This window comes from Xiphophorus hellerii, chromosome 16, assembly GCF_003331165.1.
Source record: "Xiphophorus hellerii strain 12219 chromosome 16, Xiphophorus_hellerii-4.1, whole genome shotgun sequence".
NCBI lineage: Eukaryota > Metazoa > Chordata > Actinopteri > Cyprinodontiformes > Poeciliidae > Xiphophorus > Xiphophorus hellerii.
In genome coordinates this window covers 18575246-18647334 of record NC_045687.1, presented here as the reverse complement: position 1 = coordinate 18647334, position 72089 = coordinate 18575246, and the positions used below count along the sequence as shown (strand labels likewise).

General features: G+C 39.7%; 2 protein-coding genes across 4 annotated transcripts; one reads left to right on the top strand and one right to left on the bottom strand.

Annotated features, from left to right (window-relative positions):
• Window positions 1–1220: 1220 nt before the first annotated feature.
• On the bottom strand, window positions 1221–12464 carry csf2rb (colony stimulating factor 2 receptor subunit beta). 2 transcript variants are annotated; one of them, XM_032587649.1, is made up of 15 exons: window positions 11831–12464; window positions 10285–10487; window positions 9133–9253; window positions 8861–9036; window positions 8629–8783; window positions 7678–7822; window positions 6904–7036; window positions 6673–6827; window positions 5656–5786; window positions 5345–5528; window positions 5120–5216; window positions 4930–4996; window positions 4066–4145; window positions 3739–3976; window positions 1221–2755 (listed from the first exon to the last, which is right to left on the bottom strand). In XM_032587649.1, the coding sequence occupies exons 2-15, from the start codon at window positions 10385–10387 to the stop codon at window positions 2366–2368; spliced, it is 2175 nt and encodes a 724-aa protein (XP_032443540.1). In that variant the 5' UTR covers window positions 10388–10487; window positions 11831–12464; the 3' UTR covers window positions 1221–2365. The 2 variants fall into 2 exon arrangements, with proteins under 2 accessions (XP_032443540.1, XP_032443541.1); XM_032587650.1 differs by having other exon boundaries at window positions 3739–3895; window positions 11831–12459.
• Window positions 12465–20304: 7840 nt separating this feature from the next.
• pvalb6 (parvalbumin 6) lies at window positions 20305–71473 on the top strand. Of its 2 annotated transcripts, none has more exons than XM_032588002.1 (5): window positions 20305–20505; window positions 67758–67823; window positions 69284–69416; window positions 69908–70017; window positions 70895–71473. In XM_032588002.1, the coding sequence occupies exons 2-5, from the start codon at window positions 67763–67765 to the stop codon at window positions 70918–70920; spliced, it is 330 nt and encodes a 109-aa protein (XP_032443893.1). In that variant the 5' UTR covers window positions 20305–20505; window positions 67758–67762; the 3' UTR covers window positions 70921–71473. The 2 variants fall into 2 exon arrangements, with proteins under 2 accessions (XP_032443893.1, XP_032443894.1); XM_032588003.1 differs by lacking the exon at window positions 20305–20505 and adding an exon at window positions 59403–59531.
• The last annotated feature ends 616 nt before the right edge of the window (window positions 71474–72089 follow it).

Sequence of the window (72089 nt, the reverse complement as noted above, 5' to 3'; positions counted from 1 at the left end):
AACTTAAAGTGCATAATTCTGAAGTGGAAGGAAAATAATAAGTGGTGTTTTATGTACTTTTGTAATAAACACACATAAATGGGTTTGATGCAAACCATTCTGCTCTTCTAAACAACTCTGACCAGGTTCTCTGATCCAAGTGAAGAGAATAATTACCACAGAAAGATGCTGCCACCGCCGTGTTTTACTGTAGGGATGCCATGTTTCACAATAAATCTGTTATTTGTGGTGGATGTAGGTTAAGTTTTTAAATATGTGTGAGCATATAAAATTAAATCCATACCGGATTATAAACTGTCACATCAAATCCCAATAAAATGCACTGAATTTTTTCACTGGAAAGTGACGAAACGTGGAAAAGTTCAAGAGGTCGGATTATTTTTGCGAGCCACTTGCACGCTTGCACGTTGCATGCTTACTGCGCTCCTGCTCCTGCCTCGAGAAAACTGTCAAACCCTTGAACTTTCTGCAACCCCATTAAGCCGAACAGATGGAAAGAAGAACAGAGCAATAAATTTGAAAACAGTGAAAATGTGTGTGGCATGGATACAGTGAAATATACAGTACACTGTTAAAAAATGGATCCAGCAGGCATGTCCTTGAGTAAGCAGGAGCCTTATCCAACATTTTATATTGATAAACATTGCAACATTCCCTTTGGCCCCAAATTATTCATACCCTGGCAGATGCATTTATATTAATCTTCAATTATTAACAACTAGTTTCTACTGCTAAAGTCCTGGCAATCATTTGTTTTCAAAATTTATATTCTTTTGCTTAATCTGCTTAATCAAAATCTTAATCTGCCCTGAGTATTAATAATTTTGAGTTTGCCTTTATTGTAACAAGTGTATTGAATGATACTTGATATCACACAGTTTGTTTAGTTATTGTCCTTGGGGAGATTGTAGCTCTTTCTTGCTGCTACTTTGGCAAAGAAAACCATTTTACAGGTGCATTACAGCAGTTTATGGCAAATGATTCATTTGGAAATTGTCCCAACATTAAGAAGTGAAGTAAAGCAGCTCCAAATAGGTCATTATAAAAGAGCAGGTTAATGCAAATGAAATAAATTTACACATTAAATAATTTCAGTCAAGAATTCCCTCTAGTTGGCCAAAACCAAATTCAGGCCAACCCACTGTCAGTTTCCATTACAAGTGTGCACAAAACTTTATCGATGTTCCCTAATGTAAAAAAAAAAACAACCGACAACACAATTTCGCAATTGCGGTATTTTTTATTAAATCCGAAACACAATTTCGGATTTAAGATCAAAGGTTAACTAGTTTGTTCACATGATGTCATTAAAAAACATGCGACGCCGTCATTCTCCTTCCACTTCCTGTCATCTTCATCTTTTCCTCCAGTAGTAACCTTGTGTTGTTGGTCACATCACCCGTATGATGTGAAAAAAGGGTTTCTGTTGGAGTTTTGTGATGTACACAAATTCTGATAGAGTCAAAAAAAGCTGCCACATCCTAGCAAAAAAAAAAAAAAGTTTGTGTTGGAGTGTTTCCATTAAGCAAATTTATTTTTGTACTTCCACTTTGCGCGATGACATGGTGAAGCTAGTAACAGGAAAGGAGTAACCATCACATAATGTGATCAGAGACTTCCCCTGTCGTAATTTTTATTAAATATAGATCATCCCCCTGTTTCAAAAAAAATTATACAACTATAGCTTTAATTTTTTTGAGGCCTCCAGAGATAATAAGCTGAAATAAAATGGCTTCACTTCTGACACGGAAGCAACTTCATTTTGTTTGTCTGATTATGATCTGAATGATGACAGTATTGACAGTAAATATGCCAGTTTGTCTTATTAGCATGTGAGTTTAACTTTTATTGAAATTAAAATGCTCTGTACAGGAAATAAAATGGTGAAAAAGGTCACAGCGTTTAACTCGCCTTCTGTTTCTTTGCTTTAGCAGTTTCATGGAAAAGACAAAATTTTACATGTTATAACTGCACATTAAATGGGGTAATAAATTGGTAAAATTGTCAGTGCCAGTAAGGGCACTTTTCTTTTTTTTTTGGATAATTATGAAAAGCACTTTAATACACATAGTGGCAGCTTGTTTAAAGAAAATCATGCTGAAGATAAACATTAATAAAAATATATATATATAAATATTCTTCCTGGAATATTTGTAGATATAAAAACACTTTATTTACCCTGTTAAATGTTTGGTTACATATTACTAAATTAAAATCAGTAAAGGCAATATAAAATATGTGCAACGACAACAAGATATTTTTTTTTCCTCTAACAGCTTGAGGAGCTTATAATAAAGTAGAAGCTTACAAAAAGTCAATTACTGATTGATCCTGCTTTGTTTTTTTGTTTCTTGCATGCAGCTGTTCATTTTGGCGGTACCGTGAAGGCTGCTGGGAGCTGGCAGTATCCCGAGTTAGCGCCCCCTTGAGGCCAAGAGGGGAGCGGCCCTGCAGTGTAATCGGGCGGTTGACTTCTCACCGCTGGTTCTCCGAAGCCGGACCGGCTGCCAGACTGAACAGGCCGCAGTGTGGCGTTCAGGTGCTGCTGGCCCTGCTCAGGACTGTCGTACCATTTTGGGCCTGAGCTGCTGTGGGATGTGAGGTCCTCTGTGGACCTTGAGAGAGTGCGGTTGGGAAGACACACGTAATCTCCATCGCGAAGAGGACATGGCGCCGGGAAGAGAGGCACGGCTTCATCCGATTTTGTTTCGCGGACTTCTTCTTGCTGGACCTCCATTGACATTTGTCCTGATCCCTGCGAAAGAGACCCAAACGCGTTAAACAGCTGCAAAGCAAAGCGAGTGAACAGTAAGTACTTTTTAAAATACATTTTTTGAAGTTCTTGTAGGCTAGCTCTAAATCCTAATACGTTTCATTGCTAGCAGGTGTGTAAAAAGCTACTGTTTGTGTAGCAGTTCCCCTGTTATTTGCAAGCTAAAGGATGTAGCAGCTTAACAAAACAGAAGGCTAGCTCTAAAACGATATGCCAACAAAAAAGGTCTGTGGAAGTAGTAGGGCTGCTACAGACACCAAATAACAGAAGCTAAGTCTCAGTTTATTGTTCATACATACAAGCTAGCTTGAACACTGTAGCAAAGCTAGATACCGAGGGAAGTTAAAAAGTATTTTTCAGTATGTGTGAGACTTTTGACACGCTCCCATCAAAAATGTATGAATCCCACAGATCACTGAGGTGGGCTTTAGTGTGTCCTGCTGCATCGTGACAGGATATGTTTTTCTCTAACGTTACAGAAAATTTGCTAAGCCCGGTGGTTGGGTCCCAGGGCAGTCATTGATCCAGCGGCCCGTCGTGCTTTTGAGTTAAAAGTTGACAGAAAATGTGAAAATATCACTTTATAATTATATTATTGAAACATTGGAAGATTTATACGTGAACAGCAACTATAAGGTCTTGAAAAATGCAAACATTTAAAAAAAAACTTAAATACCTAGGCAATGCTGAGCCTGTTGAGGGCACAAATAAAGCCTGGTGGCCCGCCAGGCTTATAATACAGTGTGTTACCATCTCACGTTATGTCTTTTCTATAAAGGATTCAACCGACACACATGGAAACACAACTAAAATCTTAATAAGAGAGCTGGTGAGTCAGTGTCTATAACACGTTTTGCTGAATTTTTAGGACAATATTTTTATTATTTCCATTTGATTCCTTATACAAATGCTGAGTACTCCTTTATTATTCAGTTGCTGTTGTTCTCTTTTTGAAAGTGGCTGACCTGACAAAAGATGTATGGCCCGCTGAAGCTCATGGACGACGTGTCCAAGTCGTGAGCGTTAGGGGAGGGGAGGTTATCACAGTTCCAGCAACTCCTGCTCTGATCGCTGCCCGTCGTCTCAGTGCTCTTGGTCGGCCAAAGCAAAGCTTCTGAGGAGCTGCAAGGGGGGGAAAGGTGCATAATTTCATCAGCTCCCTCTTTCTTCTCGATCGCCACGGCGGCAGAGTGCAGACATCGGCTATCAACAGAAGAATGCATCCTGAGTTGTCGCTGCATTCATTATCTGACTTTTGTGGCGTCATGCGAGTAAAGTGTGAAATTTAGTACCAGGTCGATACGCGGTCGAGGTGCTGCACGCTACAAATGGACGTCTTCTCGCTCTGCACGAGGGTCGGGGACGAGGAAGACTGAATTGGAAGAAAACGTGGAAATGAAGCAAAGCTTACTTCAGCAACACTTGTTCAAAAACCAACAGAAAACCAAGGTCAGTGTCGTTTATGAGTTTGGACAGCCATTTCTAAGACTTTGGGATGGAGCAGTGGTGAAAGTTCAACCAGAATTACTCAAAGAGTGCATCAGTGAGTCAGACGCATCTAAAGGCCTGCAGGCCTCACTACCTCTACTAAGGTCAGAGTTCACGATTCAGTAACTGGGCATAAATGGCCTCTATGGTAGTGTTCCAAGATCAGAACCATCGCCCACCAAAATGAACACAAAGACCTATCTCACATTTACCCAAAGAAATCTTGATGATCCCCAAAGATTAAGGGGAAATATTATTTTAGGAAGATGTACATTTGACCAGAGGCTCACACAGAATGTCATAAACAGAAGTCAGTCAGACATGGTGGTAGTGTGAGGCTTTGCTTCTTCAAGACTTGCCATAATTGATGGAGTCATAAATTCTGCTCTGTAGCAGAAATTGTTTAGGAGAAAGTCCAGTCATCAGTACAGGACCTTTAGTCCGGTTGAATTTTGGTTCTGCAACAGGACAGTGATCTAAATTACAGTAGTAAGACTCAAAAATACCAAAATTAAGTTTTTGAGTGGCTGGACGCAATAATAATAATTGAAAAAAATAAAACTGAAGAGACTTGTAAGGGGGCAAATGCCTTTTTTTTTTGCATTACTTATACACTATGTGAAAATTTGTAACATTTTAGTCACTTTTAGAAAATAATCCAGTCTCACCTTGATCTCAGACAGGCTCTTGCTTTTGCCTGGAGAGGGAACTGAGTCCACCCACATCACAACTTCCCTTAATGGTGAAAAACATAAATGGGCGTTAATTTAAAACGTACATTTAAAAAGAAAATCAGCGATTCTGACTGCTGTTTTAACTGCATTTTACACGTTGCAGTCAACGTAAAGCAGCGCTTACTTCCGGCAAACTGGGATAGTGTGGTACAGAGTCAGAAAGAGCGCGGCTGCAATCACGCCACAGAAGAAATAAATCAGTGTGGAGACGGACCAGGTGGCTGTCGAGGAGCAGAAACCAGATTAAAGAGAAGGTCCTGTTCATAATGTCATTTGAAGATTTTAGTTTTTTCCAAAGCACAAAACAGCAGGAAAACATCAACATTGCACACACTAATATTGTAAGCACCTTTATTTGAGGTCCAGTTCGCAGGTTCAGACCATTCTGAGGGGATTCCTTCGTAGGTGGAACCTGCTCCAGGGGCAACCAGTGACCTCACTTTCACCTTGTAGTCCTGGAGCGGCACGAGGGATGTTCCCAGGATGCTCACCCGTGTGGACCCCTCGGAAATGTTCAGCAGCTCCGTGGATCCCTGGCGGCAGAAATAAATAAAACACACAACCTATGAATATTCAGGCCCGTTTTTCCAGAGCTGCTGTGGTGATTAGCCGCTAAAAGGAAAGCGGGGAAATGAAAACGGAGACGTAAAATCCTCTCACCTGATCTGTGGTCCTGTAATACCAGACCTGGTACAACAGCTCTGTAGCTGCCTCAGCTGGTGGAGACCACTCCACAACCCAGTCACCGTTATTCTCCCTCACTTTCACCTGCACTGGTGAATTGGTACGGACTGTTGAAAAAAGGTAACAGAAAATAACTGTTAGTAGCTTGACTCAAAACGCAGGGTTTAACAGATCTTTTTGTACAAGTGGTTCCCATTGTTGGCGCTCTTTTGAAAATATACTCTGCGTAACCCCACCGTTTACGTCGTACACAGCGTTTTGCGAAGTTAATTTGTAATTATTGAGTGGAAGCAAAAGTTTCACCGTTTTTCACATTTAGAAATCAGCAACCTTTCCTTTCTTAACCCGAAATAGTACATAACTGTCTTCCCAAGCCACTAAAGTAAACATGTGACACCTAACTGTACAGTGTACTATTTTCCTTCTAATTACACATTATGTTATGTTATTAATCAACATGTTATGTTTTGGACATCTCTCACACGAAACACTATTAAAATAAGTCAGGGATTGTGATTGTGATCTGACGGGTTCTGAAAAAGGGGCATAAATATATTTGCAAAACACCTGACCTACTGCAAGGTTGTATGTTTTATGTTTGCTGTAACCTTTTCTCCCCCCCATTTCTTTATGTACATCATATATAACATAATACATGTACAGTATATTTTCAAAAGAAAAAACAAACATGAATGTAATAGTTAAAAACGTCCACTAGGGGTCGGTGTTTAACATAGTGACCTACCAGCGACTAAATCCCAATTAAACAGCTGATCAGAGTCCTATGTACTGATTTAGAGGTAATAGCACAAATCAAACACTAGGGGGTGCTGTACAACCATGGCACAAACCTGGTTAACCGCTGTTTGTCTGCACTGCTTCCTGTGGTCTTATCACCCCCTTGTGTGTTTTTAATTTAGCCTTATACGCTCAGATAAGCACAGAGGGACTTCCGCCGCCACTTCTCACCTCCTCTGTATTCTCTGTACTCACTGTGTTTGTACGCTTGAAAAGTCTTAGCGTTGTGTGCCGGCTGGAGCTTCAGCTGCAGACGTTCAGGGTCCACATCGGTGAGAGGGCAGCTGTACCTCACTTCTGTCCCTCCGGGGTCAGAACTCACAGCTGGGTTCACGCAACATCCCTCAAACCTTTAAAGGATGGAAGTTCGCGTCAGTTCAGGAGCAGCAGAGGGCGGGCGCGTCTACGGCTTTGAGTTTGACTTACCGTGCTGTCAGGTCGTGTCGACAGGTCAGCTGGTAGGTGACGAGATAAGCCAGCTCTCTGCTCACCTCCCAGCTGCACGTCACTTCCTTCTCTCCATCCAGAACACAGTCCAGAGAGGGAACCTGCCCGAGGTCTGATGTGAAAGGGAAGGAAAACAATAGTTAACTCACACAGCTGGAAAACACCAGACGTAGTTCCCATAACTGTGAAAAGACCCAGAAGATTGAAGTTTGAAAAGAAAGCAAAACTGTTTGTTACTGCATCATTTTACCGGGATTTTCTGCAGTAGACCAACAGAAAGTAGTACGTGATGAAATGGGTAGAAAATGGTCATGTGGTTCGATTTATGTTTAGTCCCTCGATGTGAGTGCTGGACCTTTTTAGCGAATACGTCTAACAGCTTGGTGATCGAGTCAGAGCTGTTGGACCACATATCAGACTGAAATCCTGCTTTCAGACTGAAAATGTGTGCGCTCGAATTATGGTAGAAAAATTCCAGGGCGCAGGGGGTTAGCACGCCCCATGTTTGGAGGCCTTAGTCCTAGACGCGGACGTCGCGGGTTCGACTCCCGGTCCCGACGACCTTTGCCGCATGTCTTCCCCCCTCTCCTCACCCTCCTTCCTGTCTGCCTACTGTGGAAAAAATACGAGCCACTAGCGCCGCAAAAACTCTTCGGAGAAAAAAATGGAAAAAAAAAAAAAAGTTTTTTGGTTGCAAAGTGATAGTGTGAAAAAGTTTAAAGGGTATTTATGCTTCCTCTTTATTTCACTCACCATCTCCAGTTTTCCAGCTCGCCACAGGACTCCATTCGCTCCACCGACCCACGCCGGCCCGGGCTCTCACTCTGGCTTCGTATCTACGGCCGGGAAGCAGCTTCTGCCTCTCCAGTCTCACGCTGGTGTCTGCGACAGCCTCAGTCTGAGTAGAGAGGTGTGTATTTAACATTAAAAACGAAATTTAATAAGCACTGACTCACCCTCTGTCTCATTATTGTCTACTATGAGTAGGCTATGGGCACAGAGTTGACTGTCAGATTGGAGGGGGGAGGTGGCTCCTGTTACCCTTTAAATCTGATTGGTCAGCCTGCCTGGCCACACCCACCAGAGCGGCCAATCATTTTGTTCATCTCATATCATATTTTGTTCACACGCCATGTCAGTACATGACAGAAATGCTCCTTTTGTTGTTTGTTGTTGTTGACTGTTTCAAGTTTTTAAAAAATGGGACATTACATATGAATTAACATTTACATAAGAGCTAAGTGGCTAATTTCCATTGCTAGTCCCATTGGCAGGCTGATTTAAATGATGTTTATTAATAAGAAAGAGCCTCAGACTACTGTGCAACAAAAACTCTCCATAAAGGCAAAAACGCGGTAATTAAGCAGTTGTTTACAATTTCTAGCAAATAAGTTCAATAATTTTCACTTTAAGTTGATAAATAAGTTAAGTAGAGTTAGCATGGTGGTAAAAATAGAGATGTTTGCAGTTAAGCTACGCTAAGCTAATCAAGCGACTAGAAGAATTAGCCTGTGCCCTAAACCGCTGTAACAAGCAAATTCATGTGTTTTGTTTAGTTAAATAAATAGTTTGGTTATTGAAGTATTGGCCATGTTAGTGTCCCTCTCTTCTCTACTGTAAAAAAACAAAAACAAAACAACAACTCTAAACACTCCCCTGCTGCACAGAAAGGCAATGTGGTGATTTGTTGTGTTTGTAGCTTACAGTCCAGCCGTCCTCGTCCTGCGTCCTGAAGCTGAGCTGATACGAGAGGTTCTGGTTCAGGGAGGACGATGGAGGATACGGACTGGACCACTTCAGCCAGTAGCTGCCATCGCTTTCCTCAGATGCAGTCAGACCCCCAGGCGGATGTGCCCTCACTGTGCAACACCACCATCACTGTAAGGCTTAGTTTTGCTTTACATAATCTACTACTGTACATGTAACTGTTGCTTACGGCGCTGAACAAGATCCAGAGATGTGTGTTTGGAAGACGAGCAGAAGCTTGTTGTCTGGTTGTTCGTGAAGAAGACAGTATGGCTGATTCCCACGCCGAGCACAAGAGTTTTATATCTGCACTGGACAACTCCATCCTCGGTTGTTTTTTCGTCTTTAAAAGGCACACAGAGCTCACTGCGTAGATATAGACACCAATCTGTTAGAGAGAACCTCACCTCTAGAGAAGGCAACTTCAAGAAATGTTGCTCTTGTCCAGTCTGCTCCGTTTACCTGCTGCCATCGTTTCCCCTCAGCCAGACCTGCAGAGTCGTGTTTGTCGGTGCCTTCCATTTGCAATCCACATGGGTCTTGTAGTCATTGTGGCATTGTAAGGACTGCAGCCAAGGCGACACTGCAGCACGACAAAGAAGAGTCAATTCATTGCTAAAAATTAATGACTCAGGAAATTTCTAATTTTGGAATTTTGCTATCCCAAATGCAGAGGCGGTCCCAGCCTTTTTGGCGCCCTGGGCACACAAGACGCCACCATTGCCCAAATGGGTATACGAGGGAATTAAAGAGGCAACGTCAGAATCGTTTTAACCCCTTAACCGTCACCCTGAAGAGGTTGATATCCAGAATTAGATAGCAATTAGCTACATTTACTTGAATAGCTTTTTGGTTACAAAAACAAAAGTTTTACCACACTGTACTTTTTTTTACTTTTACTTCAGAAATTTTACCATGAAGTATTGCTACTCTTACTTGAGTAAAATGTCTTTTTACAGTATGAGTAGCTTCACTGAAAGAAGAACAAACATATTTTAACCAAAAATTAGCCGAACATAGATACACACCTGCAGTTTTTCTTCAATTTTTGTGAGTTTTATGCTGATAGAAATTGATTTGAAAATTTTTTTCTTTCGCCTGCTTTTGTTATTTTGTAATTAAGTTATTTATCTGAATTATTTTGGTTTTGGTCTTCTCCACATAACTTTATATTTTGGTCTGTCTGATTATGTAATTTAAAAATATAAAATGATTGATGTTTTGATCAGTTACTCAATACTTGAGTTTAATTTTTACCAAATACTTTTTTACTCTTACTTGAATCATTTCTTAAACGGCTACTTGCGACTTTTACTTGAGTAGAAATATGTTGAAGTATTGCTACACTTACTTGAGTACCAATGTTTTTGAGTACTCTGCCCACATCTGCTTATATGTAATTCAATTCAGGCTTTTCAATTGCCTTGTAATGATATTTGCCATGACGCAGATAAACTCAAATTAAAACGATTCACCCCTAAATAAGTTATGTTTACTGTGCATCACTGTAAACCTAAAGGTAGACGGTCTCACAAATATGTGAAACATGCTTCCATTTCTTTTTGCTGTTTTTAAATGATTATTATTAATATTTTCCTTCAGACGGATACTCACTGTTGTTTGAGCTGCTGCCGTCATGAACGCCGCAGTGATCCAGACCAGAGAGGAGAGCCCGATTCGGGAGAACCAACCACATCAAGACCAGGAGGAGAGCCATCCCTTCAGGGTTCACGGAGCCTCGTTTCTTTTCTTTTTAATGATCCACATCAGCGGCGTTTCCTCCACATCGTCAAGGCGCTCTTGCCTTAGAGGTGAGGCTGTTTTTTTTTGGTATATATATATATAAATAGGCAGCGTAGATGTGTGACAGACAGAGAGAGAGAAACAGTCCATTTACTAGAAATAATATAGAAATGAGTCATGACCACATCACCAGTAGTCTTCCGCTCTGAGTGTATGCTTTTTGTGGGATGTCACCACACATCCGCCTCCCTCTTATCTCTCGCTTCCACATGTTGTAAAGAGTAAAAAAAAAAAAGAGAAAAAAAAAAGCATACGCTCTAGGGAGCACACACACACTGGCATGAAAAAAAAAAAATCAATAAATAAATACATGGCATTATTTCAAAGTTTTACTTTTGCAGGCATTCGTGAATAAGATTGTAGTTTAACCTTCAAGCGGGGAAAGACAACAGAAAACCTCGAGCCGTTTCAGCCACAAGACAAAAACCATCATCTCGGTCATTGTGTTTTTAGGAAATAAGCATATTTAAAAAATATTTTTTTTAAATAATTAAAAATTAGATTTTTAAAAAATGTTTCAAAAATTATTTTAAAGGGTTTAAAATGATTACATTTAATTATTTTAGTATAAAGAATTAAAATACGTATTTATTTTGTGCAATTATAGTATAACTGCGATTAATTTGCTGAAAAATGTACAAATTGAAACAAGTAACTAGAATCCATGTACAGCTCTAATCAATCATAATTAAATCATCTGTGTATGTTTTAACGCGGTTTCCTAATAAAAAAGTCAATCACTTCAGTTTAGCGAAACGTGATGCAAAGACTCCGACAAACACCGTTAATTCCTGCAAATATATTTTGAAATTAAAATGATTTTAAATTGTTTGGGAAAACGCTTTTAAATTTTCAGTTTGAAAAAAGGGGAAACGGCGCGTAAAGATCAAATAGTTTCAGAGAAGAAGTCACGATATCGCTCTGTAAACTGGGGAGGGGGGGTTTCGAGGGTCTCCCGGGCGTGACCTTTACCCTTTTAGCTGCTGGTTTAGAGAAGCAGGTTGGGGGAAATCCCACAAAGAGAATATCAGGAATCCAGTAGAAAAAGTGAAAAAGACAAGCTGTTGATGTTTGCGGTGTTTTCTGATGTGAAACCATCAGGCAGAGATACATGAAAAGAGGCAGCGATTCGCATAAAAGAGGCATAAAGATAGTAAAAAAACACCAGAGAAAACATTTATTAGTGTTAAATTTATACCTTTATAACACAGAGGGCTAATCCACCCTAATGGAGACAAATATTAAGACTTTCACTAATTAATACAAGGTTAAATTTGTCATATACAGTAATAATCGTCTATGTTCTGACTGCATGAATACCTGAATATATTTTGTAATATTTAAAAAAAAAACTCACCCAATTACTTGGTTTTTCTGTTTGAGGAGCGCCTTTCCTTTTGTCCGACAGTCATCACTCCTTCCTTCTCGTCTGACGGCTCCGTATGAACGCTGACGAGAACTCTGTGGGAGTTTCCTGTGCGACTGCTTCAGTTTCCCCTTTCTGCCCAGACCGACTCTCGACGTCAGCTCGCCTTTAAGGCACAATCAGTTGTTTTGCTGAGGAGACGCCTGAAAACCCTAAAACCTCGGAGCACATCGAAGCAAACCAACGCCTGATGCGTTACTCTGGGATGCCGCTTACCCGTTTTGTCGGTGCACAAGCATGCGGTAGATTATAGATTGCAATCTGCAAGACTTTTAAGATAACCGTGAGTAAAAACAACCAACCACCGACCGCATTTCTTTGAGATAGCAGCGTTATGTCCTTTATGTGGCTCACGCCACACGCAACTGAAACTCTGCCAGGATGTGCTACTATATGTTTACATTCAGGAGATATTACCAGCTACACTGACTGACATGTGATCACGCAAAGTTGTTTTCCGTTTACGGTGTTTGTCTTACCAGAACCACTTCAGATATTTCCAACCCGAGGCTCTAAACGCTTGACAAAATGTACCTGAGCGCGCTGCAGTTACCAGGAGGTAGGCGTAATTAACGCGTCTTCAAAGTGCGTTCATTCAGTGTTAAAGAGCGTGCGTCACGCCCACTTGTTCTCTGGTCGGCTTTGCATCTTAAACGGAGGAATTTATTTAAATTGAAAGGATCAAAGGTCAGAGGGGAAACAATTCTTTTTTTGTAATAAAAATAGGATCTTGAAAATGAAAAATAAAAGTCTGCAATAAAACAGAACTTCCTTTAATTTTGCTTGGGCTAAAACAGCGATGGCTTATTGAAACAGATTGTGATGTGAACAGGGTGAATTTATTGGTACCAAATTTATTTGTCTGGCCACAATTAAGCTTCTTTAATTTTGTATTGTAACAGCATAATCTCACAGCCACCAACTTTTAATTGCAAAACATTTATTCAGCAGGAAAATAAGAATAAACAAGTAAATAAATAAACATTCTTGGGGGGGGTGGTCATCAAGCTCCATGGCAACCATGAGACACCGTTTACGTGCTAAGCTATTGATAAACCAGGACATTTGAAGCCCGTCTGAAATTATGATGTCATTAAATGCTTCTTAAAATTATGAATATAAAAATATGCATCTATTCAGAATATACAAATCTTTATTTTACCCAGATTTTCATTTCAGACATTTTCTGAAGTGGAAAAAGCCGGTTACATCATCACGTAGGAATTAGGGGATTTATTATAAAAAAAATCTTTGTGAATGACATCTAACAATATTTTGAACCAAAAAGGCTTAAATCTTTACGGTTTGCCATAATGTCCCCCATTGGAAATGAGCGCTAGATAGAGCAGATTCCTTTATCTAGCGTGACTCTTTCTAGTCAGCCAATGCTGTTGAGTCAGATTGTTCTGCTTCTAACACTTTTGGTTCTGTTATCGTTCAACTCAGAACTTAAATAACCGGATTGTCACAGTCATTACCGGCTCACGTTATTCACACATTCACCAGCTAATGACACCTAGAGTAAAATGTGATTTCAATGCCTGCACTCGTTTCGTGCGTTAAGCTGAAGAAGCACCGAAGCAGAGAACAGCATTTTTATTTTAAATGAGTTGAACTGGAACGTCTCCTTGGATCGTTGCAGCGCTTTTAGCAGTCTTTGCAGAAATATTAATTCCTCAAAACCAAAATTAGAAACTGCAGCGTGACAGAGATGTTTTTCAGATCTGCTTTCTTAAGCATTAGCGTTAGCTTTTTTTTTTTTCTTCTAGAAAACGGCTCCAGTCCTTCTTTCGCCTTCCAGTAATGTCAAGCTTTTAAGTTTTAAATCACTTTTTCAGATTTCTAGCAGAGGCTGCAGGATGTTTTTGTCGCGACTTAGTGTGACAGTTTCTGGAAGAGAGAAAAGGTAAAACTAATTACTTTTTTTAAAATCAAAAAAGTGAAATTAATTTAATAAAGAAATCAGGGTGAAAATGCAAAATAAAAAAAGAACATTTAGAAATCAGGCAACTGTAGGAAAATACTGTGAAATACTTTAAAAGTTGCTGTGGCGAAACAACACAACCTGAGTCATGTTTGAACAAAAAAAAAAATCCTGGCCTCTGACTAAATAGATATTGGCTGTGAATTTGGAACAGTATAGTTAGCTCTTCAACCCTAAAAAAGGTTAAAATTAACTATATTTAAAGTGACAAAAGGCTAGGAAGAATAAACAATGGCACAGATTACTTTATAGGGTGAAATTATTTTTCAGATGGACGCAACAAAACCGTGACTTTACCCACTTTGCACTACCGAACAGTTTGCATTTTACTCCTTTCATCCCAATGCAGATGCACTATGCTAAGTTAGGAGATGCGTAGAAGGCAACATATTTACTTTACAGACACAACAGAACTTGATATTACACAAAAGTGGCATAATTTACACAAATTTAGACCCATATTAAATATAGTTTTGAAACAGAAATGAACCGTAACAGTAAATACATCGACTTCATAAAGACTTTCACTGACTAAGAACTGAATTTGGACTCTTTATGAAACACTACAAATCTCACACGTTCTTTGGTAAAGAGTGAATGTTGACTGTAGGCAGCATTAGCATTAGCTTAAGCTAGCTGCTTGGCAAGTAAAAGGCCAATGTTATCCTAAGTGAACAAGCTGGTTCTTTGGTGTAAATTAAACAGAATATTATGATGCAGGATCAAATAAACATTTATTATTTCACCTTGTAAAAGAGATTCAGAAAAGTTGGAACAAAGTTGTGGTAAAATTCAAAATGGCGGCTCTTGAAGAATAGTAACACTGGTGATTAGAAATAATCACTCCAGTCTGGGTCACCATCTTAACTTCTCTCCCAAAATAATAACTCTGCATTTATATTAAAGAAATTAGTTTTTGCTACTGAGTTAAGTGATTTATGTATGATTTATTTGCTAATTGAAACTTTATTTATTTCATTTATTTTATCATTTATGGTAATTTTCCAGCTATTTCCATAGCCTTTTTTGTAGTGAAATTCGAAGCTTTAATGCATCGATGTTGTGTTTTTTTCTTTCTTTCAAATTGTAATTAGAATTTTTTTAATAGTTTTTTATTCTTACATGAATTTCTACCTTCCTGTTGTATTGTTTGGGCTATTAAAGTCTCTCTGCTTCTCTTTTTCCCAACTTGCATGGTTGCAAATGGACGTTACACATTCATAAACGCTGATATTCACAGTACATAATCATTCAGAAACCTCTTTTTGAGGAGCTTTCATGCGCCGAGGATTACCTCGAAATTAGTTTTTTTTTTTTAAAACGTCAAAACCAGAATGAACTTTAAAAGATAAAATCATCAGCGCTCAAAAAGTATCAAACTCGAGATCGTTTACCTAGATCAGCTCTGCAGTTTGTTATAAAAAAATGAGCTGACCCTTCATGTGTTTTCTTTTTAGCCCTGACACTTCCTGTCAGCAAATACTTTTCACACCTCTCTATGAGAAAAGCTGGTGAGCGAAGACACCATTGTGACCAATTCCTCAATTCTTCTCTCTGGTTTTTGTTTTTGACTCTTGTTTGTTTTAACAAAACGACGGCGTTTAGTGAAAGAAAGCTACATGCCAATAAAGGCAACACGCACGATTAAATTAAAACTACTTTATACAGCGTATGAGCAATCCAGTTTTGTAGATTTTTGTCACTGTAGAACGACTAAATTTAAGCAGACGTAACTATTGACGCAGAACAGTCGGTATGAGTGTTTTGCAATGCAGCTTATTTTGGGTCCAGGGTTGTTGCTGGGAAGCTGCTTTCTCTAGAGAATCAGAAAAAAAACAAAAAAAGTCAGTGTTTCTAAGAAATGAGGAACTCAACATCTCATGACTTCACGCTCTTAAGAAATATATGAGAATATACAAAACTGAAGACATATTCATATAAAACCACAGAGTGTAGAAATGAGCACACATGAATGTGAAAGCAGCGTATGAGCGATTCTGATTGCAGATTTGGATTTTGTCAATTTTTTTTTAACGGTCTGTTGGCCTAAAAAATAACACGAGACAGTAAATGTCCACATAAAACAAATTTTCAAATTATGTTAAGAGGCTTTATTCTGCTCTCTAATGTCTTTAGTGCAAATTAAAAGAGCTAAACTGCACACTAATGATGTGTAAGAAGCAGAAAGCTTCTGGGTGCCAATCTAAGGCTCAACTGTGGCCCCTAGTGGTCACAAATAAAATCTGCTACTGTGGAGCATTTTCCCACAGTGTAAAGACGCCCTCAGTGCGCTTTTAAAGAATTAAATCTAATCATATAAATAAATTCAGTAATTCTGATATGGACACAACACAGATCACAAATTCTGGCTGTGCAGTTATTATACCCAAGTTTAGTTTTTGCATATATTTGGTTAAAAGGACAAAAATGTAAAAATGGTTTATGTTTGAACCAGATTCAGATCTGCTCTGTCTTTAGTTTGTTTAAATCAAATAAACTGAATTGAATTTAGTAAAATTCATTCAGTTTAGTAGTAGGAGAAATAACCACCAGAACAAAAACCCCCCAACAATTTTACCAAACATTTAGATGCCCAGCTTAAATCCACTGCATGTCGAGGCATAATAGTGACAAAGTTAAGGGCCAGGGGAAGTACCATCAGCAATGATTATTTACATGACACACATGAGTGAATGTGACTCTGCAGCAAACCCTTATTTCCCTAATAACACAGGAAGAATAACTGCTCAGTGTTTGCATACAAAGAAGGCTGAATTCATCCTTGGCTCAAACAGAGCTCTTCATTTGCACAATGTAATTTCTTCAAATATTTACAGCAAAATGTTGCCTTGTTTGCAGGGTATGTGAAAGTTAATGTAAAGCGACGGTCTCATGATTGGGTCAGATCCACAGATACATTTATTGTCTTTGGTAATTCTGAACACGTCGCTCAGATCGGTTTTTTCCGTCACTGTTGGTCTGCGTTTTGAAAACGGACGGCCATTTTGTTTGAACTCTTTAAATAACGAAAGCTTCAAGAAACGCCTGGAAGTTGTGCCCAAGGACGACCCGGACTTATGAAGGCCCATGATTCTCTTCCTGATATGTTGGCTAATTTGTTTCGATGTCTTTCATGACATGACACAAGGAAGAAGTTTCTGCCATCAGACATCTGCAGGTTGGCCTCCTGTTAACTTAGATATTGTGTACAAGAGGCTTATGAAGCCATGGCAACAATAAGTCAGACATCTGACTGTTTCAAAAACAATCTGATCAAAGAGAAATAATTTGGGTACTGCTAACTGAGCTGAAACAGTATTTACTTTACTCTCATTTAATTTCAAGCATTGAGAAAATGAAATTTCTTTTGGTCACTAATCACCTCCCAGGCAGTTATAAGCTAGTTAGTTTTGCTTGTCAGATCATCCTGTTTCCTGCCTGTTTATCTCCACCAGTGTTCTCTGGTAGTTTCAGTGTCTCAGTTAGCATTTGAATTATATTCCTTTCAATAAAATATGACCTTAAAAATTAGACTTTTGTTCTCCATCTGTTTCAGCACATATCCTAAAAATATCAAGAACCGCCAGAGGACATAAATGGGTAGAGTCAAAAGAAAGGTTGAAAATAAATGCAAAGAGGCACATTTGCCCACAACAATAATAATACATTTCGCTATTAGAAACAGATTATGATCGGCAAGATTACACCAGTCTGCTGGTGGTGCTGAACGACGCGGCTTTCGCAACGCACAGTCTGCATGTGTGGAGTGAAATCATCTGTCAGGCTAATGAGAAGGTAACTTGAGTTAATTGGATCGATGGCTGGCACATCTGCAGATGTGGGGAAGGACGAACTGCCGATATGTGGGGTATTTGAAGCATAAGAGTGCTTTAAAATGACATGGTGTAGTGACTATTTCTATTATTTTCTCTCTCTTAACTCCAAAAAAACACACAAAGAAAAACACGGTCTGTCGCACATTACCCTGGTTCAGTGCTGAGTTGGATTTCACAGCCATTTAGGGAAGTTGAGCACAGTTAGATTAGATTAAAGCAATATTAAATAAAAATAAATAAATCCTTGAGATTTTCTGCGAGTGTCAGCAACACTCAAAAACACGAGAGAAAGCCTTGAAGCAATGATAGATATTTTGTTATTTGTATTTGATGTTATTATAATTGACTTCAAATGAGTTGCGTTTTATTACCCCTCAACACGCTGGTGCACCCGGTGCCTTCCCTTAGATGTTGCAGCTCTACGGTCAGAGGAAACTCAGCAGCTTATCAAGCAAAATCCTTCAAAGCTGGACCGACGCCCGAGTCGCGTCCCTGTCCCCCTCTCTTGGACAGTGTCCATCTAGTGCCCAAAATGTCTGTAGCCAGAGTAACCGCTCTTTGTGGTGCTGCCTCACACGGATAAACTGCATTCCTCAAAGCTCTAATACGTTTATACGCTCAGCACGGTTGATTTTTATTTTTTCTGTGTGTAAATGGACTTCCACTATTTGTAATACATTAAAGCAACCGGGTATGTTGCTCTGAAGAACCTCGGCGGAGCTGTAGCTTCCACTTAGCTAATGCGTCCTTGGGTAAATAAATAGTCACCTTGGCAAAACTGAATTCTCACCAGATGAAACTAACTGAGCAAAGTCTCTGCTACAAAATGCAAAAAACCCCAAAACAAACAGGAAACTGCAATGTAGCTTTCTTCTCTAGATAGCCATTTATGGCTGTCGTGTCCTATTGGGATGAATGAGAGTTGAGATGAAGTTGGCACCTTTTCTCAAATCACTTCCAGAGGTGCAAACGGACCGAAAACTCACAGAGGTTTTTCTGTGCCTGCAAAGCGACACTCCCTGACACGGGGACACGCATAACACGCACAAATTGTGATTAATGCTTTACAAAAATGGGCCATCTGGCCTCTGGCTCCAATTAAACCGACTTATAAACTCAACCGACCCAAATGGAGATCAGAAATTCCATCAATGGAAATGGGGCGCAATATGAAGCACTCTGAAATTCATTTGCATTGAAGTTAAATTATAAATGAGCATCTAGGCATTTTTTAAATAATTATTTGCCCCTGAAATTCCTCAAAATACTTACAGTCAATTTAGCATGATCTGTGTAGTTCACACTTAAATTTATAAAACTGAATGAATAAGTGGAAGAAAAGGCGCACCGATATATGCATCGTATTCATCTGGCAAGTATCTCATCATCACAAAAAGTAATTTTTCCTTGACAACAAGAACATTATCCTGTTGTCACTGCAAAAACACTAAATCTTACCAAGTATTTTGTAGTCTAGGTTCTAGTGCAAATATCTCAGTACCTTTGAAATGAGACAAACTAACTTACAAGTAACTTTTTTGCAAGAAATGGAGGCTTATTTTAAGAAAATAATTCCTTAATATTGATGAAAAAGTACTGGTTTCACTGGCAGAAAAATGTACTTGTGGGAAAAATGTCTTGTTATAAGTGAAATAATCTTATAACAAGATTATTTCACTTATAATTTGGGCCTGGGTGTGTTTCTGTTGGCACGTGTCTCTGCTCAGAGGCCAGTTGTTTTCTAATCTATAACCCACAGCTATAAAGTGCTTTTAGGCTCCTGCTGCGTGACACCACACCCTCCATTTAACCTTTTTTTTCCATCTCCTCCTCTGACCTATAGCCTCCGGTTCACTGTCCTTCATCCCTGAGTTGAAGGCTAAACTGCTAGTCTTCCTCTTGTTGTGTCCGACGCCGTCAACCGTCAGCACAAACTCCTCCTCAGGACGCCGACTCCTCTGGCTTCCATTTGTCACTCACTCTCCAACAAAGATCGCTCCTCTTCCTTCCTTCTCCTCACCCTGTTTTCCGTGCCTCCTCTCCGAGCCGCTAAGTTATCGCTCCGAAGTTGATTGCGGAATCTGGACTGCTCCGCACCAACTCCAGATTGGATTACGCCGTGATTTAATGGATGGAAGGACATTTTCTGCGCTCTGGAATTGATTGTCTCAAGTGACTGCCAGCATTGCGATGGCTTGACATGAGTTGTAACAGCCCGTTAAAGGTTACAGTTGTAATAAAGGGGCGCTCGGCCGGTACCAAGCATTTACTTTCCCATGAATTACGCAGTGATTATGTTTCTGTGAGTGTGTCCCGATAAACTCTCTGTCTCTTTTTGCTGCGCCGCTCTACTTTTAATCTGCCTCCTTCCCCGTTTAACCTCAAGTATGTTGCTGAGGGTATTCTCAGCTTCTTGCTCTTTCGTCCTCCTCTTCTTCATCAGTTCACCTCCTCATCCCACCATCCGCTGGAATCCCTCCTATCCCAACCCAGTGCACCCCTGCTCTCTCTCTCTCTTTATCGCCCTCCTACCTCCCTCTTTCTCCCCTTCATCTCACCTCCAGCAAGCCGGAGCACCCCTCCTCCTTCTCTTGGATCATTCTAGTCCACTTTTTCCCTCTCTCTCTCCCTCTGCATCCTCTTGTCTCTCCTCCTCACCCTTTCCATCTCTTCCTCCCTTGTCCTTCACTCCTCTCCAGCTGCCAGAAGCTCGCAGGCTCAGCGCCCCTGACAATCCAGCCGCTGACAATTCAGAAGCACCCCGGACAAAGACCTCGCCACAGAAGGTAAGCGCCTCTTCTGAGGAGTTTGCGCGAGTGTCTCGTTGAGTGTGTGTTCACTGTACCTGCCCCGGTTGGCACCTGCTTCAGGACACAGGTGTGGACATGATGGCGTGTCTGCAGTAGAGAGAGGGCAGGAGGGAAAAGTGTGGAGAACATGAAGAGGGATCATGATAGTGATGATGTGCGAGGAGGAAAGTGAGAGAAAACCTTTTTGATAAAGGCTGTTTTAGTGCAGCATTGACAAAAAAAAAAAGCAGTATCGAAAAAAAGACACAAACACAGAGAAGATAGGAAGGGATTAAGAGCTGGAGAGGATGAGGATAAACGAGAAACCAGACCAGGAATGTTTTTAAAAGAAAGAAATTTGCTTGCTGATAAATCTTTTCCGCATGCCTACAAATGCATCGGCGCCTGCCCCTCTCTTCCTCCTCCTCCTGCTCCTCTCCCGTACGGATCCCATTCACAAACAGGACCAGCGAACAGGCAGTGCTGATTGGTTCCCTGAGCGCTGCGTTAGAGTGTGCGTGCCTTAGTGTGTGTGTGTGTCTGTCAGGAAAAAGAAAAAGAGGTAGATATGAAGGAGGGGGAAAGGACATTACATTCCTGTTCAGGTGAATCTTGGGAGAGAACGGCAGAATGAAGCTGCGGCGTCCGCTCTGGTACATTAACATTATCTATAACACCGCCGTCCGTATGGCACAGTGCTGCAGTGATGGCGATGTGGATTTGTGGCTCGCCGACAGAGAGATATAGTCACAAATAAGCGCTTCTTTAAACCCATATCTGAACCCTTTTAAAAGACATTTATTATTATATTTGATGCTCAATAATCTTATCTGACCACCTAGAAGTAACATTAGCTTACAACTAAAGTGCAGGTGGTGATGAATAAACTTAAGGAGGTGAAGGATGAGTAGAAGGAATATGTGATCATATTTAGCTCCCTTTGCAACTAGTCACCCAGTTGGTAAGTACAGTTGACTTGTGTGTAATTTAATGTCAAGACTTCGGAAATTTGCGGGGAGACGAACCGACACCGATGCTGTTGCTGCTGTTTCTAACTCATTCTGCTGCTTGTGGGCTCAATGTTGGCACACAAGACGTGACTGACAGAATCCGGTTAAAGGATTTTCAAAATAAAAGATCCTCCAGACTCAACACATAAAACGAAAGCATTTAATTATTTCTTGTGCGGCCCGGTCCCAATTGGTCCACGGACCGGTACCGGTCCGCGGCCCGGGGGTTGGGGACCACTGATGTAGGGGACACAAATAACCTCTGAAAAATGATGAAATATGCAATGAGGATGAAGTTGATGTCAGGATGACTGGAGCTGAATGCAGATCTCTCGAAAGCTGCATTAAGACATTGACCTTTCTTATACAGCCACAGGTACAATGGCATAGATCAGGTAAAAGCAAATTCATAAACTGGCCCAGAGAAAATTCAGTCTCTAATCCAGGTGAGGTCTTGAACACTGACCCATCCGTTAAATCTGAGTAAGGCTGGGGTACTTTGCACAGAACGGGACGAACATTTCAGTCTCTAGATGTACAAACCCAGGAGACACAGAAGACATAGCAGCTGAATGAAGCAAAAATTAGTTGAAGTATTGACTCAAGGGGCTAAAACCAAACCATGCTGCTCTGCAAAATAGCAAGATGTTTGCCTTTGTAATGTGACAGAATATGGGAAGATTCGATGAATACTCATCATTTTGCAAGGAAGCATATGATCAGATAGCAGCAGCAGTCAAGTCTGAGTTAATTTTTGCAGGTCTTTAAACATCTATCCTCCAGACACCTTAATCACCTTCAACTAATGCCCTCTTCTTACATTAGTTTGAAACAAGTGGACACTGAGAATACACTTTATACTCTATCCCCTTTTCCCTTTTAGCTCCTGTGGTTTCTCCTCTCATCACATCGCACATCTCCACAAACTAAATCACCGCTTTTCCATTAACGATACAAGTCGGGCTTGATACATGGTTAAATATTTCCACCCGATTTCTTGGGAATTCACTGATTTCACCGAGGATGAAGCTCGGCGAAGTGTGAAATACCCAGGTGTGAAATGATGTTCCTGTGGGAGGAGACCTCGCAATTTCGCCGCGGGGTGTGACTGAGAAAATCAAAGCCAAGCAGGCAGACTGAGTAGTTGCGCATGTCAGTGTGTTTAAAAGGTTTTGTATAGATCTGGCATAAATGTACACCTGGAGAAATCTGTAAATATCCCAATAGTTAAACCAAGTTCCATCTGACCCACTAATTTGAGTCCCTCGCCCTGACTGATGGATTAACACACACACTAACTCTCTCTCACCTTAGAGTGCTTTTAAGCAATATCTGCAAGCAGTGTAATTAGCTTGCTTTAACTTTGATTAGAGACCAAAATGTACCTTACTTGTGGGGGTTTATGGTGCAGATGAAAGATAAATAGGTGGTAGATGATCTTCCAGAGTGATCCAGGACACAGTTGTGTTTAAATGGCTGAAAAAAGTGATTTAAAGGTCCAAATTATTGTGATAAACTTTCATCAGTTGCAAAGGAAAAGGCTTGTCTGGTGGATGTGGTATCTTCATGCTAAGTCTTTTTAAAATGCCTTGATGAGCTGGTCTCTCTTTGGGACTCCTTCTACCCTTCATAAATCTCTAAGCACTGCATCAGTGTGCAGAGTGTCAGCAGCGTTGAAGTTTATAATGAACCGCTACTCGTGTTAAAATTCAGTCTCCAACTTCACACTGATTGGGTTTTGTGATTCGGTTACTTGGCTGTTCAGAGTGATAACTCCACCAGATCTGAGCTGAATGGAGTTAAAGCTTAAAGCTTTCTTAAAGCCAAACTTGGGATATTTGCATGGTCTAGTTAAAGTTTGGACTGGAAATGGCATGGTATGTCACCAAACATAGCTGTTCACTCATGAAACGATGTGTCGATGTGCCTGAATTAACTAATTGTGACAAGAAAAGAGGGACAATCCCTCCACAGTGATGTAAAAAACAGATGGTCAGTTATGACAAATACTTGAAGCCCGTTGTTGCTCCTAAGGTTGTCACAGCAAGCTCTTATTTTTAATTAATTGTCACACTGAACCAAGTTATTTCTTTTCCGTTAGTGATTTAGCACTGACTTTAAAAATTCATGTCATCACTCGGCTAATCTGACTGACATTGGCATTTGTTTTATGTCTCTTATGTGTGTTTTATATTTGGATTACGGGTGTGCAATGTCGCACGAGCTACTGCATTAGGACAGAGTAAACAAGTGTTTGTTGTTGTATTAGCATCTTGTTTTTTCTATTTCCACACCTGTTCATCTCAGGCTACACTTTTAGTAGTGTATGCAGTCGATGAGGTGGTCATGTATCTGAATTATTGAGTTATTTGAAGCTTGCTCAGTGCAGACAAAGCATCTGATTAGTGCGATTATGTAATGAAGTGACTGCTGTCACATTTGTTTGGCTTTACAGTAAATTGTGCAGCAGTCGCTTATTCTGTAGAAGTATTGATGGCGACTTGGTGTTGTGGTGTGCAGGCAGCAAAATGTACAACATTTCCAAAAGAAATACTGTGACAACCCATCAGAGCTGTTGACCTAATGATGTTATAACATGCCAAATGTGCACAAAGGTGGTTCTTGGACATTATTTAGGTCATATGGCACAGAAATCAAAGCAGATCCACAGATGTCTTAACCAGCTTTAACTCTGGTTTTAAGTTCAAGCATCGTGCAAAGGACAAACTCAGAGATTTAATCACTTCTAGAGCTAGTGCATCTCTGATTACCTGTCTAGGTTTAACCCCAGTATTTATTTGTTCCCTCATGAATCAGGTAGACATTGAGCCATTGGCCTTGTAAGAGGTTTTAAGACAGGAGTTGGCTTTTAAACTAGCAAAGGACAAGTCTTAGTCGTAAAGGGGTAAAATGTGTTATTAATGTCTCATAATCGTATCCGAAGAGCTGCCTTACTTGTAAAAAGATCACATAAAACTCCTGCCAGTGCCAAGTGTGAGCTGTGCTAATGGGAGCTACTGAAAGGTCAAAGTGAAAGTGTGGGGATTGGTGTATGTGAAGATTTTCCACCTGAGAATCTTTAGAGAATGTGAGGACAGTAAGACCTGGATTTACACTAAATGCTTTGAACTGTTGAACTCTGACCACAAAAAATAAAAAAATCAGTAGACAGCTTCTGTAAAAAAAATTAAAGTGTGTGTTGTTAGTGCAGCTAAATGCTCCCTTCACGATGACATAATTATGAATCAACATAAAGCTGCAGCTTAAATTTCATTACACATTTCGTCCTGAAATAAGCTTTCTTCTCAGCTGCAGAGTTAATGTTTAATCCTTGGCTCACGCCCGTCAATATCAATTAACATCTAAGCACCTGTCAATAAAAGTGCGACTGATAGTCCAGAAAATACGGTCCAACTTTTACAGTGCCTTGCATGATACATGGTGATGGCAGTGTCATGCTGTGGGGACGCTTTTCTTCAGTAGGTGCAGTGAAGTTGGTCAGACTCGATGAGAAGCTGACAGAGCTTGAGATATCTTTCCAAGAATACCCGACCGAATCGTCAGCCTGTACGTTTGTAAAGCTGCTGCAGACATACCCCAAAAAGTGGATCTACAATGTATTGACACCGGGGGGTGAAAAGTAATGGATAGGATCCTTTTCAAATGTTGACTTTTAAGAAATATTGAAAATGGTGCATTTGCACAAGAAGTTGCAAGTTACTTGAAATGCATCCACATAATTTGTAATCGCCTGGCTTAGAGATTGAAGCCAAGATTTGCCTCCATCATACATTCTCCCATGAACTCTGAAAATCTTTCCTGTTGCTGCTAAAATAATAATAACAAAACAAAACAACATCAAATGTATGTATGGCACAAAGGTCATAGATACTTTGCCAATTGCCCTCTGGTTCCCAATGTTCCCTCCCTCCGCTGCTCAGGCCTGTGGAGCGTGGTTGAGCTCGTGTGCTGGTAGGGGGACTGAATGGAGGAAGATAGAGGAGTAGCTGTTTGCGTGGGCTCTTGATTGAAAGTGAGAAATGTCAGAAAGGGGTCACTGAGTTGCGAACAGTCAGAAGGGGAAGTGATTCAGCTTGCTCCTTCCTCTGGTTGACCTTTATTTACTACAATCCGGCATTTAAGGTATTGTCTTTTTCTTTTTTCGGCCTATTCTTTCTTCTGGTTTCACACATGTTGAATTTTTATCTTTTTTTTTTTTTTTTTTTACAATATTCCTCTCATTTCATCTACTTTGCAAATACAGCCACCTTGTCACCGGGGTGCCTGAGCAACGTAAGAGGCTGTCTGGATAATTAAAACTCCATCACTCCTCGCTGTAGAGCAGAAGTCTCTCGGAGAATTTGCATTTACTCTGATTTTTGGGAAAAGCACAATTAACCCCCTGTAATGCCCTTTGTTTTAATGACATTAATTAAAGTAGATTTTGATCAAAATTGGAGGAGCGAGCTCCACGGTTCTCTTGAGCTGATATAATAAAAAAAGGAACCACATTAGCTATGCAAGAAGCTTTCTTTCAATCCGCTCAAACCTCAGCACGCTGACAAGAACAGGCATAAGCTATGCAGATGACATGCACTCTTCTATTTATTGCAATTATGCAGCCCGCGCACACGTTAATGAATGCTCCTGTTATTGTAATGGTCCCTGACAGAAGGCTGTGATAGCCATACTCACTCCCCAGAGTTTTCACTGTTCAGACGCCGCCGCCAAGGTCAAGGACAGATGTTGTGCGATGCGGCCGAGAGCTTGATGAGCCGGCTGATACACACGTTGATCGATGTAAAACGTGATCCGTGCTGCCTGTTTGGGGCTTAATTTTGTCTGTATGCATCTGTAGACATGAGAGTGTCGTCACACGCCAACAGCCGTTAATAAGGCATCATAAGTGTGGATTAAACAGAATCTGTTCGATGCAGGCTTTTTTTTGTGTGTGTGTGTGTGTGTGTGTGCCAGTTTATAGTATTCTACCATACAGCTGGACTTTGTCAAGTCATGTGAAGGTCCTGCTCAATCCAGCAATAAGCAGAAGGGCTCAGGTGTTTTGCTGACTTGCAATGGATGCCACACACCTTAGGACATAAGATCATATTCCTAGTTTTACCACTGCAGCTTGTTTTATCTCCTCTCTGTTCTTTGTGTGTATGTGTGTGTGGGTGTGTGTGTGTGTGGTGCTAATTTCTCATAAGCCCAACATGCATCGGTGCACGTGTGAGTACATCTCTCCATAATGTTCTGAATGGTAGGCGCTTCCTTCTCGGAGGAGGTTCAAAGGCCATTTGAGTAATTTAAATGATTGGCCGTGCTTGTGGGCACAGAGTGTGACAGGAGTTTGAGTATATTCAACGAGGACAAAAAGTCGCTGCTAACTTTAGACTGTCACTGAGGTCAGTCCAGAGCAACAGGAGTCCGCCCATTTCCAATTAGAAAACCCGTGACCCCTTAAATGAGATCATTAACAAACCCGCGGTCAGATGGGACAGAGAGCCAGAAAACGGATAGAGAGGTCTCTTGTTATTTTAGCCTGGTCGTTTTTTTTCGTTTTCCTTTTTTTTAGAAAAAGAAAATTAATTGGATGATGATGTGACCTATTTTGTCAAAGCCACTTAAAGTAGCCATCTTTGGGGAGCAAGATGTCGGTATTTATAGATGTACTGTCCTCAAGCACTGAGACGTAAGGTTATACATCTACTTGGTCAATACTTAGCCAACAGTAAGACTCCCATATTACTTTTTAAATTATACAACTTAGGATGGAAAAAACATCTTGAAGATTTCAACACAGCAATCACCTTGTCCACTGGGGAGGAGGCAGAGTTTATTGCTGAGGTAGTTAGGAGCTTCCAAGGACCATGGGAGGACGATATTTGCCTGGATTCCTCTCTGGACATTGGACATCTGGACCTAACATAAAACCTCTTCAGTGTCACCTGAAGGACAGCACATGGTGATTGTGAAAATGAAGTTGCCGGGGTTAATCTGAAACTGGAGACTCCTAACATGTTCCAAAAGTTTTGATAGTTTCTTAACCTTAGACGAAGGGTGAGGTGTATAGCCTCTATCCTGGACAAGGGACGGTGGACCTTCATAGTCGTGCCACGGGGAAGGGGCCCGGAGACCATTTATAGTGGCATCTTGTGTGGGATGCTACTGTAATATTTGGTGCAAGGGATTCTTTCACGACAATTGCATAGTGTGTGCGAGAGGACAGGGGGGCATAAGGTGCTTTTAGATACGTTGAACTCTGTATAAGTAAAGAAACCTTCTGCAGCCCAGTATGGCCGTCACTTTCTGTACTAATACTCTCCTGTAATTAGTCCGTTATATTTATTTTTTCCATAAGAAATTATTTTTTTGTGATATGTCTTGTCACTTTTAAAGAACAACCATTAGTTGACAAGATAAAAAAGAACTCTTGACATTTCTTTTGACTGCTTTTTTACTTTGTCGGAGGATAATTCGTAGACTTTTCTGATGACTTCAGAACAGTAAACATGCTGAAACTAGTAATATGTCACAGTCCATTAACCATACATACATACAGTACATATATATATATATTCTTTATATGTTCCATTATTTAGTAACTTGTCAACATGTCAAGGAGACTTGAATACATCACAGAACCTTTTATGAATAAGATAGACAACAAAATAAGGGGCAAGTTATCTTGTCTTGACTTGTTCGGTTTTGACACCAATCTCACCCTTTCCTGCTTGTTACTCTGAAGGTGTTCCATTATTGCCTTCAGAAACATGTCATTCTTTACAGTGTGTACATAATGTGACAAGACCACAATGTTTTGAACTGATGTATATCTTTTTAACTTTCTTTTTTTATGTCTTTGAGTCAGAGGGCAAATCAAGGCTTTGGTGTGCCTACATCAAAAAACACAAAGCCTGTAGCTGGTTTAAATAGCTTTGGGAATTTCTTAAGTTTTGGTTGGTTCTTATTGTTTTCACTTTAGTGAGAGTGCATATACCTGAGGTATGCTGAATAACGATCTAGCAACAAATTACACTTCAAGTGAGCCATCATTCAGCTCAGCCAGCAGTTTTATCCATGACACGAATGACAAGGCCTTTCCTGCGGCCTTGCAAAGACTCATTCATTGAGAACAATATCCATCAATCCTGCTAAGACTTGTCATATTCCAGGCCATGTTTAGTCCCTGAAAGGCACCGGTTCCAATGGTGAGCTTATTTTCCTTTTTGGGGTAATCATGCAACTCCATTTGAGGTAGTGACAGTGCAGATTAAGGTCAACGTGAGTAAGGGCAAGCAGTTGGATGTAGTAAGGGCAGATGACCTCTGAGACCAACACAACATAGGGTTTCCTAGTTTGTCGTGAAAAATGCACTCTTTTTATGCTTGTCAATTATTGGCATTGCCAAAATGAATGAGTTGGACTGAAGTGTGCAGACACAAAATTTATCACTTAACTTTAATCAGCTGTGAAATGCCTCAAATGTAGGTATTATTTAATACGCACTTAATTGTCAATATGCTTCACCATTTACAGTGAGAAATGTCTGAAGACTTTATACAAGGTCACAGTATATCTTGTGGGTCAAAAAAATCTATCCTTTGGTTTTCTGTCAAACTCAAACCAGCAGCTCCATGTCAAAGGCCAACACTCCTAGATTCATCCATCAATCTTTTCTGAAACTGTTCTGTTCAGACGCGACAACGGTTCTATTTAAACTACATATAGCTGAATTTGTCCTGGATCAGCACATTTCAGCACATGCCCAGAAAGAGTGTACTACTTTCAGTAGACGCTCAACGTCGATCCAGTTGAGCCTCACTCCCGTTCTTCAACGTTAGCTTTTTGAAAGAAAACTTGCTCTCGTTATGCGGGACGCAGCCGGCTACACTGAGGATTTATGATTCACCCAAAGCGAGCTTAAATATTGACTGCCTTTTGTTGTTCCATGAAAACTCTGTTTTGTTTTGTGAGCTTTTAACTGTTTAAGCTCTCTGCTGCAAGGTCAGTGGAGCTCTGCTCAATTGTTTCCCACACACAGCACTGCAGGGGCTGCCATGAGTGACAAGAGAGCAAGCAGCTGACCAGGCTTCCCTGGCAGAGGTAGAGGCACAAATGGCACAAATTGGCATCTGTGTGCATATCTGTGGTTGTGATGAGCGCTGCTCACTCATGCACAATACAAAATGATGAGCACTCCCGGTGCCACGCGTGGAGCCCGTATACTCTCTCATTCTGCAAACTGTGTGTGGAAACAGACTGCAAGTCTACATATAGGCAATCCTGTAAAACACGAACAACCTCGAGCGCAGTGCAGATAAGACTTGTGTCAACGTGGAGCCACTCAGGTAATGACTGAGAAATTCGGCAATGCAAGATTAATTCCTAACTTCAAGTTGCTGCACACATCCTCTTAATAGCACCAAGAAGCCATCATGTTGCTGAAGGTCACATTTTTGAATAAGAAAGTTTAACAGCGTGTTCAGAGCCCTATAGCACTTGCCCTTTTGTCCACAGAGTTTAACCAGTCTTCCAGCTGTTACTTTAACATCCCCTTGCCTCTTTTCTGTCCACCTACCCTTTCTCCTTTTTTGCACTTGCATCGCAGACGTGGACTGGAATACAAATTGTGGCTTGCTTTCTTTATTTCTGTTGCCTATGATGCTGCAGTCCAGAGGAGAGTAGGGGATGGTAGCGAATGTGTCCCGCTGAAGCCGAGTACGTGGATCCCCAGCGAAGAAAAGCTGCTCAACAGACAAAAGAGGGGGAAACAATGAAGAAATTGAGACAGTGGCAGTGAATGATGAAAAATTGAGATAAAGGAGGGGTCCATGAAAAGGGAGGAAAAGATGGAAAGAAGAAAGATAAAAAGCAACCTCTGTGGAAAACAGACTAGACTTCTACAAGGTTTATTGTTCTCTCTAACGATGATGCTGACTTATTCACCTAATGAAACTGTCTTACTGTCCCAAAGCTTTGCAAATTGGTATCCAGTCAAGTTATTTTGTTCTAAAACTGTTTGAGTAACACAGCTTTAATTTCCTCCAGAAAAAAATACATGTTTTATCTCCCTCTTTATTTTTAGACGGTTTTAGGAAGGTGATGATGTGAAGTCTTTGTAGCCCACTGTCAGAAACTTTAGATATGCCTGAACAGCATTTTAATTATTGCTTTTTCAAAATATAAATTATTAAGGAGTTCAAACCTGGACTGGATGGTTCTATTGTGACGAGAGAGTCTTTCTTTGAATAAATATTTGTCCCATGTAACACACAAAAGGAAACTGTTTAATCTTTTTTGGCGTTAGCATCGCCTTACAATTAGACAAGCATGAAAACTTCGTAAGCTAACATTTCAAACGCCAAGTCAAATCCCAGGGCAAATTATTCTACACTGATATCAGATTCTTTAAAACAAAGCTGGTGATTTGTAAAATCAGAGAAAATTGGGATTATAAGTTTAGCCAAAAATGGCATTAAAACCTCATCTCATCGGATACTCTAAAACCTAAAACTTTGCCTTGCTTCGTCTTGTTGTATGGACGTACGGTTACGGCTGCACTGCCACCTGGTGGCCTGGAATGATACGCCAGCACTAATTGAAATTTTTGGATTTTTCCCCAGAACTACATTTGCTTTTTAAACACAGAGGCAGAAAGTACATTAAAAATAATGATAATGATGTTGCTGAGGCCTTGCTTTCCACATGTGGCACATTGACTTTTATTATTATTAGACGCATGGGCTCAGCACTTGGCACCACTCTTGCAGCAAAGACAATATCTGTGTTTTTCTGTGGACAGAACTGATTAAGAAACTGACAATTAATTAAGTCGCGGGCATTAACAAGGCGAGGCTTTTATTCTGCTGCGTACAGTGAGTCACGTCTCCAAATCCATCAACCCTCATTAAAATCATCAAAAATGGGTCTGATTGCCATTTACCCCCGAGGAGCTCTCTGTGTGCTGGATTAGAGCATAGATAATCTAACCACTTTGTTCCAGATGCTCTTTGTTCCTTTATTCTCTAACATTATAAGGAACATAGAGAAGGCACGTAGCGGTCAAAATATGTGATTGCGCTTATTTTGTATGTCAGACCATGTGGCCATCCGGTTGGCCACAGGATGTGTGTCTGTTAAAGACACATCCATGACTCTGCCTGACCCCATTTACTCTGGGCCCAAACCGTATTTGTGTCCCGTTGCCCCAAGCGCTACACCAGTAAGCTATTACACATGCATACTCTGACATAATCAACATCTGTCCTATTCGATTAATTCTCTTTCCCCCCCTCCAACCGAATCAAAGTAAAACCGGCCCTCCTTCCCTTTACAGCAGCCACAAAAAAAAAAAAAAAAAAAAGACCCTTACATCACACTGCTGTGAGCCAGTCAGGCATGACGAAGACTGCAGTATTTTCAGCTGGGGAGACACGGACTCCGATGCACACGACCCCGCGAGAAAGATGCAACAGGAAACTCATCGAACCTCACCAAAACGACTATAAACTGTTTTTAGATGTTATTCAAAAGCAGACATAAACGTTTCAGACTGAATTTTTAGACGAAGGTCGTACTCCGTGCTCCTCTGCCGGCTTTCACTTAAAAAATGCTCAAAGGCGAATCAAAGGAGTGTGATAGAAAAGCATTTAATTTAATTTGGTCTAAAACACTGGTCTAAAATCCTGAAATTTGGACACTTCAACCCGCTCTGTTGCTGTTAATCCTTGGCTGTGTTAAGGAGGAAAGTTATTATGTTAGCTTAATTTTGGAAAAAGCATGGCTCTCCTCTCCTCCTGTTAGCCGGGTCGCGAGCGGATGTCGTGACGGCTGCAAGACAAGGCGAGGCACAATGACGTCACAGATCACGGAGTTTAATCTCATACAAAGCAATCGACAACAAAGCTGCAGAGGAACAGAGATATACATTATATCACAAAATAAGGCACACAAGGGAAGACAAACGAACACAGAGACAGACAAAGGCGCCACGTGGAGAAAAGATGAAAAAACTCTCCGACTCTCCGGTGCTGTCCTGAAATTTTAACCAAAGAGGCGTTTCCCTATTTAATATATGCAAAGAAGGCGTTCTGCTCTTCGACCAATTAGAACTCCCTCAGGCCCCCAAAGAAAGTTGTGACTTCCTGATTTATAGCAAAGGTGTCTGTTTTTTTATCTAAGCATAGGCGGACCACTTCGTGCCCATCTCCATCCGACCCGGGCCGAGAGGCGCCAAGAAGTCTCTGACCCTTTTCGGAATGCAAATTTATTGCTCTGTCTTCAGCGGGGGAGGCAAAGGGCCCTGCTTTGTCTGCTGAATTCCCAACTGCTCAACAGAAACTATTCCAAATTAAAGTGTTGGCTATACCTTTACACATGTCGTAAGATTAAGTGTATTTTAGCATTAAATAATCATTTTCCTTAGCAATCCCCCTTTTGAGGTCTTTTAAAAAAGACCTCAATAAAAATTGAGTAAGCCTTCTAATACCGAACCAAAACTATGTATGAAAAAAAAACGAAAAAAAACAAAAAATAAAAAGAGAAAAGAGTGACGTACCCTAATTCTATACAATCCCCCTTTGAAACAAAACCCAAGGTGAAGAAAGACTTATCCTTAAAAATGTAAAATCATAAAACAAAATAATCACAATACAACCAAAACACAAGACAAACCAAAAACCCAAAGTATACAATAAAAATAAAGCAGGGAGATACATATAAAAAACTAGTAAGAAATGCTCTGCAACTTCAAAAGACAACATTCACCACAAAATTACAATCTGCTGCTTGTCTTTTTCTGTTTTTTTTTTTTTTTTTCAAATGTCCATCGACAGTCTCTCAAAAAATATGAAGTCTTCGTCAGGAATTATTCAAAAAATGCGCGCAAAAAACAAAACGAAAGTCCTTTCCAGAGTTCTCAACGAACGAAAAACACGCAATAAAAAGTTAATGATGATCCTCTTGCAGCTTGATCTTCTTCGGTCGGACACCTCAGGCTTCCACCTGAGCGTCCGTTGCTCACTGAAAATGGGATTATTAGGTCAATATTACAGAGAGATTTCAAGGAGAAAATGAAATCTCCTCGTGAGGAAACCAAATCTCGTGAAGCGACCTGTCACAGGTTTTTAAACAGACATTTTGTTTCAACATGAATTTCATTAGCATCAGAAACACAATTACAACATTCTTTAATATCATCTTCATCATTGTCAGCATAATCAAACGACGGTTTCACCTAAAAATAAATTTGTTTTGTTATTTTCCATCCAGGGAAATTATTTTAATCCTTTTTATCAAAGAACGCAGACTTTGAAGGAGACCACATCCGCAGGGCACCAGGAAACCAGCTGCAAAACTATAATGACAAAACAGAGATCAGATTTATCCAAAGGCATCATTCATTTGTGTAATTCAACACAAACATCTTCAATTCACTTTGTGTTCAAGTGAATCCTCCAACGCTCGTGGCTCTGTGGCTGTTATCTGCGAAATAAGTGTGAAGCCGCTTCTCCAAGCAGCCCCACCCCGCCTCGCATGACACAGCTTGTATGACAGAGTCCAGAGTCCTGGAGCTCCGAGCTCCAGGGCAGTCTGTGTGTAAAACCATGAGCAACACATCACGTGAAACCTTATCTCCTACTCTGTCCAGTTCTGTTCATCAAATGGTGGATGTGATCCCTTCAATTTACGTTTCTATTATAATATACTATAGCTCCTAACCGATGGAAAACACCAAAACCCTGTAATCATTTGCTTCAAAAGACATGTTTCCAAAGTAACGTGTTCCCAGAATGTTAAACATATGCAGATCTTTTCTTAAACCAATCTTGTAAAAATAGGATTAAACAAACGAAACAAAACAATCACAAAAACTTAAAAATGTAGTTGTAAAGCTTACATTTACCACCAAAATGAATAACAATGTGAATTAAACAGTCCAATTTAAATTACTTTTATAGAACAAACTAGATCTTACTGGTTATTTGTCTAAATCATTTTACATGCGTTCCTTAAACAAAATTCAAAAGAGTTAGACCTGGAGAAATTATAATGTAAATGTATGCCTTAACAAATCCAAACATTTTCAAAATATACCGACATTACCTAGGCTTTTACTTGTCGTCGAATTTAAAGTTTTATCCAAATTCGTTGTAAATGGATGTAAATCAAAAAATCAAAATCAAGTTTAGAAAAATCATTATAATCCCGCCTGTGTACTTTTACTGATTAGTGATAACTTTAATCAAGAACAGATTCTTCAAAACATTTCTTAAAACATTCATGCTCCATTAAATTAATGCTCTGAAAATGGCTGACACAATAATATTTTAATTTCTATAATTATTTTCCCTAGTTAATTAACCAAAATATGCTTCATTATCACTATAAATTTATCTATTTTCTCAAAATATGTTAGCCCATTGTCAGAAAATCTTTTAATGGAGAACAACTCAAACCTATTTAAAATAAGCACATATAATACCAGAGAATATTTTCCTTTCACTTTTATGTGTAGCACAGATCAGACATGTTCTTCAAAAATTTGTTTAAGTATTATAAAAGATGAACCCATGCATCTTCTCCCCCTTTGATACATTACTGGCTAATGTATCCCTATTTCTAGTATGTGAAATAACGATGTTGATGAAACAGGGTTATTATTCAAGCTAAGAAAAATCCCACCGATATGCAATGCTGCCCCCGTCCTAACAGGCAAACTCCCAAAACAAACAGAACAATGTAAGTTAGCATGCTTTAAACCTTCAAGATTACTATTCTCAAAAAACATTTCACATTACAGTTCTAAAGCTCATTATTCAATTTTACTCTTATGATTCTCAAATAATTCATTTTACAAACTTCTCAAAAATTTTCACTAGCGTTTGACAAAACGTGTTTACCAATTAAGACTCAGTGAAGGTTATGCATAAACCAGGCAGAAAGACGTTGAAAAAGAAAAAAAATTCAAAATATATTCTTAAGAAAATCCAAAAATGCTAAATTTTGACAAATACTGGTCAGAATATTACCAAATCAACAAATGAAAGAAATTAAACTGAAGACTGAATTTCCCCCTCCCCCTTTCGAACGGGTCAAGAGGAAACTGGTAACTCAAAAGAAAGAAATTAATTTGGTAGATTTAACAAAATATAAAGAACTGACACAAATAGCCAAATAAAAAGTCAGACTAATGAAAAGAAATGTAAAGATAAAATCCTAAACTACTCACTACTTAATATATAAAGTAATATGAAAGGAAAACAGAAAATCATTACCAAGAGTGTCTGTGTGTAACAATCGACTCAGTATTTCAATGCTAAAAACTTATATTTAACATTTTCCACATTATTCCTTACTCACTATGTATTTGCTTGTTTAAACTATCTACTTTAAAGAGAAAATGTTTCACTAAAGCTAGGAAACCAAACCGCATCAAAAATCCTGTCTTATGTGATGAGAAAAGACTCTCTACTCCTTCCTATAATCTATAATGTGAAACAATACCCTAAAATTTAAACAGCCAATCCCTATGTTCCTTAGGAAAAAGAAAAATTAAATCCTTTTGTACTTTTAGATTTCACAATTTAAATTTGAAAGCCACTACACCAGTCTGAGCAATCTCCATTTTCAGACCATAAAACAAATTCCTAAGCCCACCATAAAACCCCCTTTTCACCTCTCGGAGGAACTATTTGTATGGCAGGAAAAAGAGCCAATAAGGATTTCAGGAAGGACTCCCAATTCTTTAAATTTATTAGTAGGCTTTGTCAGCGAAAGCATCAGATATGTTTTAGTCTCCTTTAATTGTAAAATTTGAACTTAAAAACCCTTTTGTCGTACCATTACAATAATTGTAAGTTATATTCAGAGAGTTTGTCAAAAGGTACTTTAAATGATGGGAGAGACAATGATTTGCCTCACAGCTGCTTGTTCTCCCGTGATGAACTTCTGTAAGTGGGGGTTGAAACTCCTCCTTGGGCTCCATTAGTCTCATGTCTAAATAAACATACTTGTCGCTTCTTCTCGTTTCGTTCTATTTATTTATTTTACTTAATTTTCTTATTTTATTTTATTCGAAGCCCTCTCGTCTGTCTATAGGCAGTATTTAATCATCTCGTATTACAGTTTAATATTGATTCTCTACAATAGTTCCACCAGATCCTCTTTGATTAACCCATAAGTTATTGCTAACTTAATATTATCCTTCAACAACCAATCTTGTAAGTTTTAGCAAACTTTTCTATATTCAAACAATGTCTACTTAACAAGAGAGTGACTACTAATTTATCCTGTCTAATTATCCGTAAGTCCTGTAGATTCAACAATATTTTATCTATCTTAAAGTTTTGGTCAGTTTGAAAAAGACTGATTGTGAAAATATCTAGAGTCAGTTGCATATTGCAGTTTGTTGTCATCTGAGCAATTCCTCTTACAGTCAGAGCCTGTTTCTCTAAAAATCTTCGTTTATTCTTATCCTCAACTCATGAAAAAAGTCCTGTTTTACTCATTGTAATTTATTCTATTTTTCTGCTACCTTCTCAGCGTAGAAGGAATAATTAACATTTTATCCACTATTTTAGTTCTCCTCCTATACACAGGTTTTATTTTATTTATTTCTCTACTTAATCAGTCATGTATTTAGCCATTTATTCATTCACTATATTTATGTATTTATCTAGTAATTGGCCAAGACAGCATTTCTACAATCCTCTGTGACCTAATTTTCTTGGCTTATTCTGTCTTTCTTTATTTATTTATTTAACCTTAGAACCCATACTTTATTTTCAATTTCGTTCAGATGATTTATTTTATCAAGGTTCTATCCTTTAATCACCTTCCAATCTGTACACTGCAGATCACACTTACTGCCGTTATTGCCTAATTGTAATAATTTAGTCCAATTTAACACAGAGGATGTTTGTAAAAACTTGAAATTTTGCACCATAAAACAGCACTAAGAAAAATTCAGTATTTCTATGACATAAAATACCAAATGGTATTTTATCTCCAATCACACACTCTGTCAAACCAACATGAATTATAACACAAACAAAAACAAAATCACACAACACATTACAGAAAACACAAAACACACACATCTGGCCAGGTTGTATAGTCAGTCAAAATTTCATCAGTCCCCAAGTGTCAGTCTGTGGTCATTATTCTATCAAATTTAACTGTAATTTTTATCAAATTTTCTGTAATTTATATCAAATTTACTGAAGCTTCAGGAATTGTCCAATGTTTCATTAACATATTTTCATGTGTCAATTTAATTAATTTTAAACTCCAATCGTCAGGAGCCTTTTAATTCCCCGTGCACGTTTAAAAAGAGAGACATCTCAAAGTTATGTTAAAATCAAACCACAACCAATAATTTTGTTTTCTGGTACCAGTTTTATGTACTGAACTCCTATTTATTTTATTCATTTATTTATGTTTTAAACTAAACGACCACGTTTTCGCCATCGTTCTACTTTCCCCGTTAAAAGTGTTCTACGAACCATAGCGTATAGCACGTGTTGCAACTCAGTGTCCATAAGAACTTTACAATAAAACGCAGCAAAATCAATGCAAATTCACACAAACAGCGCTATTCAAACAACTTAACACTCTGCCGAAACACACAGCCAGCCCGAACTCGCGCACGCGCACACACACGACCACACAGATACACCCACAGATACACACCTTACGCACACCCAGAGCTCTGGAGCACACAGCCTCGTGTCGCGGCAACAAGCACACATCGCGACACACAGAGAAACACAAACACGGTGTCGGACAAACGGAAGAGACAACGGGGAAAAAAAAATAAAATAAAATGCCGGCTGTAAAAATGCATTTCTATTCGTCACCACGGGCGACGCAACCCAGCTCAGTCACTTCGTCTTACTGAAGACAGGCGATTCAGCCTTGTTAAGCCAATTGTAAGTCTACTGGAGATGAGTCAGTCTCCGGGCCAATACAAGCCCAAACTACCAAATTGATACACAATTACCAAATTCTTTTTAAATTCAGAGGTACAAGAATAAACCCTCAGGGCAAAAGAACCAAAAACGAAGAAAAACCCAGCCTTTTGACAATAGGGTAAGCAAGTCCTACGTCTGGACCCGCTACGATCCTCTTGTTCGTGTATTCATAATCCAATTACTCAACCATCGACTCTTTTATAAACACAATCTCTGTACCTGTGCAGCTCCGTGAACTCCGCGTGGCTGGATACAGCCGCAACAATCTAGCTCGCCTTTTTCCAGCACACGGCGGTGCAAACAACAAAAAATAATCAAAAGTATCTCACCTCACCGAGCCGAACCAGGCCAACGCGTGACAGCTCCACCCGCTCAGAATCCGTAACCGAACGAGCCCCCAAATTGTTAAGGAGGAAAGTTATTATGTTAGCTTAATTTTGGAAAAAGCATGGCTCTCCTCTCCTCCTGTTAGCCGGGTCGCGAGCGGATGTCGTGACGGCTGCAAGACAAGGCGAGGCACAATGACGTCACAGATCACGGAGTTTAATCTCATACAAAGCAATCGACAACAAAGCTGCAGAGGAACAGAGATATACATTATATCACAAAATAAGGCACACAAGGGAAGACAAACGAACACAGAGACAGACAAAGGCGCCACGTGGAGAAAAGATGAAAAAACTCTCCGACTCTCCGGTGCTGTCCTGAAATTTTAACCAAAGAGGCGTTTCCCTATTTAATATATGCAAAGAAGGCGTTCTGCTCTTCGACCAATTAGAACTCCCTCAGGCCCCCAAAGAAAGTTGTGACTTCCTGATTTATAGCAAAGGTGTCTGTTTTTTTATCTAAGCATAGGCGGACCACTTCGTGCCCATCTCCATCCGACCCGGGCCGAGAGGCGCCAAGAAGTCTCTGACCCTTTTCGGAATGCAAATTTATTGCTCTGTCTTCAGCGGGGGAGGCAAAAAGGCCCTGCTTTGTCTGCTGAATTCCCAACTGCTCAACAGAAACTATTCCAAATTAAAGTGTTGGCTATACCTTTACACATGTCGTAAGATTAAGTGTATTTTAGCATTAAATAATCATTTTCCTTAGCAGCTGTCAGCTTTGCGGTCTACATTTTGCAAGCAGATCTCATGCTTCATTGCAATATTACATATTGACCTTGTGTGCTTTTACCTGCTCTGTGAAAAAGAGTGTATGCTTGATTTCGTTGTGTGTGCGTGTGTCGGGGTGTGTGTGTTTGGGTGGCCTGCAGGCTTTCCTTGCTGCAAAGCTGAGGAATAAAACAAGTGAACAAGACAGCAAAAAAGGAAGAGGCATCACAATAAAGTGACACAGGATGGAGGGCATCACTCTGTCTGACATGCAGCCTGCAGCATGGTGACACCAATCACACGTAAAACGGACATTTCACGGCCAAAGGGAATGCATCGGTGAGGAATTGACTAGAGTAGTTTCCTTTATCCAGAGATTGTGTACGTTCCTGAAGAAATAGACCGGCTTGTTTTAGGTTCTAATTGCTCTACAGGTTGTTCCCGGTGCTGATGTGCAGACAAAATGAGGATGGTCAAAGTTTATTAAAAGGACGGATTCTACAGAGACTGCATCCGCAAGTCATGGGCGAACACAACAGCATGGCCGTCACTCTGAATCGGTGTCATCTGTGCTCAAAGCCAAAATGCACAAGTCTACTACTCATGTATGAGCACAGATTTGAAAAATTACTTTCTGCTACATTTTGGCAAAGTCATCCTTCAGTTGACCAGAAAAGTTTTCTGCTTCGAGGGTCGTAAATTACCTCTATCGGCCAATGGGCAAGAAGAAGCTCCACAACACATCGTAAGCCAATACAAAGACAGAGAAACACATGTGCGTACACGCCCACACACACACACACATATTTAGAGTAACCTAACATTCATGTGTCTGGATGGTGGGAGGAAGTCGGAGCACCCGGAGAGGACCACGAGGAGAACATGCAAACTTTGTCTTTTCTGCGAATGATTGGTCAAAAAGAAAAATCCACCTCTAAATGGAGCATTAATCATGTGTTTAGGGTGAAAATATGGCAATTTTTGTGCGGATTCAAATCATAACAGCAAACAGCAAATCACAGCAAGGTTTCAAACCCTCGAAGACCAGCGCTGTTCGCAAACTGCAGATTGTATAAAGTATGAACCAACATCCTTTGCTATGACATTGCTGGTCTACCTAACCGTGTCGATATGGAGCATCCTGTCTTGTCTTGTTGTTGGCTAAGGGTCATCAGTGCATGCACATTCAGTGACACACTAGCATCACTGCGTCGTTTGGGGGCTGGCATGACAACTACAGCTGGCTTTTTTGTTTGGTACGGTTTTCCTTCACATTGTGCTTTTTTGTGAGCGCGCTGTAACTTGTAAACAAAGGATGGCTGACGATCATCGTCTCACTCCACAGAAATGACGGCGGTGGGAGAGAGCATAGCTTTGGAAGACCTCCTAGCTGCACTTCTGAATTAAAACTGAATGTCAAGAGTAGCTCCTCCGATGATGGTTTTACGATGTTATGTTTCTAACTTTTCATTTTCATCAATTTGCACAACAACAGAGACCCAAACGGTCCGGAACAAGAGGGGACTCAAACTCTGGTCTGTTTGGACCAAACATGTATGAATATACATTTAAGTCTAAACTCCTGGAACAACAATGATAAACCTTAAAAATTATTAGAAACTTTCTCCTAAAGTCGGGCGCTGACGCACAAAAAAAAAAAGTTATTTATTTTGAAATCCTCCTCACTGGATGAAACTTTCTATTGCTTTCATCTGTAAATAATGAATTCCTCTCATAAACGCCTTTATGGACGCCATGACTGTTCTGCATTTTCCCCACAAAACATAACAGCAGTTTTTACGCCTCATTGAACTGAGAGGCAAAACTGTGATAGTGCAGTATTGATGATGCTGTCTTTTTAATCAGCCGGATGAATTTATCCATTGGAATTAGAATAAAAGAGACACGAAGTGGGGAGAGTAATCACTTGGCAGAGAACCCAGAGGAGGAGGGGGAAATGGTACTGAATGCACATTTGTCACAGACACAGACTAAAAACCCTCATTAACACTGAGAGGCATGTTTGTAGAGCACACACTCCAGTTAAATTTAGTTTGGTTTTTATGCACTGAATGGATTTTTTTCCCCAAACAATTGTTATGATTCTTCAAAGAGAGGCTTTTGTCTAAATTTGATATTATAACTCAGGCTTTATGCATGAAAGATGGTCTTTATAGAGAAAGAGAAAGAAAGTCTTGGCACAGAACCGTTGGTGCAATGATGGGGCCGTTGACTGCTCAGCGTGTGTGTGTGTGTTTGCAGGTTTGTGTGTAAGCCACATCCTGGTTCTCCTGCGGTCATCATTCAGTGCGGCACACCTGGAGTTTAAGAGGCTGACTGCTGGGGCCAAATGATCTAGAGAGTCAGAGAGAGAAAAATAGAAAAAGACAGGAGGGGGGGCATTAAGGACATAAGAAGGGAAGGGGTGATAGCAAAATTTGCCAAGACGGTCTGATGATCCCTGGCTTGTTAGATGTGTGCCGTTGAGAGAAAATGAAGGCATAAAATTAATGGGGGGCGATGGGAAGCAGAGAGCGCGAGTGAAGGAGACAGAGAGAAGAATGGCTAAATGAGAGGGAGGAGACGGATGGAGGGATGCGCGGAGAGGCAAGAGCATCCATTTAGGTTGCCGAGACACACTGCTCCTTCATCTTGAAGCGGATCGAGTCGAGCCACAAAGGCAAATCAGCAGAAAGAGTCAAAGAGCGAAAGTGAGGACAATTTAAAACAAAGAAATGTAACAAAGACTGAGAGCAATCCTCATTGGGTTGGTATTGAATGCCGTTTCACTTTTTTTTTTGTTTAGCATAAATGTTAAAGAAATTTCAACATCACACTTGACTATTGTTTTTGTTGTACTTTTTGGACACGTTTCACTTTCATTTAAAAGTCTCTATTTATATCTGGCATTTACATTTTTTATTGCACTCTCTTTACTTTCTGTGGTCTTTTGAATTTTGCACAGATCTAAAGTTTTACTACAATTTAATACATTTTCCAAAATGTCTCTCATTTACACAACATACAATGGATGATGACTTTTTAAAACAATCTGAATCAACTTTCCCGAAGAAACTTAAGCTCCCAGTACCTGTTGTTGGACTGCCAGTGTTCTTCCAGTTTCCTTACTGTTTTCATCTGTTTTCCTTGCTAAACTCTACATTATTTTATTAATCTGCCAACTTTGTTTTCCATAACACTCCAAGTGTTTTTCAACCTTTGCAATCCCTCCGTCTATTATCTTCCGCTGATCTGGGATCCAGACATACTTACACTTAATATTTTCATTTCCGAAGGCAGAACCATTCATATCATTCAAGTCAACCACGGCAACACAACTTTAGAGAGGTCAGTCTCAACTCAAGCCAAGTTGCTTGTGAACATCAAGCGAACACTTCTTCCTGATTCACCTGAGCGTTCCCACCTGTCTGTGGCAATGCTGCCACTTTCGTGCTTCTCCAGCGATCTGCTGTTCTTCAGGTTAAACGGAGGTTTATGATCAAAGAAACTTTGATCTCAGCTTTATGAAGTTACTTATGTAATCCCTCTGATTAGCTCCTCCCTTCTCTGACTCGTGGGTTTTGGCCAGACCTGTGAAAGGAAAAAAAAAAAAAAGTTTGAACAGCACAACCTAATGCCAATTGTGGATGCACGCACTCATGTTCAGCGCTGTTTTTATTTCTATACGCCTCTTGCACGAAGCTACAGCTAACAGCAATGCCTCGGCATGAACTAAGAACTACTTCTTCTTGGTAGTTTGCTTGTGTTGAGAATAAATAATTCTGTGTTTTCCTTCTATTTCTTTTAGCTAGTTGCTAAACTGAAGCTAAAGAAAATGACATGTTAGGAAATGCAAATGAGAGCCAGGGTTAGAGGAAATGACACACTAGGGAACGCCCTTTTTAGGGCGTAGCTTAGATTGGAGGCTAACAAAGGAGATCACAAACTCTTCTTGGTTGCCATTTTGTTCTGCTAGCTCTTAAAAGTAGCATGTGAAATGGACCAGCTGTGTTTTGGTATTAATAAATGGAATTCATGAATTCAACTCACTGACTCTTTTCAATCTCATGCATCAAGAACTTAGCATGGAGAACGGATAAATTCTCCACACTTGCTAGCATCTCTTACAACTCAAAAAGTAATTCTTGTTAAATGAAATTTGTCTGTCCAGCTATCTGCCTAAGCTAAATAAGTTCAATAGATTCACTATTTGGGAACTTTTCTACACATGGAAAGGGAAATTCAGATATACCGTGTCAAAGAAAAGGCTGAGTCAAGATAAAAAGAATCATTTCCAAATGACGTAAATAAACTTAGAAGCTTAAGTGCTTAATAGTGAGCGCTCACACTATTTCAGGTTGTTTTCTAATTCAGCACCATGAATCATTTTAGCCTTGTAAAAATTAAAACATGAGCTCGTAACAGGCTGACACAAGCATCGCCCCGGACTTGTAATCACAGGCCTGGTGTATCCAAACTCCAGCCGGTGATTAGCTTTTATGGAATGAAAATTGATCCAGAGCTTTTTTTTTAAATTACAAACAGAGAGATTTCATCGTAAGTGGTCAGGAACCACTCCAGCATCAAGTGATACCGCACACGTTTGAAATTTTGTTCACAGAGTTTGCAGAGCTCTCCGGTAAATCCGTCGCCTCTTGAGTAAAATCCTCCCCCCGCCTCTGCATATAACCCGGCAAAGTCCCGTTGGGAACTGCTTGATATGCAAGGAGACACCTGCCTGTTGAGGCATAGCTGGCGATTTTATCCCGTCTCGGTTGAGTGGAGGATGGCATTATGATGAAATGAGAAAAAGTGAGAAAATCATCATCACAGTCCCTGATGTGACTGCCAGCTGCCAGCTTCCATCTGAGAGAGGGAATGAGATTTGTCAAAGACGGAAACGAAGACGATTCAGAGATGTTTGTTTGACATGTCGGCATAACACGAGAAGAAAAGAGGGAAGATGTGAAGAACTGACAAGGTAACTGAGGAGTTGAAGCAAAAGACAAAACAGATAAACCACGAACAAAAGAACCATAGAGAAGACTGAAAGGACAGGAAAATGAGGAGAAAGATATTCACTGATCAGGCACATTATGACTACTGACACAAGAAAAGGATAATAATGAACATCTCTGGTAAAGAAAGCTGCTGTCTCAGTGTTTCTAATCTTGTTATGTGTGAAGGTGTGATGAAAAACAGGGCCTGGCCAGTCTTGTCACACCTTAGAGGCATTGGTTTTCTTTTAATTTGAAACAAAAGTCAGATACAGAACATTTCTTTTAGTTCAACAGGAAGAAAGTCAAGACATACAGCAAATGGCCTACGGTCAGGTGTGCTGCATTGAGGACTGAAGCCTCTTTCTACCACTGAGTCGCCTGGTTCCCCCACATGCATAATTGTGCAACAAAGGTATTTGTCAGTGAGCAAAAGTTTTATTTTCAAAGCTAATTTGTTGGCAGCTTGCCAAACACGAGGCTCTGAGTTTGACAAATTATGGTTTTACAGAGTGAATTATGACTTAAGAGACCTGCTGCTAACATCACGGTCTAGTGGCATCCATGCTTCAGTGGGTCAGTGGCTGTGCTGTACTGGTGGACAGGGTGACTTACAAAGCTATTAAAGACACATCAATGTCTGAACCTGAGAGACAAAGGACGAAAGATAATTCAAGAGGACCATTCTTAATTTCTTTGAACTGTCACTGCTGAGTACTTCCATTAGTGTCCGCTGATGTTTTTTCTTTAATCTGGATCTTTCAGCCGTTCCCTCTCTCTTTCATCCAACGACCTCCTCCCTGCGTCCTCCTCTACTTGATCGCATGCCTCTCCTGATTATTGCCCCTGTCTGTTTCCTTGTCTCCTCATCTCCTTCCTCCTCTCCTCACCTGCCTCGTCTGTCGCCTTTCATTCTGCGTCAGGAGGCCATGTTGGCAAACCTAGAGCCAAAATCACAACTTCCACCCCGATCCTTGTGTGTCGGTGAGTTAGAAAAGAGCCAAAGAAATGAAGGAGTGTATGTGTGGTCTGACACATTTTGCCAAAATAGAACTGGCTATTTGCTTTGCCTTCTTCTTTGTTTATCCTTTTATCCGTGCTTTGTATTCTCTCCAGTCACGAGAAATCGAGAATTTCCGCACATGCACAGAATATAACACACACGGATTCACCGGACGGTTTTGTAAACATGCTGCTGAACACGGGCTCCCTTAAATGTCCCTTCACCAAGTCACTACAAAAGTTCAGAGTATTGATCGTTCATCTGCTGGAGCTATGTGAATCACTGAACCATGTTTTTGTCCATGGTTCAGTGACCATGTACAGTCACTGTACATGATGATTATACATCATCATGTCCTCTGATGTAGTAATCAGAGGACATGATTACTACATGATTAACCATCTTTGAAGAAAAAAAACCTGGGATTACTGTATATTCATCCAGACTGGATCATTACAGTACAAACATCACACTGGGTTAAATGTAATCAGATTCAGAGGGTATTTTAATCACGTTTTGTGGATTAAAGAATGGAAGTGATGGGGATGCTATATAAGCACTCCACGCCAAAGAAATGCAAGAATGAATGGTGGTTGTTAATTATGAATTTCCTATCTGTTTGGTATTAATGATGTTATTAGGTATTTGGCAACATCTACAGGAATTTCATAAACAATACAGATTTGTGTTTTTTTAATGTCTATACTACTTCTACTTATTGCTTTCATACTAAATGATTTATTATGTCCACAGATGATGCAGTTTGAAGAATAAGCATTGCAGCAAAGGTTTTTGGTCAAAGCTGTTTATATTTTCATCCACATTGACAAGAAAACATATTCCATCTAAAAACATATACATAATTCACTGTTGGTTTAGCATTTTCTAGATATGTGTGCTTATGTTTCGGTGTCTAAATTGTTTTTTTAAAGCCAAGATCCACAGGTCCAGCCTGGTTTCATTAGACTATAGCACGTTGCCCCACGAGGTTTTAAGAAATGTCATCTGGGCATAACGTTGCATTGAAAGCACAAGCCCCTTGATAGAGGGAATATTGGTTTGAAGCAGTAAGTCAAGCTGGAGGAAACTAACCACAATTTTTATGCGTTATGGAAGTAATTTAAATAAATCAGAGAAGTGAAATAGAGCATACCTTTAAAACTCCCACTGTGAACATTTATAAGTTTTTCAACTTTTCTGTGACTGCTCAATTCGAGTTACATTAACTGATTATGTATTTAAAAAACTAGAATAATATCATTATATTGGGTGAGTCTCAGGTATTAAAACATTTTTCATATTTTTGCATCGATGATTGTGATAAAAAGCCTTCCTCCCCCCACAAATTTCAATGCCATTAAGCTTCCAAGACCAGAATTACAGTTTTACTTGCAACCTTCGGTTATATGCAAAAGTTAAATCAACAACAATTTCTACTTGTTTAATGGCATAAAAAGTAACATAAATGTAGATTTACACTTTACAATCCTCTCAAAATGACTAAATAATGACGGAAGGCAACATAAAAATTATTCTGAAATATCATATTTTAACGCTTTTTTAAATGATATTAAATAAACGTGTATTGTAGACTAGAGAGAATGAGATTAGTGTTACTGCATGCAGCAACATCCTTCCTTTGACTTTGTTTAACCCTCCTTTCGGTCACTTGTTGACTCTGGGCAGCCTGAACAGTCCTCGATTATCTAATCAGATTGCACTGAGCACTAGGTGTGCGCTTCATAAGTCTAACGAGTCTCATGCCGCCATGGGTCATTAGCAGGGAGTGGATCAAAGCACATGAGATGCCAGTGCATTAACTTGATTTAATTATGGTATCTTTGTTAGTGCCAGGCACTTTGCTTTGCTGTGCAACACATGAATGCGTAAATATCTGCTAACGTTGGCAGTGTGTAGAGTTAAAACGATTGATCTACACTACAAAACTTCTTTTTATTGTGGAGGGGGTTTAACTTTTTGGTGCTATTGACATTGAAGGTATCATTACATTATTTGTTTAGTCTACAAATAATAAAAAAATATGTTATTACAGCAGAATATGTAGTATTAAATATATCAGGTTATGATGTATTCAATGTACCTTGAAAACCTGATCTCTGATCCGAGAACAACGGGTTGGTTTAGCTAATCCTCGTGTTTTGTAGATAAGTCCAACTAAAATTAGAAATACAAGAGGGTGAAAATGCATTCCCTGCATCTGAACAACATATACATTAACAGAGTGGTAGGTTTGACATATTCAATAAATTACAAAAAAGAGAATTCAAGAAGCCTCTATTCCCTCTATTCTCTGTAATAGTTTTGCTTAAGTTAATTAAAACACTTTAAACACATTTATTTCTTTGATTGTTTACAATAATATAATTCACACCTCAGGGAAAGAGAGAATGCTTTCACTTCTGCCACATCCTTGACCGGGCAGTGCATCGCTGGTTTCCTGTTTTCTTCTTCGTCGTAATTACCACAAGCTTTTAGCAGATGGTATCTTGTCCATCACCCAAACAGCCGTGATTACTGAGAATGCCAAGCTGTTTGCTTCGACTGAGAAATGTGTTTGTATTTAATGTGTAGACTGTAATATTAATAAATGTCGTATTTGGACATACTGCTTCAGTGCAGAGAGGTGTTATTGAATCACTTGGCATCGTTCAGCAATCCGGAAATATCTTTATCGACTACTCTGCCCTTACACAGGTGTGCTGGACTGCATTAGACAGATAGCGAACAAAAAAACTCCAAACGTGGAGCCGTCTGAGCTTTAATTTGTATAAAACTGAAAAATAAGCATAACCCCTTACCCTAACCCTAACACGTCTCAAGTACAGACATTGCCATATGGAAGACAGAATTTTAACACGTAGTGCCTCGACGGCTGGACACGTTTAACAAGGTTAAAGAAACACAAAAACTTAAATAGCAGACAAACTTATGTCAAACAACATTTGAGCACAATAACACTACTTATGGACAAAGATACTTCAGGCTTGAAGCAAACTATAGCTCTGCCACGTTGCAAGCCAAAAACGCTAGACGGACTTAATTTTAATGAAAACAATACCTAACTTAAATTAGCTACAAGGGGGTAGTAAAATAACAGAAAATAGGACACTAAGAAATCTTCTTAGTACTACAAGGCATCGACTTGTCCCAATCTACTGAAATGGTACAGAACAATCTTGCTGTGGTGATTTCTGTAGGACATTGCAACTATTCAAAGAAAGAAAAACTGATGAAGTAGAGTGAATCATTAGATGCAGGAGATCACAATGCGATTGGGAGGAGATAAGCACCTGTATCACCGCTTGACATCCAAGCAGCACAGAAAACTGTCTAAATGTCAAAACCAGGAGTCCTTAGGAGCAACTAGACTTCAAAATTGAATGCATCCGTTCTCCAGCATTCCTGAATCAAATGGCTGAATCCCCACAGCAGCACGTCCCTCAGATCCAGAGGCCTGCTGACGAGGCATTCATTTGATTCAGCAGTACTGGATCATGGATGGATCTGAAACACTAGCAGTTCTCGAGGACCGGACTTTGGCACCCCTCAGCGAGACACACCAGAAGGGCTGCAGTGTGTCTAATTTGTTAATGCCTTTAATACACACGTGAAACAACAAACTGAAGAACAGCATAACAGAACAGATTACTGGTCTTCAGCCCAGGGTGGTTTCATCAAGAGCGATGACTCTCCTGAAGAGATCAGGCTAAAAAAGTATCAGTGGACACCGGGCCTTGGACTCTTGGCTGCTCAGCAGAATCTGCTTGTGTTGGTTGTTCATCAGAAAATAATGAGCTGAAAGTTTGGAAGTGTGTCTAAACATTCAATGTCTATGTCATGTTCTGTGTGTTTATTTCGAGTTTTCTGTGTCTCTGTGCCTCCGTGTTGTCCTGTTCTCCCCTTGATTACTCCCAGGTGTTTCTCATTCCCTGATTACCCCCTGTGTATTTAGTGCCACCTGTGTGACTGTGTCTTTGTCGGATCCTCGTCTCATTTGGCTTGGTTGTATGTGTCGTCTCCCGTCGTCTAGTCCTTCATGTAACCGGTTGCTACTGGCGTCGAGCCCTGGCTTCCGCTCGGCTGTGCTGCCCGGTGTTTGTGGACTGTTTTGGGACTTTTATTCATTAAATCCTCATTATTCATCTAACCTGGTTCCATCGCGTCTGCCTCACCACCTCAACACCACCACTACATGACAGTCTACATTTCTCTTGGGAACTCACATGGCAACCATAAACCTCCATCTACCAGTCAGTGTTTAGTGGCAGACGGGTGTTGGTAGTCCAGTTAGTCATATTGGTGTAAAGATGAGTCTATAGCCCATAGTTTAATATCCTTTGTGTGTCAGTGCAGCTAGAAATCCTCGAGGCTGTTATCTAGAGCATCATTAGAAAACAGCATTGTGCTGCATTTGTTTCCTAAAGGTCAGCTTTAGGTGGAGCCCAGCCTCCAACTCCAGAGCCGTCCGATTAGGATTCGTCCACGCAGGCTCTCCTTCCTAACCTTCTATACATCATTTTTATCTTGGTACAAAATCCCCCCAAAAGTTTGTGGATACTACAGAACTTTGAAATTTAGACCATTAAGAAATGTTCGCGTTTCAGAGACTCCAGGCAGCATTCCAGGTAAATCCCAACTTTAATACAGTATTTATTAACTTTTTAATAAAACACACAATTTTTCTTCTAAAAGAAAGAACTGGATGAGCTTCTGAATGCATAAACATTTCCATTGCGGTGTGGGTGAGCACTGAAAGATTTATTGTTCACATGCAATATAAGTGACTCTTTGGGAGACGCACTGGTTTTGCAAATGAAGACAGAAATGGACAAAATGAGAGAGCTAAAAGGGTGACGCAGTGTTTTTTAGTATATTAATGCCTTTATTTTAGCATTGATGTTTTTATAATGTCCAGAATTTAGCAAAATTATGCTACCAATATACATGTAGTTGAACAAAAAGCAAGAAATGAACATGGGTTTGCCTTTTAAAGCGATCCTGTTACTTTTATGCAACAGAAAAGGCAGATCCAGCCATCCTGGACCCGCTGTCCTTCGTGTTTTAGATGTGTCGCTCATCCAGCACACTTCCAATGGCTGTGCAAACTCTCTTTGTCATCAAGCCTGTTATCCACCCTGTCATTTAAATCAGGCAGGGAAACAGTTCGACATATGTGACAGCTGTCCCGACTGTCACACGCAGACACTATTGGTAATGGTTTTTTTTGTTTTCCCTTAATATTACTTTATATATTGATTAGTGAGTAGTTTAGATTTTTATCTTTAAATTTGTTTTCATTAGTCTGACTGTTTAGTTAACTATTTGTTGTGCACCCATTTAGTTAACTTTATGTGTCAGTTCTTTGTATATTTTGTTAAATACAACAAATTAATTATTTTTCTTTTGAGTTACCAGTTTCCTCTGGACCTGTGGCTGAAAATCATACAGATGAGCTCCAGCTGATCGGTGTCCCTATATGGTTGTCAAACTTCCTCAGCGGGCCATTCCATTTGTTCACCAGGGGAGGGGGAAATTTGGTCTTTAGTTTAATTTTACCATTTATTTAATGTTTCTTCTTTTGGAAAGTTAGTTAAATTCTGATATTTATTTTATTTACAGATTTAGTAATATTCTGACCAATATTTGTTAGGTTTTTGTGTTTAATTACCCCCTAGTGTGTGTTAATGGTCTGATCAGCCACTATTTAAGTTCCCCTCATGTCTTGTTTGTTAGGTCAGTTTGTGCTTGAGTTTGTTCTGTTACCACCTGAGTTGTACTTTGTTATGTTGACCTCAGTTTGAGCCCAATTTATCATTTTTGGATTCTTTTTGTTAATAAATTAAGATTATATTTTGAATTTTCATCAACGTCTCTCTGGCTGGTTTATGCAAAATCTTCACAACATATAAGGCAGTGGACCCTGAGGAGAACCAGTCCAGGTGTTTACCTCTGCCAGAGTCAGCAGAGCAGTCACAGTGCCTTCCAGTGTTAATGCCCCTTGGACTTTTTCCCCTTTGGCCGCACTACAACAACAAGCTTCAATTTATTTCATCAGCGTTCCTGAGATAAACCGATAAAAGTTTAAAGCGTAGGGAGAGTGAGGCATAATTTTCAAACTGTTTCCGAGTAGAAATCAGAAAAGTGAGTTATTTTGATTCAGCCGCCAGAGTGAATAGTTTGAAGATCTCCGGGTGGCATGCTTCCGCTGACTAACATTTCTGCTGGTTTCTTTTTCAAAAATGGCAAACTGCATCAACTGGACCGTTCAAACTACATGAATATGCGTCGATCTAAATTGTCCCATTTTAGCTCCGACTGAGTTTAAGAAAGGTGAACCTCTGCACTAATCCCCATTCCTTCTGCAGATTCCAACAGATTTTAACCAAGATTGCCACACATTTAGCTCCATTTATCTTCTCATCAACTCTGAGATGAGCTTCCATTCCCTGCCAACAGAAAGCCTCTCCACAGAATAATGGGCCAGCATCATGTTTCACCAGTGGCGTAGTGCTAGCCGTGTGTCCCCTCCGTGGCTTGTTGCAAACCGTAAACATGACTCCTTCTATAATGTCTTCCAAAGTTGGCAAACAAATCTGTTGAATAAATGCAAAATATATTAATATTCACGACCTCTACCAATTACTGGGAAGAAGCTGAAAATGACCACTGATATTTCGTGGTAGCAGCTTGGCTTAAGTTGGATTGGTTTCAATCTAAACACTATTACAGGTAACAACTTCTGTTTTCTTGCCTGGTCGCAAACGTAAAACGAAACCGTCTAACTGGAGTCCATTCCCAAAACTCAGATTAACTACTGCAGGTAAACTTAGCCGACAGTGACTTTGCCAAAGATTAGGTTACATGTTGTCACATTCAAAGGATGTTTAGCAGAAACTGTATACCATGTATACAGACGCCACTGACCACAATTACACTCTGGGGTCTGTTATCAATAGTAGATTTCCTTAAGAAGTTGTTGTCGTTTTCCTCCTTTTGTTTTTTTCTCTCCTTTAATCTAAAGTTTTCTTGGACAACAAACAATATTCATCCTCTTCCTCTTGTTAAATGTTTGTTCTGGGTTGTGCTTTAAATCTTTGGTTTTCATGCCATTCTTGGTCATTTAAAGCATTTTCCAGTGATGGGTCAATCATAAAAAATAAAAAAAAATTTAAAAAATCAACTTTTATATCTCCTTGCTTTGGTCTGCATACGCTACATTATGACATTCACAGTCATTTCTGGGTGCTGGATCTCATATTGCTCCTCGAGTCACTCTCAGATATGCCCAGACACCTGTTGTCTGAGTTCACACCATTCTTCCAGCCAAGGCTAGCAATGGATACTGTGGGAATCACACAATCACCCCACAACTCCCTTCCTGAAGCTGAATTTAACACGCCGTCGCTCCTCTCGGCGCTCACTGGGGGGAATGCTTCTCGGTCTGTTCACGCTCTGTTCTGGAGTTCAGGATCTGTTTTTGGTTCTCTGCTGTTTGGGTTTTTATGGCCGCTTTCCAGGCTGAGTAAAAACTAAATCATCGCAGATCAATTTTGCACTAGAAAAGTCGAGGCAAATGTATTTTTATAGCACGTCATATATCAAGATAAAATTACAACAAAAAAAGGGAATGCAGAACAGATTCGTTTGTTACAGAAATAAAGATGGATAAAATTTTAAAACACTCTTCTGCAACATACAAAAACACATACGTGCACGTTTCTCTTCTCACCTTCCTCCCATCATACCTGTTTTTGGACTCTGATCAGCCATCCTTTATTCAACAAACCGATTTGTTTGTTTAGGGGGGGGAACCGTCAGATAATGCTTCTGCATGTTGGTGTTCCCGCTAAAACCTTTTTTTTTTTTTTGGCTCCGATTCCTTTACGACAATCTTACAACGTCCTGCAGTGTGTGCTGTGTTACTTGGTGGTGTGTTGAATATGCCCGATATAAAGTCGGGCATATTCAACATTGTCTTGGCCCGATTATCTCAGCCTGTGGGGTTTTTTACTGACTGGGAGCGAGAACGCAGCCTGTTGAATGTGACAGGTAGCCAATCAGAAAGCGCGGTGACGTAAGCACGGAGGAAAATCCCAAACAGTTGACATGGCAACTGAGAGTCCGGTGGACATCGGAAATATTTAATTATTTCTTGCGCGGCCCGGTACCAATTTGTCCGCGGCTTGGGGGTTGGGGACCAGTGATGTAAACCATCACAAGATCTTTCTGGTTCTCAAAACAAAAAAGACAAAGATAAACACTATATACTGCTGATAGGATACATGATAGACGGCTCATAAACTCTATAATGAACCAACAAACAAATTTTTAAAAATGAATTTGTAGTTTTCTAAGTAGGCCCATGTGGGGCCTGTGATTATATCTCAGAGCAAATGAGGACTAAAATAATCAAAATATAGTTTCTACACTCTTATTATTAGACAGAGGAGTAAATTTATAACTTTAGATGTGATTAGAAGGCAAACAAACAAAATAAGTTTTAAAAAAAATATAGCTCTAAAAACTTTTCTTCCACTCTGACGGCTCTGAACAGATAAAAGACGTCCAGACGCAGCTGATGGAGGAACCTTGACAACTCAGTTGCTTGGGCAGCTCATGTCTTCCGCACTGTTTAGATCACGGGGCCGACACAGTAATCAATATCCTTCTCCCTCTGATGCAGCCTCCACCCTGATCCCGTCTACATGTTTTCTTCTGCCTCGTCTTGTTCCCCTATCAGAACATCAGCCCGTTCCGCGCTGCAAAGGCACGTCAATCATTCTTTCAGAACTCAGAGTCTCCTGGTGCCGCTGAACTCTCAGTAGCCTGATATTTCCAGTTTGTGCAAAGCAACGGCCGGGAGATGCGTTGCTTTGCATGAAAATGTACCAGATGAACGAGGGTTTCATGAAACAGGAGGGAAATGTCCATAAACATGATTATTTTTTTGTCTGAAAGAGCAATTATTAAGAAGGCACAAACAAAAACTAAAAGGAAATGACGTCGGACAGGATCTCACATCATCTAGGAAGTCATTTCTTTTGCTGTGTTGTTTAAATGACATTCTTCCTCTGCTTCTATCTCTTCCTATAACATTTCCATTCTCTCCTTGATTTATCTCTCCATTACATTCACGTTTCTCTCATCGTTCTGAATAAACTCCCTCTTTCCACTCTGTGCCCTCCAAGTGTGAGAAGGACGGTAGGAAAATTGTGCTGACTCAGGGTAATGCAAGAGTGGCATCAAGGACAAAAGAAACCGAGCGTTTGAACTCTTCTCTCCGTTCTCTCTTTCACAAACAGATATGTGAGTCAACCTGAACCCGTGCCGTCTTTATACTTAATTTATTATTTTTGCCACCAGGCGCTTTTACCTCTTACTCATTCCTCTCCCTTCATTTATCTTAAGGCATTTTCTGATCAGCAGTGCATATTAAATACTGCCTTTTCTGCGTAAGACTAAAAAAATGTAAAGAAAGCGTTCCTTAATAGTGCCTGAAACTGACACTACACAATGAAAAGGTTTTTTAGTGACACCTAGTGGGACAATTGCAGATTGCAGCTAATCCTCAACGCCTTACTCTTCCCCTATGCCAGTGGTTCCCAAAGATTTTCTGCCCCCCCCCCCCCCCCCCCCCCCCCCCCCTATGGTGAAGTAAATAACTTGATTATTTATGGGATAAATTAATCTTTGATTCTAAAGTGTTGGAAGAAATGAAAATAGAGATGAGGATTTGAGAGAGTTTGATTCACGCAGTTGGGTAAGAAAATCTCCAAAACTAGAGCAAAAAATTGTTCCGAAACAGTTTGAGAACGACAAGAATCAGTTTAAGGTAAATTTGACTGTCGGTGAAATTCTTTGGACAAACAATTTGATCCGACATCCTTGCTGTAGGATTTTCATTTGTGTCAGACACAGCAGCGTTAGCTGGTAGAAAATGGAGGACCAGCACCAAATTAGGCAGGTGCCCAGTTTCAACGCAGCAGGTCGCCCAATCCATGAATCAATTCTACTGGTTAATTTGACAGGGAGTTCAGATTTAAATGTGTTGTTAGCTTCGATCTAATTGGATGATGAGGGGAAATCGGTTTACTGGCCTCCTGCGATGGATTTCATGCTTTCCATCCAGTAAAAGTGAGACCAAGTGAGTGGAGAATAATAAATCTTTTAACCATCCAGAAGGATTTGAGAGCCTATTAATATACTTGCATCTTTTTTTCTATTTTGTAAACAAAGATGGAGTTACTGATGAAAGTTGTGCTGCATAAAAATGCCCAAAGGTCAAATTGCATCATTAACTCATTATTTAAATAGATTTTTCAAGGGAGCGTTAGTATTAACATGCTCAGACAATTTTTTTTTTTTTCCCCACAATGCATTACAAAGCCGTGAATGACAGCAGGATGAGTCAGGAAAAAACTTTTTGGAGGACTTTAAGCATTGTCCTTTTGTGTTGACTTTTCAACAGAATCTCATTTAAGTTGAACCTTAATGCAGGTACATAGATGTCAAATGACGTTTTTACAGAAGGTTTGATGTACGAATCACTAATTCGGTAATCTTTTGAGCACTATGAATCTTTCAAAAAAAAATTGATGGGAATGCAACACTACAGATACAAGCAGCAATAATTACGTACTTAGCTTAAAACATTTTTTGTCTTATCCGTCACTTCATTTTTTTTTCACCAAATGCTACCAATTTAAACCCTATGGTGTGAAACCATCTTTATAAAGACTTTCTGTTTTACTGTAGACTTTTATGAATAAAATTATTGTATTAAGCAGAAAACTTGGAGATAAGAAAGAAATCTTGCTATTTTTATCTCTGCTTCTTGGTAGTCGACGAGCTTCGCGGTGCGTCTGCGGGATGTTGGCTTACCTGCACTCGAGTTCAAAGGACCCCATCTCATCTGTCTCCACGCCTTGTCTTATCAGCATCGCTCTCTTATTTCCTCCAAGGAATTCTGCTCCAACCTCGACTTTTATCTTTCCGGTTGAGCCAAAGAGTAATTTTCCTTTGTCCCGAGTTACGTGACGTGGAACCGAATGTTTGCTTAAATCCCGGTTCTGGAAGGAAAGTTAGAAGTAAGAAATGTACGCGACCAAAATGAGACAAAGAGGTGAAACACTGTGACTGGAAGTTTGCGTATACTGTATGCATTCCTTAACCTCGCTAAAGTTTAGAATTATGTAACTTGCTTTAATGCATTGCGACGTCGTTAAATCTCTCAAAGCACCTCTGATGATAGATTCAAATGCTCTCGTTCAAAAATTCGCCACCGATCTGGAGACGGTTTGCATCAGCGTGGAGAGCTGCCCAGGAGCAATCGACTACAGATGAACCATGTTTGAAGTGGATTCTGTTCCACATTTGTATTCCAGTCACTTCGGAGACACATCTCCACATGAACTCTCCAATCTCTAAAGAAATATATTGACGGGTTAGGACTAATAAACCAAGCGACAACAATGTGGAGACAGGCCAGTGATTTCTGGCGGTGGGACAACTGAGATCGTTATTTAAATCATGATGTCAAGAGTTTTGCAACTGGATGGACGTGAGGTAAAGATTACTGCCACCACTTCTTGAGTGTAGTTTTCTTTCGCCTTATCCGTGCCCAGATCGGCTCCATCCTTCTCTTCCTCCCTTTCTTTTTTTGCTGAGTTCACAGGTATGTCTTGCTCTCCCCTTTATCATCACTATTTTATCTTCTTTCTTTTATCATCCACCTTTGTCTTCCCCAAAACTTTTTTTCCCCACTTCTTTTGCCTCTTGACTCCAGTGGGAGAGAAAATATTGGCACATTTTGGGCAAGTAGGAATCCTCGATAGATTTTGTTCTCTATATAAGGAGTTTTACTCTTACTTAAGGAAAAAGCCAAGGAAAGCATTGATTACTTTATTTTATTTTATGTTTTTTGGGTCAAAGAGCTGCTAATCCAGAACAATCAATCAATCGATCATTCAAGTTTTCGAGGTGCACTTTTGTTGCCAAAATATTCCAAGGCCGTTATTGTTAGAGATCATTTCTCAAAAGTCTAAAATGTTCAAGAAAAGAAAATTACTTAAAGCTCAACTCCAAACTGAGCCAAAACTAGCTGACGCAGATTCGTTTCGGACCAAACGAAGTTGCAAGTTATACAGACTTCAGTTTCGGTCTGGTGTGCATCAGTCAAGTGGCAAAGTGGGACCCTTGCATTGCATTAACAGAGGACTGTAAGAAGGACTAATAGTGCATTCACACTGTTTAGTGTGTTTAGTCCACTTTAATCAAACTCTAGTTTGTTTGCCTAGTCAGTCCAGTTGGTTTGGGGAGGTGTGCATGTGCAATCAAACACTGATGTGGACGGTCCACTTAGAAATTTAGAGCCCTGTTCTAATTAATATTTGGATGCCAAGCGGACTGGAACATGCTCCAAAAGCAGGAAGCGGACTACGTTTCATCCAGGGCATTTTGGGTAAATACAACCAAAAAAAAAAAACGCGCTAGTGTAGCGCTAGCAGGACAAATGACTCATGGTCTTTTGCCAAAAACAAAAGAAAAATCCAGCTACAATCTGATGCCATGCCATTTTTTAGATTCATTTTACATTTCGTGAAGAAGGAAGTAGCACTCGGTACATTTTGTTCGCCCTTCCCCCACCTGTTGATAAGCCGAAAGAAGTTATTACACTTTTCAATCAGCTGCAGAAAAGTCAACTTACTTGTAACTACAGTACAACGAAGTTACAAGAAAGAAGCTGGTAACTTAATTGTTACAAGTTACTCAACAATTAAATTAAGTAACTTAAGTAATTAACCTTAAACTAACCAGTTTAAACAGGAACCAGTTTAAGGTGTTGAGCTGGTCTCCAAATTCTCTGGACGAAAGTCAAAAATTTGCAAGAAAAAACCCACAAATTTAATATTAGTCTCTGAAATTTTCTAGAGAGTGTTTGTAAAATAGGAAATGTTCAATTTTTTAGGAAAAACTGTTTCGTTTCTGTTCAGCTGTGTAAAGTTATTATTCCAAAATGTAGATATTTAATATATACGTTTGAATAGCAACGATCATATGATGTAAAAAAACCCCAAAAAAATAACAACTTTAACTGGAAATAAATGTACTTATTATGAATATATTTTATACTTTTGTAGGAATTATTTTTATTTTACTCCTATCTTGTACCATAAGGTTATAATATAACCTTATATTGTCATAATATAAGGTTATTATAATGTGAGAATCTATGACTAGATGGCAGACTGGCAAAGTAATGTCGTACTTTGTCTTTTCTTTACGAGACAAGGTTGGATCTTTGCAAGCAATCTTAAACATCTTTCACCACATCAGATTTAGTTCCAGAAACCTTCAATGGTTGCACTTCAAAGCTCGAGTTCACTTTAAGACGCATCTCTTCATTCTTACAGTTCGAGTTTGAGGGGGCCATAAAAAAAGAAGAAGAAGAAAGATGGAGCAAGGTCTTGTAATTATTCACTGATGTTACCAAGTGCCTTAAAGGAACAAGCGTTTGATGGAAATTAAAAGTGAAAATTAAAAGTTTAAGAGAGAGCGGAGCAGACAAGAAGAAGAGATCAGAGGCGAGGCGGAACAGAGGACAAAGCAAGGTCCCCCGGGTGGGAGGCGGTGTGAGAAAATGAGGAGGAGAAAACCAAGTGGAGTGGTCCGTCTGTCTGGAAGGACGGGGGTGGAGATGGACGATTATTAATAGTAATGTTTGATTAGCATGAGCCGAGCTGGAAAGCGATACGGCGGTGGAACATCGCGAATGGGAGCCCATTTTTCATCCCAAAAATAGTTGTAGAGGACGTGTATAAAACACAAAGAGCAGAGCCTCTGATCTTTCACTGGACACCCCTGCTGCACCGACCCAACCCCCGTCCCACATCCAAAACCCACCATCAGCCAGTAACCAGGTAAAAATCAAAGGGCATGATTTAGGTGTGGAGTTTCATCCTCTTTACTGAAGCAGCTAATATATGTTTTTAACAAAACAAAAACAAACAAACAAAAAAAGACATGTTAGGGAAAACCGGGTTGCTCTAACACAAGGCTGATATTCACACTTTGAAGTGGTTTTAAGAAAGTACAGCAAGAGATTAACATGAAAGTCTTTGGAGAAATGTCCAAAAAGGCAATTTAGCCTCTTTCACGTCCTTCTTCATTAAAGCAGATCAGATTAAGATACAGCGAGAGCGTATCGGCAGAATAATTGCTTCGTGGTACTAAAAAGTAAAAGTTGGCGTGGTATGTTTTTCTAGTTAGAAATTTTCTAAGGACAAATTTGAATCGCACCTTTTAGGACTGGAAAAGCATCTCCTGTTGATGGCTTCAGTTAGATAAAATAATACATGAAGCGGACCGATTGAATCGTAACTTGCGTGCAATAAACAACGGTAGACTAAACCCTAAATATTCACGATCAGGTCAACATGCAGTCTCAGTCGATGTGCAGAGCAGCATCCGAATGAAACATCTGTGCCTTTAAATACCGTTCTTTCGGTATGAGATGAACTGAATTTTTTGTTTTGGAATATTTCATGCAAATGTGATTCTGTATACTTCTTTCATTACATTTTAATTCACATTTAAATGTGGAATTGTGGAAAATATAGATATTGTTGTTTTCTTTATAAGAAGGGTTTGTTGCCTAAATCTAATCCATTCCAATAAGCTAATTGATGTGATAAAAACTTTATTTAGTCATTTTCTCAGCTTCTTTCTTTGTTTACTTGCACCCTTGGCTGTTCTGGTTCCTGCATGCTCGTGTAATATTTACAAAAGAGCTGATAAAGTTGGCCCGTGTTTAAATTAGGTATCATGCATGCATTGTGGAGAGAGTCCATTCACATTTAAGGAGCTTTAGAGAGCAATGTTTCATTGGTTGCAAGCCAAAGCCAGGATAAGTGTGACTTGGTTTGCAAAGTAAATTTGCTTTTCAAAATGTCCTTCATTTTTCCAAGATTTTTCTATTTGCTAGAAAAATCTTGAAAGCTTTACACAGGACAACACAGCCAATGAAGGTAAGAACCAACAGTGATTAGATTAACGAGCTGTAAAGCTAACCGTGAGGATGATTTGAAAACATGTCAGTGCTTTTGCACCTGTCCGCGGCCTCCCCTCTCGACACTCATCCTCCTGTGCTTGACTGCTGTTGCTGGCGAAGCCTCCCATCCTGTCCTGTACCTGTTAGAGGATTAAACAGTGGACAGCGGCGATAACAGCCAGATGATCCCCAGGCCTCCGCAGCAAGGCTCTCACATCCACTCTCTCTTTGTGCAGTAGCGCGTAGCTGCATGAACAAAGGTGCTTGTTTCTCTACAGGTTTTTGTCTTCCTGTTTGAAATTAAATCAATAGGAACTAAAACCAGCGCTGAAAGGGAGCTGGTTTTAAAAAAATGAGTCTCGGTTCAGATTACATTCTTGCACAATATATACAGTACAGACCAAAAGTTTGGACACACCTTTCTAATTCAATGGGTTTTCTTTATTTTCATGACTATTTACAAGGCAAGTAATCCCACTTATTAACCTGACAGGACACCTATGAAGTGAAAACCATTTCAGGTGACTACCTCTTGAAGCTCATCAAGAAAATGCAGAGTGTGTGCAAAGCAGTAATCACAGCAAAAGGTTGCTACTTTGAAGAAACTAGAATATAAGGGGTATTTTCAGTTGTTTTACACTTTTTTGTTTAGTGCATATTTCCACATGTGTTATTCATAGTTTTGATGCCTTCAGTGTGAATCTACAATGTCAATAGTCATGAAAATAAAGGAAACTCATTGAATTAAAAGGTGTGTCCAAACTTTTGGTCTGTACTGTGTATATATATACTTTGTGAATGGCTTGTTGAAGTGGTTCTTGTTTTCCAATTTATCAGTCTAGATCAGGCGTCAGTGAGCTTTTCAAGCAAAAATGTCATTTTTTCCCCTAGGTTCAGCTAAACAAAATTAGCTTAGAGCCACAAAAGCTATAAATATTTTTCTCTCTCTTTTTTTTTTTTTTTTTTTTTTTACAAAATCTGTTATTGGAAAATTGTTTCAATTGTTGTTTTGAATTCAACAATTTTGATTTTCTTATGTTTAACAACGAATAGCATCAAACATTTACATAAAAGGAAGCAATACATTTCCATCTTTGAAAACAATTGTAAAAAAAAAAAAGGAAAAGCAAAAACAAATTTGCAAAACATTAGTCTAAAAAAGGAATATTAACTTTACTATTGGTGACATTCTTTGTGGAAATGTTATATATATACACATAAGTGCATGGAAACGCCTTAAAACTGCTGATACCACCTGTTGTGTTACGTGGTGTTATATCACTCCACGCCACTAGGTGGAGCCGCCGACAAGAAGTGAGAAAAGGTAGGGAGCGTAAGAATGACTACGGTGAAGTTGCAAAAATACATGACGGTAAAATGCTCCTTCGTTTAGTTCGTGCCCGATATGCAACGTTAATAAATGCAGAGTTATTCAAGAACGTGTCTTATTTTTCCACAGCATTACACCACCAAGTTTAATATTATATTAATATATGTTAGAACATTGCTCTATGCGTTAGCATTTTTGGCTAACCCATGTGGCTCTGAAGCCGTTGGAGACCCCTGCTGGTCGAGATGCTCCACTGTCTAATCACAATAAGGAAATAAAACAAGTCAAGTCTTAAAGGTATCTTGGTTTTGTTATAGAGCACCTCTTCAGCTGGAATGACCATACTGACTATCTGTGCCCTCGATTACAGCAAAGGTTGTATTTTTTTATGTAGATTTAGGAAGGTCGGCGTGAATCCAGACATCTTGTTGCTGTTCTATCCGGCTATTTTGAAGAGCATCATTAGATACAGTTTTATGTTTTTTTGTTTTTAAGGTGTACACTTCACTAATGGGATGCATGTGTGCTTCTTTCTATGTGATAAATTCATTGGTTTATGTTGTGTGACACAATACCAAGGCAGTTATTGGAACAGCTCTGGAGACCAAGACTAGTTTCCCTACGACGACTATAAAATGTGATTTTGATTTGATTTGTCTTGATGATGGATTTATTGGCTTATCACAAACCAATACAGATTTAAGTCGGATTCAAGATTGGACTTTGACTGGACCATTCTCACACATCAACAAGGCTCCATCTAAATGATTTCTACGATTAGGGTTGTACTTCTGAAGGACGCTAGTTCAAAGACTTCTGCAGCTTCTGTCAGGTTTTATTCCCGGGTTGCACGTGACGTGTTTGAGGAGAACACATCACGAGGTGAACCAAGCTGTGACTTTTTTAAGGTTTAAATACTTGATTTTTGTTGTTTTAATGAACTGCTTTTCACGGTCTTATAAAGGTCGGGTTAATAGTTGCCCGTTTGATCATTGTCCTCCCCTGACCTCTCTTTTCCAGTGTAGGTGGACAGAAATGACTTGGTGGGTCTTCTAGTTGGGTTATAGTCTTTTTTTTCCTTGGGATGGATTGACCAGAGCTTTGTGTGACGTTAAATGTTTGGGATATAGCTTCATTTTGAGTGCCATTGATCTCAGTCTTACTGAGCCACACAATCCTACGAAACAATGCTCATAGTTCAGTGGGTTTGTGCCAGAACCATCACAGTTAGCAGAAACAAAAACTAAAATCCTCTACAGTGAAATCTAATTCCTGCTTTTCTGCCTACACAGCAGTATCATGTTTCTCTGCGTCACCTCCCTCCTAACACCTCTTACTTTATCCGTGCCACTTTAATGAACCCACTCTCAAACAAGCATGGAAGAGCTCGAGTTTCTTGAAATGGAGGCAAGTTGTTCTCTAAGTCTCCTTGGCACAAGTCGTCTTGGTGCTTCAGTATAAATACGCACACGTTCACACTCATGCAACTGGAACAGCTGTGGCTGCGCAGGACCGGTTAGGTTTCCCACACCTACTGAGAGCATTACGGACAGTCAGATCCTCAAGAGGGAAACAATCTTCTATTTCCTTCAAAGGGCGCAAAGCTGAAACTCCAGTAGAGTTGGAGAAGAGCATGGATGATATTTTATCCACCATTAATGTATATTGATAGATGTTCTCCATATATAAAGTAGACGTTAGTGTGTTATTCCGAAAACTCCACTGTAACCTGACATTTTGTATAATCTGTGCATATAGCTCCCATATTTATATTTATACACAATATCTATATATCTTTGCTATAACCCCTTATAGTCCATACATACATAGTCTTGTACATCTGTAAATAAATATTTATATCTCGTAGAGCACTTCTGGATAGATGCAAACTACATCTCGTTGCTTGTACTTGTGACAGTGCAATGACAATAAAGTTGAATTCTATTCTATTCTATTTTCATTAAATCGCCTTTGTCTGATAGACTGCCACATTAAAAGTGGACAACTTGACTTTTTTTGTTAAATTAACAACTATGTTTGTTTTCACCAAATGCAAAATAAAATACTTTTTGTTTAAAGTGAATATCTTTTATTCAGGATGCAAATGATTGATTCCCGTTAGAAATTTAATTTAACCAGGGTGGCATGGTTTCGGTGGAGCAGATGGTGTGAGTGTGCACAAACGTCCAGCTTATTATGGTTTTGGTTGCGGGTGTAATGTGTAGTCAGTCACCTGTTAGCAGCAGACTTTATGGATTATGGATTGTTCATCAGACAATATGAAGTACAATGGCCGTGCTGACCTCAGGTAAAGGCTACAACCTAATCATGTCCAAACAGTGCTGGGAGCACTGGAAATAATTTATCGTTACCCTCTTGGTGATGCTTAGTAGTAATGAGCGGAAAAATAATGTATGAAGTGTAGCTTGCAAGATAAAAAAAAGGGTGCAGCTAAACAAATGAGAACATTAAAATGACTGTGCAGAAAACCCTCACACCTGCACTTGCTAAAGAAAGTACTAAACGAAGCCCAGATTAATAGAGAACACAGAACTTCAAATAAAAGGGGTTCTTTGTTCTCAAAAAGAAAGTTGGAAAATAAAAAATATTAAAGTTATGGAGCACAAATAGTCTTTTGTCACGTGGCCGGTCTGTATAATACTAGTACAAAGCTCCTAACTAGCAACGACTTCAACCAAATGGCGCGTTAGCAGCATCATTAGCACTAAACAGAGACGTAGCAATAAAGCGTCGTAGAAAACTGAAATAGAAAAAACTAATCGTAACAAACGGCAGTGGCGCCTCTAAAAGAAGACAAACATGACGGCGGCAACATCACTGCAGCTTCGTAATAATACAGTTCAGACATTAATTACCGAACATCTGGATTCTTCACTCACGTGGCCATAAGGTCGTCTTCTCCTCAAATATTAAAAGAAAGTCTCAAAAATGTCCTGCTCTTGCGTTTTACCAGTAAGAGTACCATAGTATGTAAACAAGAGTTGTTGTTTTTATAAACTTCCGGTACTTTTAGGCCTCTCTGTTACAACAGCACCACACACTAACAAAAACAAGAATTACAACCAGTGGGTGAAATAAAAGCAGAACGAGATTTACAAATATATTTACAGGTACCCAATTGCTTTACTTGGTTACGTATAGTAGAGCTGAAACTGATGATGGAGGGGAAAAAAATCTCATACAGATGTGGCTGCATTGGGGCAGGATGGCAAAAAAATCTACACAATTTTATTTTTATTTATTTATTACGATGTAGGAGTAGTGTAACTTCATATCGTAATGACGTTTTCCACATTTTTCGTGATCCGGTGACGTTTGGATAACCGTGGAGGTTACTGAGACCGCCAAGCGTGTCCGTGTGCTTTTATTGTCAGTGAATAACAAACATTGTCGCTTCAAATTGGATTAATGTACTCACTCAAAACGCAGCATGTTGCGATAAATCTATATTCTCCTCCTCGTTTTGTCTCGAATCGTTGGTTTTCCCCCGGGATATCTTCGTGCTAAAGGTCAGGGAAGGAGACGGGGCTTTTACAGTGACAGAGGATTGGATGTGTGGCCCACACAAGTTAAGCACTGTTCATTATTGATCTGTGTGCAGCAGGGTGTTACTGAAGTAGATAACACCAAGCCTCTGCAGAAGCTCGTACATCACCGGAGCTCAGTTTGACACCAGAGGAGAAAATCTATTAACTACTTCATATAGTCAGGAACACTTGACTTATTTCTTTGTACTTGACTAAACCTCCCCGCTTGATGGGCATGTTTTTGTTGTTTTTTTTTAACCACAGAGACAAACATGAAATCCCCAATTTGTGTTGTGTTTGAAGCAGAAAAATAAATTCTACAGGTGGAACAAAATGATAAAAACAAGCTCAGAAGCATTGCCAAAAATGGCCAAAGAACCTGTTGGCAGAGGCAGCGCAGCTAGCTTCAACAGAAATCTAGAAAAGCAATAGCTCAAAACTTCTCTGGGCCATTGGTTAAATAAAGAAATGGTGGGATTTTTTTTTTCTATCACGTCGCAATCGTGCAAATCACCTGTTAACGCGACGGCAAAGATGTAAAAATATTAAAACAATAATTTTACTCGAAAGTCAGCACTTGAATCTGGGAATGGCAACATGAATGTGTTCAATTCAATCCAATGTGAAAACACTTTATTGATGTCAAAGGGGAGCCAAATGTTGTTGTAACTCATATTATTTCAAAAGTTTTCTAATAATTCAAAATCCAGTTTGGCTGTCATGTTGAATTTTGAGCTTGAGCTCCAGACGTCTCATGTTTGAGTTCAAAGTATTGGAACAATTACATTGTGTGCGCACTACCACGGCAGTGTATGGAGTGTTGAGGCTGTTTGTCATTGTTTTGTTTTGGGGGTTTTTTCTGCACAAAAATTCAGAAAATATACCAAAAAATAACAATGTGTTATCAAATTCAAACAGCTGGTGATGGTGTGTAAGTAAAGCCAAGTGGTAACGTGAATATTTTTCAGTTTCCTCCTGACTGGTCTGCAGATCTCTCCTTTTCTGCCTCAGTCAACTTTTTTTTAACGCTTCGCTATAATCTGCAGTGAATGGGGTTTTTCCCTGCTTGGCCAAGAGGACGTCTGATGAAAGTGTGTGAAAAGTGTTCCCATTCCACTCTCACTGCGCAAAACTTGAAAACACCGCTTCTGTTGGTTTTGCTTAAAAAAATGTCTTTTTTTTTTTTTAATCAGTCAAGTGACACAACTGAGCATTAATCATTGCTGCAGTGTGTGAATTTTTAGGATTTAGTATTTTTTTTACTTGACATTTTTGGCCAAACTGTTATCAGTCTCTTGAAGAAGGTTTTCTTGGTTGAAGTTGTCTTGCCTTTTACCGAAGGATTTCCCCATTAGCTATGCGTGACGTACTTAATTGCACTGGACGCTTACAAAACAATTATTTTTGAAAATCTGTCTGGAAGGTTTACTCAAATAGTTTAATCAGAAATCACGTCAAAATCTAACGACTGCAGGTCACGCAGAAATGTTTCCCCTCAACAATTTGTTGACACGTTGCTCGTCTCCTCAGATGCCCTTTGTAGTCCTGACTTCCCTCCTGCCCCCCGGTTCGCCTTCCTGGCGTTTCCGGGCTCTGTGTGCGCTTGCAATATGAAGAGGTGAAAAAGGGCATCGCCAGAGGGTGACAACTTCATAAGCGGCGATCGGGTTCAGTCACACACCGAGTAAAAAGCCAAAGTGCCCTCAGGGCCAGGGCTCGCCTTTCACAGGGGAGGCTCTGCGCGTCGCCTGGGCCGACGGGTGAAATTCCCCAGCAGTATTTCAGAGACGGCAGACGCCACGGCTGGCCCCCTTTAAAGCCCCGCTGACTTTGCTTCTGTGCCTCGTTTTCATCAACTCAGTGACATCACGCGATTAAAATGGAAAGCACAGATCTGTCGTTTCCACGTTTGTTTGTTGGAGACGTCAGAATCCACAGCTGGTATCAGTGAACTGGTTTCTGCATCGTTTCCCTCAACTTCCACCTGCTGCAGCCGCCTTTAACTTTACACCTTTTCTAAACCGTCTCCAATCCATTTGTCACCCATCACTTCCCTCTCGCATGTCCTGATTTCCTGCTCCATTTCTGGAGCGTGTTAACGCGAGAACATTTCAGTACTGTCTCTCTCTCTCTCTGTCTCTGCAACCTTGTTTTTCACCTTGTCCACTCGGTTTCCCCCTTTTCCTTCCTTTTCTCCCTTTCCTGTTGTCTTCGCCAGCCAAGATGGCAATGAGCAGCATCCTCAACGCCGATGACATCAAGAAAGCTCTCGACGCATTTGCAGGTAAAAAAAAAACAACAAACAAACACTTGCGGTGGATCCGTAACATCCAGCTTGGATTCCTCATAACCCAGTCAAATTTAAAAGAAGTTTTGCTTTTAAATTTTGTTTAAAACACAAAAGTTTTGTGTGCGTGGCAGAAACCTTGGAGCAGGATGACAGTTTCAGGTTTTTAATCTTTACACACTCCTTGCAGATTTCAATTTAAAACCATTTTCATTCAATCAGTTATTTTGTTTTGTTTTTTTCTCCCCCCACAGATTCTTCTTCAAGTTCACGTCAGGAATGCGTTTTAACGTTCCCGTTTGCATGTTAAAACATTACTTTGCACCTAAATCCTTCCAGGGGTCAGAATAATTCTGGAATTAACTAAATGTTTTTCTGTTTTTTTTAAATCAATTTACTTTGTAGCAGAAAGGCCTCCCTGCATAAATGAGCGATAAATTATGCAAAGCCGAGTCTTAGAGGAAATGTATTCTGAGCAAATAAACATTTTATGCATGTCTACTTTCTTTCTTTTTTTTTTTTTTTTAAGGACACAGAAGGCTTTTAGTTTCTGAAATAGAAATGGTGTCTGGGTAATTTGTCAATTTAATCTACCAAACCGTATGATTACAGACTTATTTAAAAAATTGAATCGGGAAACTTGCTGCTGCAGTGCACAGTTTTTTTCTCCATTTTGGGTTTGATTTTAGAGGAAGATCGTGCAAACGAGTCACCGTAGACAGAAATATTAAAGAGGAGGACACCATTTGTACTTTCATCTTTTTTATTAATCCACCAATCTAAGCCACAAAAATGGTTGGCTAGCATAGTGATTGATAAATCAAACCAAATCAGTTTTACTGCCATGAATGCAGAGAATCAGATTAAACCACACTAATCTGCAATATACAGTATATATATACACTGCTCAAAAAAATAAAGGGAACACTCAAGTAACACATCCTAGATCTAAATGAAAGAAATATTCTCATTGAATACTTTGTTCTGTACAAAGTTCCATTTGCACAACAGCAGGTGAAATTGATTGTCAATCAGTGTTGCTTCCTAAGTGGACAGTTTGATTTCACAGAAGTTTGATTTACTTGGAGTTATATTGTGTTGTTTAAGTGTTCCCTTTATTTTTTTGAGCAGTATATATTAAAAACTTTGAAACATTTGTGTGCCTTTTATTAAAATTTAAATCTGTGTCGTCTTTGTTCTTATGTTGAAGCAAATCTGCTCCAGCCACAGGTTCTTTACCATCTTGGTGTTAACGTTAAGGGCTTGATTTTATTTTCTGCATGCTGGTTCGTATTTCACCTTATCTTTGTGGACCACACGTCCTGTTTTTGTTGTCCGCCTTTATTTCCAGACGCGTTCGGCGCTGAAGAAGACATGTTACGAAGCTGAACGCACCGAGATAACACTGGGAGTTCTGATGTTGAACCATCTCCTGCGTCTTGTCTTTCTTTCTGAAGTTGCCGACTCTTTCGACCACAAGAAGTTCTTCGAGATCGTTGGTCTGAAGTCCAAATCCCCCAGCGACGTGAAGAAGGTCTTCACGGTGCTGGACGCCGACAACAGCGGCTTTATAGAGGAAGAGGAGCTCAAGTGAGAAAAAAGAAAAAGAAAACAAACCTGACGGAAAAGCTCAAACTATGGAGTGAAAATAGTCTCAAAATACCTGTGCGTGTAATACTGGATTTGTAATCCGTGTAAGCATCTTTGTGTGTAACTTTGGATAGTTCTATCTGTAAAACATAATTTGTAAACCGTAAAAAGAAAATTTGTGCGTAACTCTGGGTACTTGTAAATATGTGGTCAAATGCATAAACAAATAAGAAATTACAAATACAAAACAAAAGTACACACACACAATTGCAATTCCTAGAAACGTTAAATTTCTACCCACAATTTTTTTTTATTTACAACCTTGTTTCACAGAGACAGCTATCCAAAGTTACACACAAAGATGCTTACACGGATTACAAATTCAGTATTACACACAAACAGGCATTTTGAGACTACTTTCACTCCATACGAACCCAGCTGAAGTCGGAGGCACGTTTCCTGACTGAATCATCTGTTTCCTGTTCCGCCAGATTCGTCCTGAAGGGTTTTGCCAAGGATGGCAGAGACCTGACAGACAAAGAAACCAAAGCGTTTTTAAAAGCGGCTGACAAGGACGGAGACGGCAAGATTGGAATTGATGGTAAAAACAAAACGTCTAAATCCGGCTGCGAATGTCTGAATCAAAAATCACTAACAGAAATACAAACAGCTAAAAGACATGAAGAGGTAGCTTGATGAGGCAAAAACTACATCCAGCAGAAACTGTCGTCTTTAGTAAAATGGATCCACTTGGGACCAACGTCATAAATTTCCCAGAATGTGTTTTTCCTCTGATGTTTCGTCAAACCTCACATGCTTTTGTTGTTCATGAGTGTCGACACTAAAAGCCCAATTTCAAGGCGCTAAATCAGTTAGTAAAATTTCCTTTAAATCATATTATATATATATATAGCACTTCATATGCTAAATCAAGTATAGCATACTTTATTTACAGCTTAAATCAAGTACATTATAAAATGACACTGTGCCTGAAAAACACATAATACTGTCCCTTTAATTAATTAAAGGTCAAAAGCTAAATGTTAAATCTTTGTACAAGATTCAAATTCTCCTGGGTGGTGCAGGGGTTAAGCACGGCCCACATAAGGAGGCCTGTCCTCCACGCGGCCGTCGCAGGTTTGAATCCCGGCCTGGTGACCCTCGCTCTCTCTCTCTCTCTCATTACGTCACTAGAGGCAAAAAAACCCCCAACAACTTTAAAAATACTTACCCCAAAGGACTGGTGTGTTAAAACCATAATTTGATGAGAAAGTGTTTATCTCACCTACTGAGGAGAACTTGTCTTAAGAGTTAGGAAAAATTTGACTTGTAAGTTAGCTCAGTTAGCTAGCCAATCACAACCCCCCTGTTGGACAGCTCATAAAGCAGCAAACACACAACCTCCTGCTCTGGACTGATGGAGGTGACGGTTCGTGGGGGAATAACTCAAAGGTCTTGACTGCTTTCTGTTTCTCCAGAATTTGCTGCCCTCGTGAAGGAATGAACAGCTGCCCATCGCCGTGACGGATCGCCTCCCGGCCCTCACCATCCCGACTCCATGCTCACCCCCTTCCCCCATGCCTCACTGCAACCTGCCCCCCACCCCACCGACCGACCCAGGCCAGAACCCGCTTCAAGCGCTCCTTCCCTTTAACCTCACTGCTGTCTCCACAAAGTGAAACGCTGCAGTGAAGTCGGCTGTGCTACGCAGACCCTCCCCCTCCTCTCCTGTTTTTTATACAAACTCTTCACGTTTCTGTTCATGTATAGATACGAAACACTCCTGCAACTAAAGTTTGTACTTTGAAGCATATGTAGATATTTACAGAGAGCATTTCCTTCCACTTCCTGACCTCACCGTCTGTCTAATCTGCTTGTTCTTCTGTTTTCTTCTCTCGGTCGACGTCACCGAACCCCGCCGCCCCATCCATCCATCTGCTTTCCATCCATCACTTTATCCCCCCCGATAATGAGCTGTTGTAAAAAAAGACTAACAAAAAACACAATGATGGCAGAAGTCAAGCTGTGAAAGAAAATAAAAGAGTAAAATACAAAAAGTCTGGACAACGTCTTCTGATATGCTGGGTTTATTTCTTTTACTTTCAATCTACAGTTCAAGATTTTACACTCACTCAACATTGGAAATAATGTCGTACGGAACTTTAAAAATGACTAAAATCAACCTTTGGGCAAACAAGATTTTCTCCAATTCACACAAGCTCAAAAATGTCCATATGTTTGAACAACCTGAATCAGCCGTACAGCTGCTGATTTGAGATTAAGTTCAAAAATTTGGAAGTGACTGGAAAAAAAACAACAAAATAAATTAAAAAAAAAACAGCTGGTACTCCATGACAGGCTTTTTGATTCTTGGATCGTTTTGGATCGTTTTGTCCAGTTTTTTGTTTGAAGATCACATAAAATCCCAGCAGGATCTAAATTCAGATTTCTCTCAACATTTTTGAAAATATTTGGAGTGAACTTAAAAAAAACCAACTAAAGTCTAGTTAATTCTGCAACCAGATCACTCAAAATATCCAGCTAGAATTACGCCAAACGTGACTTGCTCACCAATATTTAGCCACATATTTTTAAAGGTGTTGTTTATATTTTGGAGCTTTTTTGGACTCTATACTGAGAAAACACTGAATAAATTCAAACTCGTGCCCCAAA

What these genes read in the sequence shown, in the direction of transcription:
- csf2rb (XM_032587649.1), bottom strand. Translation starts at nt 10,387, where the DNA reads ATGGCTCTCCTCCTGGTCTTGATGTGGTTGGTTCTCCCGAATCGGGCT. An exon ending in AGGGGAAACGATGGCAGCAG is followed by an intron (nt 9,037 to 9,132) that starts GTAAACGGAGCA and finishes ATATCTACGCAG; the next exon opens with TGAGCTCTGTGTGCCTTTTA. An exon ending in GGCCATACATCTTTTGTCAG is followed by an intron (nt 2,756 to 3,738) that starts GTCAGCCACTTT and finishes TCTCTTTCGCAG; the next exon opens with GGATCAGGACAAATGTCAAT.
- pvalb6 (XM_032588002.1), top strand. Translation starts at nt 67,763, where the DNA reads ATGGCAATGAGCAGCATCCTCAACGCCGATGACATCAAGAAAGCTCTC. An exon ending in ATAGAGGAAGAGGAGCTCAA is followed by an intron (nt 69,417 to 69,907) that starts GTGAGAAAAAAG and finishes CTGTTCCGCCAG; the next exon opens with ATTCGTCCTGAAGGGTTTTG. An exon ending in CGGCAAGATTGGAATTGATG is followed by an intron (nt 70,018 to 70,894) that starts GTAAAAACAAAA and finishes CTGTTTCTCCAG; the next exon opens with AATTTGCTGCCCTCGTGAAG.